Source organism: Acomys minous (genome assembly GCF_964271855.1).
Source record: "Acomys minous genome assembly, chromosome: 13".
NCBI classification, from domain to species: Eukaryota; Metazoa; Chordata; class Mammalia; order Rodentia; family Muridae; genus Acomys; species Acomys minous.
This window is the reverse complement of record NC_140495.1, coordinates 92,856,664-92,928,752: the sequence shown is the minus strand read 5'-3', so window position 1 is coordinate 92,928,752 and position 72,089 is coordinate 92,856,664. Positions and strand designations below refer to the sequence as shown.

The window sequence follows — 72,089 nt, the reverse complement described above, 5'->3', positions numbered from 1 at the left end:
AAAATACCATTAAAAACTAAGCAAAACAAAATACAACACGTGGCATCAGATTATTCACTCACGCTCTGTGCTTGTTTCAGTAAGTGAAATCTTCCTCTGTGCTGAGATTACCAGGGTTCTCCCAAACCATTCTTGCATCTTGTCCATGCACAGAATCAGGGATGCTCACAGAAGGAAAGAAGAAGCACATTTTGTTTTCTGATCACTCCATCAAGTGCGTTAACTTTTACATGCAATTATACACCCGTTGTAGGCTGGTCAGCCCATCACTGTCTAGAACTCTCCTGAGTATAAAACCGAAAACCTCGCTCATGATGAATTATCTCCTCTACCAATCCAGGAATATATAGTGGCTTATAGCTAGATGAAATTGCACAAAATTGAAAGTCTCCCATGTTGATGATAATATGTTTACCCCTTAGTATTTTAGAAAACAAAGCTCACCTTCGAGGTTTCCTTGCTTTTCTGGAAATGTATCAAACAACCCAGGGTCGCCTTTGTTTGTTTGTTTGTTTGTTTGTTTATAATTAAAAACTTATTTTATGTGTATGGGTGTCTTAGTTCCATGTATGTCCATACACAACATGTGTGTCTGGTGCCCATGATAAGCAGAAGAGGTTGCTGGATTCCCTATAACTGGAGTTACAGATGGTTTTAAGCTGCCATGTGGGTGCTGAGAATCAGATCTTGGTTGTTTGGAAGAACAGCCAGGGCTCGTATCATCTGAACCACCTCATCTAGCCATCCTCCATTTGTTTTTAACTAGTGATGTTTTACAAAGGTCTTTGCCTTCACCCAGGTCTATGGGTGGCTTTGTGTTCAATAAATTCAATCATTACCTACCTATAGGTTATTCCCGATACTTATCCTATATCTGATTTCTCCCATTTATCTGTATTGTGTTTGCGAGCTCCATTATACCTTCGCCTTTATATACCTCCAAAATTAAAAATGTCCCTCTGGTTTTGATGTGGTTAAATTATCAGTATGGCCTAATAATGTTTATTATAAGGCCTATAATTATTATTATGACAGGAAAACCCACCAGGTAATCAATCAAGGCAGAGACACCTGTTATATTTTAAAATAGCTGTAGTTATCCTGGAGCAGGGCAGATATTAATCCCCTAAACTACTTCCCATAGTGGGGCAGGGATTCCATGCCTGCCCCAATCCCATGCCATCTGTTTCTAGTAATTTCTATCAAGCTACCTTAGCTCTGCCCTAGTGTGATGGCCTTTTATTAATTTGCATCAAAATACATCAGACCTACATGGCTTCCTATTTTTTTATTTTTAAAAAGTAGGGAGCCAGTAGGATGTTGCTGCAAGGAAGGACTCTTCCCACCCAGCATGATAGCATTAGTTCAATACCAGGACCCATATGGTGGCAGAAACAAAACTGACTCCCACAAGTTGTCCTCTGAGCTCATTGTAGATTATAATAAATTGAACAAACAAACAAATAATCACAACAAAAAGCCAACCCCCAAAGTAAATTAGACTGAAGGTGAATCAAAAACACTGACTCATTTCTCTCCATTTTCTATAGGGCCCCACTCCTATTCCTCTACTCTAGACCATGTCAAATTTTAACTAATTTCATTAATACTTCTTCATATGACTCGTCAACCAAAGTGAGATATATTTGAAGGAGGCAAAGAGAGGGTACCAATGAAAGCAAATACTGCAACGAGGTTTACTGATATTCTTTATAAGCTTTCTTTACTCAGAGAAAATAAACCAAACGGATGTGTGTTCATGTTCTCAGGGAACATGTGTATTCCTCAGATGTGCATGCACACACACACACACACACACACACACACACACACACAGACACACACACACACACACACACGTGAGTTGCTAGCTGAGATCTGCAATAGCAGAACCCACTTCATAGATGCTTCAATTTGCAGAATGCTCAAGTTACTGATACAATATGGTATAGTATATGTGTATGTTCTCCTATATAGTCTATAGACTTCAGATTGCTTTTAAGTAGCCAGTAATACCTAATACAATTGCACATGATATCAATAGTTGTCTACTGTCCATGTTGCTTAGGTGAGAGTGGGAAGAGAAGACATAAATTCAGCAGAAATGCACTTTTCTCTTGCATTTCTCTTCTTTCCTCCATATCTTGCAAAGAGGGAGGGAAAGGGGAAGGAAGAGAGACAGAGACAGACAGACACACAGACACATACACACACACACACACATACACACACATACACACTCAGACACACACAGAGAGAGACAGAGAAAGAGATATTTAAGAGCTTGTTTAGATTTTAAGAATTGTAGGGGTCTGGCATATACAGAGCAGATGGACAGGTAGACAAGCCAGGAGGAACCAGTGCTGGAGTCTTAAGTCCGTTTGACTCTTTCACAGAGAATGACCCCTAAGGTTGAGGTCCTTAGGCCATTTTCTTAAGACCTTAATGTGATTGAAGAAGAGTTATCTTTATTTTGAGTACAATCCAGTTTTGCAATCTAGTGGTGTATATAAGTATCTACCAAAGTAAACACTTTCACAATAACCTCTACAGTGATATTTGATTAAATATATTAGAGGATGGCTTAACCAAGGAGACACATAGGATTGGTCTCTACAGTCCTTCTTAGACTGTTTTTAACTTCAATACATTTGCTTTTCCCTCCTGTATGGTGATAGTTCCAGAGTCATTTTTTTTTATAATACACTTATGTTCCCTGTACACAACAATTTATTATTTGGAGATTTCCTTAATCTATCTTAAAAATTGATTATACTACTTGTAAGCTCTTGTGGCCTAAGATGCAAGTCTTTAATATATAAATATAATTCTTTTTAATATGTCTCCATAAACTCTGCACTGCTGCAGTACAGAAATGTGCAACCTTATTTAGCCATACGATGTACAATCACTGTCCGTTAATATAAATAAACAAAGTCCCATGTGTGCTTGCTATTAAGAAACATTATGTTATTTACTGGTGAAATAAAAATTTTAAAAAAATCTCCAAAGAGCACACAGAATAGTCTTAGATGTGCTGAACATAAATTGATGTATTTGTACAGTCCATGAAAGAAAAGACTCAGTGTTCCTACTCATACAATGAAAGGGGGTATCCCATTTTTAGCATGCTTTCCTTTATTTTCTAGTAGCTTATTTATTACACACCCATGTGTTGGGAAAAAGGGACAAAATTTTTTTCAGATTCAGCATCCCTATCTATGAGTAGGTATAATGATCAATCTGTAATGAAACTGCAATGCAGTGGACAAGAAAAAAAGAGAGTAAATATTTGTCATTATATAAACAGTGAGAACTTTTATGACAATCTTATGTAGAATAGATGACATTCAGTGATGAACAAGGAGAAAAGACATGCAGAAATTAGAAATGCTTTTCTGAATTGCAAAAGACACTCAGGTGTTTCGAAGGCAACCTTTTGGTCTCCTGGTAAGAGAGAAGATGCTTTTTCATTTGGCTTTCAGAATACTTTCAGAAACAATGGATCCAGAGAAAAGGAATTTACTCTAGGATTTTATGCAGGGGATAGGAAAGGGTGAAATCTTACTGCTGGGCTGGGAAGAACTTGTCCCCCCAGACATTTGCCATATAAGACCACCTTGTTAGAACAAATGGATTAAAAACAAAGGTGGGTCAGCGGTGGGCAGAGTCACATGGTAGCCGGCGACTGTTTACCTGTATGAGTTTCCTGCTCTTGGTTTAAAGCCCTACGTCCTGTCAGCACCTGGAAGATGGACTCTGGATGGCCACTGAACACTCATTATTCCTTCCTAGCCTGATGTGATTACTTTGAATGAGACCACCACTTCTGTCTCTAATTGGCACACTGAGGAGGTGTAGGACAGCGTAGCTTGTTAGGGCTGCCTGAGCACATGCTTGACAAAGCCAGGCAACATCTGATGGAGTTGACGGTTCCCTTCCAGGGCCTGTGAGCACTCCACTTCTCAGGAGTGTTCTGCCACTCTTGCTCATGACTTTCATTCAACATGACCTACACTCTCAGCTAAGAACCTTCAGCTTACTTATATAGTCATGCTCCATTTTTTTTTTTTTAGATCAGGAAAAAAACAACCCCAGCTTGTTGAGTCATAAATTTTCAGTGGAAAAAAATAAGCTCGGTGAGTCTAAAAGCAAAGTCCATTGAATCTACTTGATCTCAAATTTTCTTTCATTCAAGATGAAATGGATGTTTGGTCTTTTAATTTCAGGAGTTCTCAAGATGGAAAGAAAATAAAAATAAAAGCAAATGCATTTTTTACCACCTCAGATTTCTGATTTCATGAAAAAACATATAGGAGAGGTCCATAAAATACTATTTACATGTCATATTATGGTAAATAATAAAGAGCTTGGAAGTATTTTAAAGGTGGAGTGAAGATTGATATAAGGTCTCCTATGTAGAATGGATTAGCAAATACTCATTTGTAGACCAGAGGGTGGCCCTTAGCCTGTGATCCTCTAACATCTACCTGCTGAGTACTGGGATTATAGGCATGTGCCCTGTTCAGAAGTAATATATTATATATACATTATTTATAATATATTATTAGTCTTAGCCTCTATCATTCACTAGAAAGAAAGCACCAGCTTTGTACTTTTCTTTGTTTTCAAGGCTTATTTATTCATGAAAACAATAACAAAAATAGCTTAACAGTTTCTTTACTGGAGAAAAATTTAAAAAATGGTACACTTACTGATTATTTTTAGAGCACTTACAGCAGCTTTACAGATGGCAATCCAGAGGAAAAATAGATGATGTTACAGTTTGAAATACAATAGATGCATTTGAATTCCAAAGAGATCACATTTTGTTTCATTAAAAGCATTGAAAATTGATGGTGCAAGTGCAATAAAAACTCAATTAACTGATACCTGGCTTGCCTAGAATTTTAATTAGTTATTATCCTCTCATATCTGATCTGTAGGAGATAATGATAAACAAGAAACTATCCCAATACTGCCATCAACTTAATGCTTTCGTCATGCCATTTTCCCACTTAAACACCTTCAGTTTGTCCTCTTGACTTTTAGTCTCTTAGTCCCAACAAGTTTATGCTGACAAATACAAATTATCCTGATAAATACTAATCTTCTCTATGCCCACTATAGTTTAAGCACTGAAGATAAGGTCATCTTCTGAGATGTGACACAGACTTTCTTTACCCAACCTAGGCTCTCTCTCCTAAGTACAGACCTTCCTGCCTTGATCAACACTATACCTACCACAATGCCCTCTGCCTTCCTCTCAAACTGCCATGGTCTCTGTCATCCTGGTGTTGCATTGTGTAAAAATAATTCTTTGTTCTCCAGAGGTAACGGTCATCTCAGAGGCTTATTGTCTGTGTCGACTAACCTGGGCCTAGTCCTGGAAGCTTCTAGCCATTGTACGGTCTATGCATAGAATATTTTCAGCTTCTGAGACTTAGAGCACAGTCAGATCCCTCTTTCTAATTCTTTCTGAACTCTGGCTGGCAGGTTCAACTCAGCTGTTCAGGCTCAAACTCCGCTCCAAGCTGACTGATTCAAATGGGCTCCTCTCAGGATCTGACTTAATTGTTCTGCCTTGCTTCAAACTAACTCCAGCAATCTGCTCTAATCTTCTGGCTCCCTTCTCATTCTATGGATCATTCTGTCTTTCCATGTGTCCATCTTGTTCACTCTTAAGCTTGTTTTTTGTAAAACTCTCCCAGTAAAACTGCCTCTGAATTCCACAAACTGAACTGCTACAATCTCAACTCCACTGCGATGCCCTCTCAACTCACTGACTCAACTGAACTGCCTGAACACAACTCAGAGATATACATGCCTGTCTCCTAAGTGCTGGAATTAAAGATGTGTACCACTACTACCTGGACCTAAGCTTTTCTTTACCTGAAACTTGTTTTATATGAGGCTGGCTTTGAACTCAGAGACCTCCTTTCTTCTGTCTTCTGGGAGTAAAGGCATGTCTGTATTCCAGCCAGAGTAGAAATGTTGCTGGATTAAAATTTTTTCCATTAAAATTTTTTCCACAGCATTGCTTTTTTAAAAATTGCTTCTATTTTGAATTACGTATTATATTTGTGAGTTTGAGTTTGGTATGCGCATGTGTAGGGAGAGGCCAGAAGGCAGCATCAACCCTTCTGGAGCTGTGGTTACAGGCAATTGTGAGCGGCCAGGCATGTGGTGCTAGGAACCAAATGTGATGCTCTGCAAGAGCAGTTAGCTCTCTTAGCCAACCCTGTCACTGGAGTTTCTTTCTTGTTTGAAATGTTCTCTTCCCTCTTAGCCTGTCACTGTGTAGACGTTGTCCTTTGGGAGGAAGGAGTAAGTTGGGTACATAAATACAGTTGACTGACTTGGTACATCTTTAGGGATTCCCTTCACTGACACTCTCTCAATCTAAACCAACACCATCTACTCCCTAATATTTATTTCTTGAAGTTATAATTTAGCAAACATTTTATACTTAACAAATTAATGCAGTTCTTGTCTTATAAAAAATTAAAGCGCATCCAAATATATTTTCGTGCAGCACAATCATAAGTCTTTAGGGTGGCAATTGGTACATAGGAATGACTGAATAAATAAATATATCAATTTCTCATGTAAAGGAAGAAAGAGCTTCAGAAATAAATTAATAATATTATTATGAGATACTTCAACTTGCAGAGATGCTAATGTTATTTGAGAAGCTATCAATAGAAGATAACTGGCTAGCTGCCTAGGTAATGAATGATAGGTAAATGGATTAGAGGTAAATATACACAAACATAAACATATACACACATTTGCATATTTACATGTTTATGTATGTACATATATGCATAGAAATGGATAGATACGTTTGTGTTTGCATACATATACTGAGAGGCAGAATAGGTCAAACTTGACAACACTAAATCGTGCTTAAGAAAGCTCCGTAATATAACCATATATGTAATAATGCAACTTATAATACAACTATTAAGACTGATTGATTCATTCTGCATTCTTTAGCACTTTGTTTTTTTACAGTACAAGCATAAGGGCTAAGGAAAAAAGTCATATTTTGTTTTCAATGTTCTCATCTTTTGATAGTGTAAACTATGTTCTCAATCTAAATAATAATAAATGTGAAATTATATGTTTATCAAAACTTAAATTTACTTTGAGGCTAATATAGATGTTTGGAGAATAGTCAATTCTAGTCTGATAATGAAACTGTACTTCAGGAAATTTCAGAAATATGAAACACCTTTTAAACCATTCATTACTCAAGGTATATTTATGAATTTTCAATATTAGGTCTGATACAAATTATAAAGGGGTTCTATTTGGTCTATATGTATATGTTGATACAAAATGTTTTAAATTGCTAGCTAGAACACAGTAAGTGCTTTTTAATGTTAGCTTTCAGAGTCCAAAGCAACGATCATCTATCCACCATAGAAGACTACAAACAAACTGGCTGAGTCACTGATTCTCCAGACCATGAAAAGTGTACGTAATTACAAATAAATATCAGTGGATATTTCAAGTGGCAGTAAGAACTCATTTTCAAGTACCATTGTTCAGGGTAAGGAAACAAAAGGAAAACCATTAGGGATGAAACACATAGCTTAAATCACACAGTGCAAGCCATGTGTCCCTATATTTTATATGCCAACATAATGTCCACTACTGTTTGAAAACCTGTGGTGCCAATTGTGGAACATAGTATAAACCTAAATATTGTAGTAAAAGTCCCAGTATTAGCATAATCTATATTTCCACATACTTGTGCTACTAAATGTACTTACAATCATTGGAGAGTTAGGTAATTAGTGTATTTCTCCATAAATACAGTTCCATTCCCATCAGTTAGCACAACAAGGCCCACCAGCTTTGCTCCATGGACGATTTTAAGCTATTGTTTGAACATTTTATCAATGCTTGCCCCCCTTTATTTCTTTTTACAAGATGAAATCGAATAAAGATTGAGGCGAGCTGAAACTAATGATAGTACAATCACGAGCTGTCTTGGGATAATTAAGAATAATGAAAGAAGTGGTTTGATAGCCGTAATTAAATAAAGATGTAAAATTGTGTTATATGTTCAATTAAAGAAGCTGAAATGCCAGAAATTGATATAAAGAGGAATATCTCAAAGTAAGGTGAGATGATAGAAATGGAAAAAAAATCTTTTGAATTTATGAACATGAGCGTCAGAAACGAATCCAACTCTTCAAGAATAAAAAAGAGACACCCAGGAATAGGGAGTGATTGCCCATATTACATTTATATGAGTTTTCCCTGCATAATAAAAATATTTTTTCTCTTCATTTGACAATTTTCTCAAATAAAAATAATATTCTGTCAAATAATACCTGAAAAATTTCCTAAAATTCAATTTTTAGTTTTATCTAAAGCAATAAGATCATTTGTCTATAAACAGTAAAGTCTATTATATTCTTCAGTGAAATATCACGTTAGGAAAGGTGAAAGGAAAACAATATATCTATTGTGATAAGTAGTCAGGAGCATTACTGCTTCTGAGAAAAGACAGGCAGAAAGACAGGGACACAACTGTCCACTGTTATGCCCGAATCATGCTTACTGCTATGTAGGAACTCCTTACTCACTTTTATAATTAAAAATGTTAAACACCTGCCTAGGAATTCTTCAGTGCTAATGCATAAAACAGCTTCTTCTTCATCTGAAATGTTCATCACTAATAGGTAACCATGGGGTTTTCATCTGGCACAGAACCATGACAAGTGATATGAAGGAGATGAAGAAAGAAAATATTCTAAGCATCCTAGTGGAGTTACTGAATTGGGCTCAGAGATGATGATTCCATAAAGACAAATAAATCATTTTTCAATCTAAGAAAAGGATTTATTTTGGAAAGTTACCTGTCCATTTCATCAGTCAGATGTACAGCTACCCACGACAGACTACTGAGGACTGTGGATTGGCACTGCATAGTGCCAGTATCCATGAGACTGACCAACCCTTACAGAGCATAGCTGTAGTATTCAGGGTTTTTCTTGTCAGATGTAAGAATCAGAAACACTTGCTGGAGAGGAACAGTTGTAGAAGGTATTTCTTCATTATTATTCCTTTGCCCTTGGTGGCATCTATATGGAAAATGGAACATAAACAAAACCAGAAAGCTCTGGCCTTGGACTTGAAAACTTCTGGTGCCTAAGCCTCTGGTGGTCTCTCTCTCTCTCTCTCTCTCTCTCTCTCTCTCTCTCTCTCTCTCTCTCTATATATATATATATATATATATATATATATATATATATATGTGTGTGTGTGTGTGTGTGTGTGTGTGTGTGTGTGTGTATACATATATGTACATATATAATATACATATAGGTACAAAATTAAGAATTATTTCAAGCTTACTTCATGGAATGAACATTAGAATCATGTGAATTATTACTTGGAACTCTTTTTTCTCAGTCCAAAGTGCCATATAGGTACTAACTTCTGAAAGTAAAGAATTATAGGCCCAGTCAATATATAATCGGCAACTCTTAGACCATTTCTTTCCTGTCAAGTAGTTCGTAGGGACCCACTCTCTCACTATCCTGATGTCCCCATATGTTATCACAAGTCCCACTCACTCCTAATTGCCTTGTCCTAGCCTCCAATTGGGGCAGAGACTCCACACTCCATCAGAGATTCAACAGACTGGGAGAAGTCTAGGTAGGCTCCATGCCCAGCAAACTCCTCCTCACTTGCTATCTTGGTGTCCCTTCCCTCTACCCCAATCCTCCACTTTCCTAGTTACTATATCCCCCAGCACCCAACTAGGCCAAGACTCCCTTCTCTATCAGACCACAGACTGCTAGAAGCCCAGGCTATATAGACTAGAGGACCAGAGAGAAAACAGAAAACTAGGAACACCCTACCTGAGACTCCTATTACTAGGGCATACAGAGCATGAACGGGCCATCTCCTCTCACCAGGCAAGACTTTCAGCAGAGAGATTAGGACACCAGTCTCGCCACAAAACCTTCAACCTACCATTTGCCCTTCTTGCAAGATGTGCTGGGGTAATTGAGGAACAAAAATTGTGTCAGTAGCCAACAAATGAGTGGTCCAGCTCATTTGGGAAGCTTACCCCTAACACTGCTTGGAAGACAAGGAAACAGAGACACAGAGTTTGCATAGCCCAGAGACAAGGGATACAATCAACCGTAACTGGCAAAAACAAACCAAAAACAAAAAAACAAACAAAAATGAAATGACTGCTAATGATATTCTGCTATATTCCTAGCTAGGAGCCCAGAACAATCATCATCAGAGAGGTTCTATCGAGCAACTGATAGAAACAGATGTAGAGACCCTGTAAATCTTGTGGAAGAGAGGTAAAAAGGATTGTAGGAGCCAGAGTGGTCAAGGATACCAGAGAAAACCCGCAGAATCAACTAGCTCCAGCTCATAGGGGCTGACGGACACTGAGCTGACAAATCAAGGAACCTGCATTAAAAAATTACCTAGGTCCTCTGTATATATGTTATAGTTGTGTATAATGGTGTTCTTGTGGGACTCCTAACAGTGGGAGCAGGGATGATGTCTCTGACTCTTTTTACTGCTTTGAGACCCTTTTCCTCATACTAGGCTGCCTTTTCCAGACATGATATGAGAGGAGGAGCATTGCCATTTGATATGTCATGCTTGGTTGATATTCCTGTAAGGCCTGCCCTTTTCAGAAGGGAAATGGAGGGGGAGTTGGGGGGAGGAAGTGACTGGGAGCAGAGGAAGGAGGGAAAAACTGAAGTTTGGATGTAATACATGAGAGATTTTTTTTTAAGTAGAAGAAAAAAACTAAAAAACATTTGTAGGCATCCAGAGAATCTGGTGATCTAAAATCAAAACAAAAGATCTGATACGGTTACAATATGAGAAAAGATGGCTGTCGATAGAGCAGTTTATGGCAGTTCACTGTAGACAGAGAGATAAAATTAAATATGCAGAGACAGAATTAAATGTGCAATAGTTAAAAGAATAAAGACATTTCAAAGGTTATCAAAATTTTCGATGTATTATTTTCATTGGTGATGGATGAGTTGACTGCCATACTTTGTAAGGGGAGCAGAAACTGTCTCTGACATGGACTCTGTTGCCTGATTCTTGATCACTTCCCCCTGGTGGGTCTACATTCCAGTCCACAGGGGAAGAGGATGAGCTCAGTCCAGATGTGACTTGGTGTGCTGGGGTGGTTGGGTAAGGGTGTTCCTGTTTTCCAAGGAATACGAGAGGGAAGGTGAGACTGGGAGGAGAGGAGGGAGGTGGCTATGCCTGGGATATAAAGTAAATAAATAAAAAATTTTAAAACATTAGACAACATTAAAAGAAATTCATAAAAAGCACTGTGGAGTCTGCAGTTGAAGAGGTCAGGGAGATGAGATCAGAAACGCACGCTACCTTGAAAGATGAGTGTATTTTCTGAAGCAGTAAAAAAACAAGACGGGGCTGGAAAGAAGTGACCTTCCTATGTGCCTATTTTGGGCCAGCTATTGTACTAGGTGTCAGTTTATTAATGACCTGCTTGATAGAGGATTCTTTATGAATCATAATTAACCATTTTATAGAAGGAATAAACAGAATAAGAATAATTTATTGAAAATCAAACACCAAGAGTGTAGGGGTAGCTTGTGTCATGACTTAGTATTAGAGACATGCAAAATGCAAAATGTCACCAGCAGGTTGTCCTAGTCACATGTATAAAATATACCAGATTTATTGTGTGATTCATGGTTGTTTCTGTTAATTTTTTTTCTTTCTCTTTATGGAAAATCCAGTGAAGTGACATGGTCCAAATATTAACCTCTTGCATAAACAAAGCATATCCAGAGTCAACAATGCAACACACATGAGGGTAAGCAATCAGGAGGTGACTACTAACATCACCTAGGACCTTCAATCATAACCAAGCCATCCTCCCACCTCTACATGTATATATGTGTGCTATGTGCAAGCTGGCATGTACATGGAGCCATATACACATGAGTGTAAAGGCAGGAGGCAGATGCTGAGAGTCTTTCTCAGTCACTTTCCAGGGTGTTCATTGAGACATGGTCTCTCAATCAAACCCAGAGCTCGCTGATATGACTAGTCTAGCTAGCCATCTTATTCCAAGGATACTCTACCTTCTTAAGGCTGGCACTATAGCCAGATTCTTCAATAAATGTTTGTCTTGCTTCTCCGACCATCTTACAGCCATTTCTTCTCTGCCTATTCCCTGTTGTATGCTAAGCGCCTTGAGTCTAGCCATATTGATGGGTCTCTGAATGGACAAATAAGCTGGTAAAACTTGGACTTAACTAGCCCTATACTTTCCTTTTCACATTTTAAAATCTCATTCGATAGATAGGACAAAGAAAATGATGTAGTTGGAGAATTCTCATCTCAAGAGCTGCACACATGTTTATAGTGCCTAGGCTATGCCACATGTTACATTGTTTCATATCATGGAGAACAGCACCTTTCTGGTTGGACTCCAATCTATAAAATATCATTTGGTTTGATTTTGAGTTCAAACTGTGTCAGGCTTACTCTGCACTTTTTAAGTGTACATTAACCATGCTCAGATTTTCAAATTTTGTGGCATATATGCCTTCAAAGTAGGATCTTATGATTCTTTGTATTTCTTCAGTGTCTGTTGTTATGTCTCCCTTTTCTTTTTTTTTTTTTTTATTTTTTATTTTTTATTTTTTATTTTTTTTTATTATTAATTTATTCTTGTTACATCTCAATGGTTATCCCGTCCCTTGTATCCTCCCATTCTTCCCTCCCTCCCATTTTCCCCTTATTCCCCTCCCCTATGACAGTTCCTGAGGGGGATTACCTCCCCCTCTATATGATCATAGGGTATCAAGTCTCTTCTTGGTAACCTGCTGTCCTTCCTCTGAGTGCCATCAGGTCTACCCATCCAGGGGACATGGTCAGAGGTGTGGCACCAGAGTGTGTGAGAACGTAATATCCCACTCTCCACTTTACTGTGGAGAGTGTTCTGTCCATTGTCTAGATCTGGGTAGGGGTTTAAGGTTTACCGCCTGTATTGTCCTTGTCTGGTGCCTAGTTTGAGTGGGACCCCTGTGCCCAAATCTGCCTATCATAATGTTCTACTACTAATACCCAGAAGATGCTCCAGCACACAGCAAGAAAATTTGCTCAACCATGTTCATAGCAGCCCTATTCATAATAGCCAGAACATGGAAACAGCCTAAGTGTCCCTCAGTAGAAGAATGGATAAAGAAACTGTGGTACATATACACTATGGAATACTATTCAGCTATTAAAAACAAGGAATTCCCAAAATTTGTGGATAAATGGATTGAGCTAGAAATGATCATAATGAGTGAGTTAACTCAGAAGCAGAAAGACTCAAATGGTATATACTCACTTATATCTGCATATTAGCCCAACGGGCATGTCCCACGAAAGCCTTCACTTACCAGGAAACAGAGACAGAGGAGAGGACATTCTAGTGGGACTCTAGATGTGAGATTCATGAGAGAAAGGCAAAGTAGAAGGACCCAGAGGGTCCTAGGAGCCTACATGTCTCCCTTTTCATTTCTGATTTTGTTGATTTCAATACTGTCTCTCTGCCTTTTAGTTAGTTTGGCTAACAGTCTGTCTATCTTGTTGATTTTCTCAAAGAACCAGCTCTTGGTTTTGTTGATACTTTGGACTGTTTTCTTAGTTTCTAATTTGTTAATTTCAGCCCTGAGTTTGATTATTTTCAGACGTCTACTCCTTTTGGGTGTTTCTACACTCAGAGGAAGGATAGCAGGTTACCAAGAAGAGACTTGATACCCTATGAGCATATACAGGGGGAGGTAATCCCCCTCAGGAACAGTCTTATGGGAGGGGAATAAGGGGAAAATGGGAGGGAGGGAAGAATGGGAGGATACAAGGGATGGGATAACCATTGAGATGTAACAAGAATAAATTAATAAAAAATTTTTAAAAAAGAAAAAAATAATGCTCTCCTGCCCATTCCAAACCATGAGATGAAGATACTATCTGGCCCCCCAAAAATCACTTATTAACAAAACATCACCACCACCTGTGAACTTATCAAATTAAATTAAGACATATGGTCATACAGGCATATCAATTTCATGTCAGTATAACTAGGTCAGTAAGCTTATCAACCACACCGATATTTTCTCAGGAGACTTAACGGAAATAGGAACCCCCCAAAAGATACTGTATGGGGCACTACTCCTCAGGATACTTATCCAGGAAAATTGCCTCGGCAAAGGACATAGGCCTCTTCCCCTGGGCTCTAGCTCAAGTGCAGTACCCCCTTCTCCCCACCCTGCCATCCCATCCATGACACACAGCCCACTTCAAATTGACACTGGAAACCTCCTGCCAGCAAGATCTGCTTTTGATGGCTCCGTGTCTGGGGTTCATAAAGCTTCTTATCTGGTCCCCCACAGAGACTTTTTAGATTCCCTTCAGATCTCTGCCCTGTCTTCAGAGTAACATCTATAAGCACTGCAGCTACTTTAACCCTTTCTTAGCTATTCTATAACCTATAGCATTATATAAATTGATAATTTCGTATTGCTTATGACCGAGACAAGAGAAATTGTGTTTGTGGGTGGCTATTGATATCAAGTGAATTAACAGTAGTACATTGTATTAAGGCCAACAAAACTATAGATGGCTTGTGAGTTCACCATTAGGAATCCTAATTTTGGGGAAAGACATAAGTGTGCTTGTATTTCTGACAGCATGCTCATAGAGATGACCTGAAAGTGTCTGTGCTGCCATGACAGAGACTCTTCTCTTCCTGTAAGGCATGGCTGAGATCACACACACACACACACACACACACACGCACGCACGCACACACACACACAAACGCACGCACGCACGCACGCACACACACGGATAGCCAGATCTGTCCTACCACTGGATGATTGCTTTGCAATGCAGATTTATTCTGGGTATGACAGGCTGTCTCCTGGTAAAGTGAGGGCACTGAGTGGGGAAGAAAGAGGTTTTGAAAACTGGAATGATGTGCAGAGAGATCCCCATAAGCTGCAGATAGGAACTGAAGTTCCCAAATCCTGATGAATCCCCTCCTGGTAGAGGCCAGCTTTCTGCCTCAGCTAATGGGGTTAAGTAAATAGATTATGGAAATGATAGTGGCTTTCCTGAGGTCAGTGTGATGCAATAAAGAAGCCTCAGGAGCCACCCCCACAATTTCATGTTTTATGCTAGATTTACAACTATACACTAATCCTAGCGCAGTTACCTAAAGATAAATACAGGTGCCTGAAGATGGGCTAGCGAGATGGTAAAGTGATTGCCATGCAAGTGTGAGGACCTAAGTTCAAATCCCCCCAAACCCACATGAAAGTGAGGATGGAAGCACTTTGGGGTTATGAATGATGCTACTGTCAAATGCCTGCTGGATAATCAGCCTAAGCAGAGAAGGGAGATATTCAGCTTCTTTAGCAGTGTGGTTTCACTGCTACCAGTTTTTTTTTTTTTTTTTTTTTTTTTTTTTTAGTTTTTTGAGACAGGGTCTCTCTGTGTAGCCTTGGCTGTCCTGGACTCGCTTTGTAGACCAGGCTGGCCTCGAACTCACAGCGATTCGCCTGCCTCTGCCTCCCGAGTGCTGGGATTAAAGGCGTGCGTCACCATGCCCGGCTTGCCACCAGTTTTTATCAAATGCTCACGACTCAAAATTTCAATGGCACCACTGGAGATTTTAGTTCTCCTGCCTAAAGCCTGGGAGAAAGTCATGTTCTCAGGCCCCAGACAACTGTTCTGTGTTGGCTTTGGCCCAGTGACTTCACACGGGATAATGGCAGCACCATGGGCAGTGGCAGCAGCCTGCACCTTATTGGCCAGCAGCATGCCCCTAACCTCCTTGAAATCCTCCTGGGTGAACACAAAGCCCACATTCACCCCAATATGAGGCATCAATTTCTCCAAAGCTGGGTTGTTTACTAGGTGCCCCCAATAGCCTTGCACATCACGGAGTTCTTGCCACACCCTTCCCTAGGGACGTACAAATCTGCTGCATCTGCTGGGAGCCCACTTTGTCTGCTCCTACAATGTAGAATTTTGGGTAATCTTTCCAACAGTTGGGTGATCTTAAGGACGTAGCTGGACCTCCAGTTTGTCCTGTCTTCCCTGGGTATCACAGCAGCATGTCAGGGATTGCCACACGGGGGTTTAAAGACAATGTCACTCTAATGAGGATGCCTGGCTAGAGTCAACAGTTTTCCTACTGGAAATAACGGAATCAATTTACAGACTCAGAACAACTTGAGTGAAAATAAGAAAAGTTCCATAGAAGGACAACTCCAGAATACCACAAAATATACCATTGTTTCTCTCAGCCTTCTGCAAAGGAGTGTGTGAAGTTTTAACAGAGATAATGTGCCCTGAGAGAAAGGAAATAAAGATATTTTTGATAGCTTCTCACCCGTGACTCTGAGCTGATGGAAACTGTAAGAAACCCAGAGCCTCACTAATGTTTTCCAGTCTAAGTAAAGGCTGAGAGAAGTCAGATGATAATTGGATATTGAGCCCATTGCATCTGGGGGCACAGAAGGCTCCTCAAACACACTCAGTGGTTACTCCTATGGGTCTTGATGGTAATTAATTACAAGTGGCTGAACTCAGAGCTAGCAGAATTCCATATAGTTCCATAATATGTGGGAGGAGTGGCTTTGTGGGGGAGAAAGGGCAAAGGGAAAGCAATAAGTAGTGCTTAAGTAAATGAAAGTAATAAACATGATACCACATACCTGGAGGATATGCAGAGATTATTCATGCCATTATGAACGCTACAAAAGATGTTGGTGTGCTGATTTCCAATGTATCTTTATTCAGCATGCTCTATGCAGGGGGCAGGTTTTTCAATTGATGGTGAAATATACTGTATAAATATATAGATATTATGTAAATATATAAAATAAATATACTGTATAAAGTGAAATATAAGCAGACACTGACTGTAGTAGCAACTGCAGATCCACATTGGGTGGTATTATCTGAGCTCATAAGCACAGTCCCTGCTACCTGGTACATGTAGATAGTGTGCAGTAAACATACCATTTGTGTAGGTTGTTCTATAAGTTTAATCAGAAGTGATTTGTTTTCAACAGGCACGGGCATTGATAGACCCTCACTCCCCTACCTCAGGGATGTGATTTTTCTAGACTGATGTCACAAGTTCTTTTGCAGTGAACTGGGTCACTTTACAGACACAATGTGTGTCTTTATTGGCAGGAAAGTAGAGCCTTGCCCAGTCCCTCTGATGAAAAGCAGTGCAGGCCCTTAGACTTGCAGAGTTTCTTAGTTACTTAGTTATTTTGTTGCTATGACCAACATCTGACAAGAAGAAATTTAGGAGAAGAAGGGCTTGCTTCTTGGCTGGAAGGTACAGTCTATCTGGGTGGAGCTGGTTACAGTGTATCTGTAGGCAGGAGCAGAGGGAAATGAACACTGATGCTTACCACTTACCTGATCCACACCCTGTCCTTTATTCAGCCTGTGCAGTCAGCCCATGTTTAGAGTCACTATCCCTTCTTCTGCTGAATCTCTCTGAAAACAGCCTCATACATATGCCCAAGAACGGCAAGGAACCGGTCTCCTTAACTCCTCAAGGTGATTTTTTACAAACTGTAAATAAATAAGAAAGCTTAAAAGATAACACACCTCACTGGAACTTTCTTCTGATAGATTGTTCCAGAATGTACAAGGTGAGAGACTTTGCTTGCCCATTTCTAAAGAGAAGGTGTCTATGTATTAAGGTGCTTCTTGCCAAATGTTAGCCTAAGTAGTCCCCAAAAGGCCCATTTCTCGGCAGGTCTAGAATCCCTGTGTGTGGAAAGGTAGAGATACAACACCATGAGACTTTGTTATTGTGTTGGCAAGACTCCTTTATAGGCCTAGTGGGGAGACACCTGGCTAAGTGAGGTCCAAAGACACATGGCTGGGGCTGGAATGTTAAAGAGCCATAAATGCAGTTTCTGGAGGAGGGACCTGTGTACTTGCCAGGAGGCTGAGTAGTTGAAAAGAACGCCAAGGCCAGTATCGCTCTCTGTGCTTAGAGTTCTTTTTGTGCATTGCCATCCTGCCCTGAAGGTGGTGGAGAGAGACAGATTATTCAAAGCAGTGTCAGCAGTAAGTGGGTGTTTGTCATTCAAACTGACTTTCTAGTACTCATCTCCATGTATCTCCCCAAATCCAATAAAAAAAAAAAAAACCCAAAAAACAGTGAGAAACAGAAACCAGAGAACACATGGGGCGTGATTCTACCCTGCAAAATACCCTGGCCAGGGACTCTCTCTCCTCTCTACTGCTGTTCTCAAATTAAACTTGGACTAGTTTCAGACCAGGACTTTAAAATAGCTTTTTCTGTCTCTCAGTAAAACACAGCAGTGCTCTGAGCATCCTCTACCTCGGAGACCATCACGGACCTGGATTCTAGAGTATTTGTTTGCTTGCAAAGCTATATCATAAGGATTATCTGGGCCAGTTTCTTTTCACTGTTTTTAAGCAAATTTAATATTCATTGCAAAGTAATACATACATATGTATAAACTATATTTTACTATGTGGTTATTATTTTTTCCATAGATGAAACCTTCCTTATATTATATATGATGAGTACTTCTTTTTCAGTAACATACAGAAATTTTCAAGATTCCTCACTACAAACCCAGGGAAGAAAACTTCTCAAACCATCTTTTCTTTTTGTGAGATTTTTTTTTCACCCTATAATTTTTATTGTGTTCCTTCATATTTTTTGAAGGAAAAGGATTTTGTTAAGTGATTATACTTTGTAGATTACATGTGCTTTTTCCATTGTATGCAGTCTTTCAAAGAGATAAATAAATGGTACTTGAATTTTTCCATAGCAACTAACATTTATCTACATTTAATGCATTCATTTCAACCCTAGTATGTTTCCTACTCCATCATATCCAGGGAGCATTGATTTACTTACTTCTCAATTCCATATAGCTTTTAAACTAATATCAGAAAATGAGGCTATTGTTATTCCATTCATAATATAAAAATTATTTTTTCTACAGCAAAGATTCTAAAGAGGTAGCAAGATGCAGTGTGCTTATAAAAATGCCCTTTATGACTGGTGAGATGGCTCAGCTGATAAAGGTACTCAGAGCCACTGATGAGCAGAATTCAGTCCTCATAACTCATGCGTTAGAAGGAAAGAACCAGCTCCTGAAAGTTGCCCTCTGACTTCACACATGTAGTGTGACATGGGCTTGCTAAAATACATACACACATACACACATACAAATCAATAAATGCCAATTTATAACTTTAACTCATACATATATGCATATATATTGTATGCAATAGATGCTGAGTTTTATTTGCTATCAACAGACATGCCTTTGAAAGAAAATCACAAAACAAAGGTGTTCAGTTTTCCTAACAAATATTGCTCTTCCCAAAAACCCTTCCCCATCTCTTTGGTTCCTTCAGAACTGATCTCGTGGCATTTTATTTCATCCTTTCCGTATGGTCTCATGGTTCTTCATCACTGTTTTCTTTCTGTTCACTGTCAGTGAAAAATCATCAGATGTGCTGACAAATAACGAATCGTGACCAACAGATGAGCGTTTGTTCCGGAACTATGGTAGCATGGTGCCTAGAGACAGTGTTAGTTGCAGGCTGTACTTCCAGACGCTGAGGTGGATCTAAGGCTACCAGCCCTACAGCATGGACAGGAGATTCAACTGTGTGCAGACTCTTATAACTGGAGTGTGAGTTATTGCTTCAGGATCACACAATCAGGCTATCCAGGTGGAAGCCCGATCCTTTTATATTGTGAATTTGTTTCTTGTACGCTCTCTTATGATTTTTTTCTGAACCCCCTAAGACTTGCTTTGTTTTTTTTTTGTTTGTTTGTTTGTTTTTGTTTTTTGTTTTTTTGTCTGTTAAATCAATCTTTGGAATTTTCCTTCTTCCCTTCACATGCTTGCTGAGTACTTAGGTGTCAGCTTTATCCCTTCATTCATTCTTAAAAGGAAGCACCACCCACTTCATCCTACAGTTGTGTTATGCCTTTATTAACAAAACTTAAAGTTAAACATGGAAAGTTTGAAAAAATCTTTGCGACTGAGAATAGGCTATGCAAATGTTTAAACATCTCCCATTGCCTCTTGAAAGTTTCATCATCCATGGCAAAGCTTCCCAATGCTGTGAGCATTTAATCCAGTGACTGCTGTTGTGGCGACCGCCAACCGTTAAGATATTTCCATTGCCACATCACAATTGTAATGTTGCTACTACTATGAATTGTAATGTATCAATTTTTGGAGATAGAAGTTTGCCAGATGGGTCATGATCCATAGGTTGAGAACCACAGCAAGGTATCTATGCTGTGTCTTTAATCTCCCCTGTCTGAGTCATGTAATTCACACGTCTCCTTCTGACGTCCATAGGCTTTATAGCAAGAAAGAACTGGTGCTTAACGTTTGTTCTGTAATCTTGGGTGTTGTTCTTCATTCTTGGACCTTCCTGCTTGCCATTATATCTGACAACCCTTCTGTTCTTTCTGCTGCTGTTTTCATCCCTTCCTACTATCGAGAGACTGTGACCATATACGAAGATCCATCACCTCTTCTTGAGATGTCATCGCTATCTCTAAACATGCTCTGTCACATCTACCTTTCATCTGGTGGAGGTTCTGTAGTTCCAGAACCACACAGCTGAAAATGGAGAAGACTTGCAGCATAAGGCGCATTCTGTGTAGGATTGCCTGCATCTATTTCCTCTGCCTCCACCAAGGGGAAGTGATCAAACAATGGGTACCCAGAGTCCATGTCAGAGGTAGCCCTTCCTTCTCTTACTCCACATGGAGGATGAGATGCCCATGCACTACATCTGAACAAGGGTCTAGGTTCCCTGCATGCATTGTCCTTGGTTGGTGCATCAGTCTCTCAGTCCCTTTGGGCCCAGATTTGTTGGCTTTGATGGTCTCCTTGTAGAGGTCCTGTCACCTTTGGGTTCTTCTGTCCTGCCACTCTCCCATAAGATCCCAGTCTCTGCCCAGAGTTTGGTTGTAAGTCTTAGCATCTGTTTTGATCCTATGTTGCGTGGAGTCTTTCATAGGACATCTATGTTCAGACCCAGTCCTGTTCCCTCTTCAACCACTTCCTGTGTCTATCCTATTTGCCTTTCTGGATGGAAATCAAGCATCCTCCCTAGGGTCCTCCATGGCATTTAGCTTCTTTAGGTCTGTGGATTGTAGTACAGTTATCCTGTCTTATATGACTTATAAGTGAGTTTACACCATGTATGGCTTTCTGGGTCTGGGTTACCTGAATTAGAATGATCTTTAATGTCACACTGAGCTTCTGAATTACCCTTAATACAATTAACTACAGAAATAAAACTTCTCGGATCAGTAAGTTGATACATCCTGCTTATCTAGTGGACCATGTTTTCTAGTGGACAAAATGTGTGTGTGTGTGTGTGTGTGTGTGAGAGAGAGAGAGAGAGAGAGAGAGAGAGAGAGAGAGAGAGAGAGAGAGAGAGAGAGTGTTCGCCATTGACTGGAAATCCATTTAAAATCCATCAATTTCTGTATATGTACTCTAATTCATAGTGGTCCTCCAGAGACATGGCAGGACATATTAGCAAGTTGAAAATGCTTATAGTATGTATTGTGTCATGACCTGCACAGCCTGGGAGGGAGGGAGAGAACAGACACATGAGCACAAGAAAGCTGAGGGCAAGTGGGTTGTGTGCAATCTGAGAGAGTAGCCCTGGAGTATTGGTGCAGTTGTCAGGTACAGCCAGAAGAAGGAGTTAGCTAGTTTTGGCAGGAAGTGTTTGTACTTGCCCTGGAGCAATCTCAGGCTGTAACCCAGGAGAAGGAAGCAAAAGCTGCTAGTCTTTGTACCTGTTGGTCAATTGCTCATAAATTCATACTTGTACCAGAGAAAGGCTTTGCCTTTTGGAGCCTGACCCAGGGGAAAAGCGTTGCCAGTTTCCCATGAGCTTGATGCCTGACATGTCTAGTTCATGACAAACAGTGCACATGCACTTGGGGCTTCCTTGGCTCGCAACAGCATACTAGCAAAACCCAAATCACAACCTCATATTGTAGTTTATTTCTTTTGAAATTTCTAAGACAGCATTTCTAAATCAAGTTTCACAAAGAATCATTGGGGTCTGTTTGTGTGCTTGCTATTTAGAAGAAATAACTGTGATTTCAAGGTGCCTTTTTTTGACAGAGTAAATATTGGCTGTAGAACATATTATAAAATGCTAATTCTTGCAGTCTGAACAACCATAGGTACAGGAGAATGATCTCTATACACTGTGGCCTACAGTCACCCAGTTCCAACTAATGTACCAATGTGCAAAGGGTGTTACATGTGTTACATGAAGGTTGCTTTCCGTGACTTGAGACAGACACATTATATAATGCAATCTGTTGTCCTATAAAACACCCATTTGTTTACCAGACTATAGGAGCAAAGGCACAGAACTCAGAACATTAAACTGTTTCCCTAACATACACAGTTGAAACTAAAATACATGTCTCCAGTGTATTTCTTGGGTTAGCTCAATGAAGTGTTGGGATGCGAACAAGGCCCAGGCAGTGTGGAATCTAGAAGTGAACAGCTCCCAACTCAGCCACACCTGTATCAGACTGGCACATTAGTTCTCCCCAACTCAGGTTGCTCTTGAATAAAGTGGAATCAGTGTCCATTTTTTCTTTGTAATCTCTGATATAATTAAGAGTCAGTAAAATGTAGCCCACAGACACTGTTTGCCTTATGCTAGGCGTGATTTTTATTATCACTGTTATCATTCTGCACTCTTAATTTTTTAAAGTTTATCATTGACTCAGTAAAACTAACTGACCTTCAGATGTCAGGTATGTTGCTAAGAGGTCCTGGTTTCAGATACAATAGGAACACATCAGCCTGTCTTTACTCTAAGGGAAAAAATTTCTCTATAAAAAAAAATATATAAATAAATATTTAATATAATGTTATATGGAACATTATATAAGATATGTTATATGTTATAAACAATACATAATTGTACAATAAGTATATAATATAATATATTTATATGGATATACATACTCATATGTATAAGATATTATATATAAAATATACATAATATGTATGAAACTACCTGGGTACTGTGAAAAATAAGCAAACAGAACTGAAGTTTGAAGAAAAGGTTAGACATGAGAGGCACTTGCTGTTGGTTTAATGTTGACTCTTCCTTAATGTTCAAGGTTTGGAGACTTGGTCCTCACTCTGTGATGCTACTCAGCTGTGGTGGAACCTTGAGAGGTGGAACCTGGTTGGAGGAAGTCAGGCTACTAGATCAGCGCCTTTTAGAGGAATCGTGACACATGTGCTTCCCCACAGACTTTAAGGTGAGTGTCTTTCTCTTGTACATCCCTGCCATGTCTCATCATAGGCCCACAGGCAATTGAGACCAAATAAATCTATTCTCTTTATGACTTGATATATCTCAGCCACTTACCACAATAACAGAAAAGTAACTGCCACAGGGCATACATGGAAATTGAATACTATTTCTTTCTTTCAACTTTTTCTAGAAATGTGTACCTAGGTATATATGCAGTAATGGTGGTATCAGAGCCAAGGCCTTTGAGAAACATTTTCTTCCTAGACAGAACACCAGGAAATAGGGTCTTTTCTGGAAAGAGTAAATATGTAATTTTATTGTGGGAAGAACCCTCCCACTCTGTGCCTTTTCCTTCCTTTTTCAAAATACTTCCGAGGAAAAGATACAAGTCACAGAGTGCACAGCACAGCTGCCCACATCTTCCAAGCAAACCCCTTCTTTTAAGCTGAGAAAACTAGGAGAGTGGCCGTTGGAATAAAATGATTAAGGGCAATGCGAATGGGGGGGGGGATGGGTACAGAAAAGAAACAGCTGCACCTGACACAGGCAATCACAAATCTGGACTCAAACCTATGTAAGCTAGACTCGAAGCATCACCACAAGGAGAGCTTTCAGAACAAAAGTCCGATTGTCAGACATCTGAGACTCGCTGAGTGTCCCTGTGTCTGTGTGTGACAGACCAAAGCAAGCCTGCACAGTCTCTAAATAGCTAAGCAAGAAAGGGATTCCTATTCCTAAAATAGTGAGGGAAAAGCTCTTGTTAAACTGTTCTGATTGATCTTAAAGCAGAGCAGTATGGGTTTAGAAGGTGAGCATTCCTTAGAGGATCCTAAACAGTGCAATTATCAAAGATTGAGGGAAAATTGAAAACTACTCATTATAAAAAGGGAAAACTCCCATGACCATTTCTTTAGAAGAAAGCTGATCAATGGATAAAAAGAAGTGTAGATGACAGGAATTTAAGGAGTTTAGACAAAGGCTTCACAGAAGTTATACCAGCTCTGTTTGATGGGGGGAAGCCCAAAGCCAGAAAGGCATTGTTTTTTTTTTTAAGTTTTTAACTAATTTATTCAGATTGCATCCCAATTGTTATCCCTTCACTTGTATCCTCCCATTCCTCCCTCCCTCCCTCTTTCACCCTATTACCCTCCCGTAGATCTGTGACAGAAGGGCACATCCGCCCCCACCATATGGTCACAGCCTATCAGGTCTCATCTTGGTAGTCTGCTTATCCTTGCTTTGAGTGCCACCAGGCCTGCCCGCCAAGGAGAAGTGGTCAAATAGGGGGCACCAGAGTTCATGTCAGAGTCAGTCCCCACTTTCCACACAACTGTGGAGAATGTTCTGCCCATCAGATAGATCCAAGTAGGTGTTCAATGCTTACTTCATATGTTGTCCTTGGTTGGTGCAGTAGTTTAAGTAGATACCTGTGGTTCCAGATCCACCCATCATGATGTTCTTCTTATAGATTTCTAGAACTCTCTGAGTCCCTCTATTTCCCCATTCTCCCATATTTCTCTCACCAAGAGTCCCAATAAGAGGTCCTCACATCTATCCCAATCTCCTGGTAACTGGAGACTTTCATGAGACGCCCCTTATGGGGTAGTGCAGGATTTCAGATTAAAGAGAGATTATACTGGAGGGAAACCCAAACCTTCAAAAATAAAGGAATATCAATGAGAAGGCTAAATTCAAGTTGTGCATAAAATGATTTACTTATATCTTCTTAATTAAAGTAAGCCAAATAACCGTATCAGTTGGCTTTTTCTGAAAATTATGTGATGATAAACATTTTGGTGATTGTGGATCAAAAGACCTCAGAAGCACTTGTTTAGTTTTGCCATCACAAAGTTTATTCAGCCCTGAAGAATGTGTAGGCTAGGATGTATGACCTGGGTTGTCCCAAGGAGGGTAACTTTGAGACACTGATTATAGTGTGGCAATCCTGAGTCTAATTATAACACCTGAAAAACAAAAATTATATTCAATATCAAACTGAGTCTAACTTATATTCTATATAAAAAAAGCATAATCAATAAAAATCAATTGATTGAGAGACGGTTAGTTGCTAATAGTAATTGAGAGAAAAACTATGGCCGTATCAACATCCGGGGAAGTAGGCTTGTAACAAGGTACGTTTTTAAAGATGTGTGTATCAGCATAACAAACATGACATTTACTAAATAAATATAAGATACTTTATAGGCCTTCAAAGAAAATTTCAAATTTTCAAAATTTCAAAGCCTCAAACACAGCAAATATAAGAATTGAAAAAGGAAATAGACACATTTATAGTTATTATTGAAGGCTAGTATTTTCTTCTCAGGATAAGATAAGTACAAAGAAATTCATTTTTACTGAACAAAGCCAAACACATCCACAAAAACTTGACCTGTAAAATTGATGTACTATCCTATGAACAACATAAGGGTGTACACAACTTATTTTAGCAGAATGAGACAGAAAGAAAATAATTCTTATATTAGACACAGAGAAGAAAATGAAAGAAAAAAACTATTTTTTAAGGAGTTCAATAAAATCATTCAACTTTCAACCTGACTGGCCATTAAAAACCTAGAAAATATAATTATGAATAGAGTAATATAATGGGAGAATATAAGTCTAAAGGGGAGCACAATATACACTTTCTGCTTATATATTGGGCCCTTTATATGGGCTGCATTAATTTCTTCACTGGATTCAAGCTTAAGGGTTCACTATTGAAGGGAAAAATACAACATTTCTGAGTCTGTTTTAGATATTATGATAGTTTCAACCATTGAAATAAAATAAGTAATAGCAATGCAAGGTGTATGAAATTAGAAACAGTAGATATACATGCTACACATTTCTTTTCCAGTAATTCAAAGATAATGAAACTTTTGTAAACTCAATTCATAAGATTTCTCATTGGGACTCCATCCATATAAATATATTTGACAAAAATGAAAACCCTAACTTAATTTATTTCTCAAGTATGCATTAAAAACACCTTAAGATATTTACAAAATTAATATCAGAAACCAGTAAGAAGAATATCTTGGCACCCTCCAGATAGTTCGTTGGTACAAAAGGTTTATAAACAAACCTAGTGACCTGGACTCAATGCCCAGAGTCTGCAGTGGAAGCAGAGAGCTTAATCCTGAAGGTTGTGCTCTTATTACGTACACACAGTGGCATAAGCAAATGTGCAATGGACCCAAAATGTCACAGACAGACATGACATAACAATAATAAAACAAAAAGAATTTGGCAATAGAATGAATTTTTCTTAAAAATACAAGTCTGGTGTATTTGAATACAAGGGTATGTCAGGAGACTAAAGAAAAAAATATAATGATATGATCATCTTAGTAGACATAGGGAAGCTTCCAGCAACATCCAATCTCCATTCATGATTCAGAAATCTCAGAATATTATCAGGAGAATAAACACAGTGTTTGTGGAAAATATTTTGGTTGATAAGTAATATCCTCAATAGTAATATATTGTTTTCTAAATTTGGGAACAAGGCAAGCTGATCAGACTCTTGAAAGTTCAACCACCTCAATATAAGATTTAAAAAAGTAAACAAAAAACAAAAAACAACAGGTTACAGAAAGGAGATGAAAATATGTCTATATGTAAAAAGGCATTTGGCTTCCTCCCAGAAGTTCATGATGCTAAGCACTATCCTCAGCATCTATAGTTCACACGCTCTCCACTCTACTCTGGGATCCTGCTTATACATTTGTTTTAAAACCTTTAACTGCTTTAAGGCTCTACAGACTGAAAACTCTGCAGCCTAAATTCCTCTTGCTTAGCATAGGCTGCATGAACTCCAAACTCAAGTACAATGGTTTGGTATTGTGATACCAGGACCATAATAACGTACTTTGATCTCAGTCATCACAGTGTAACAATGGAAAATAATTATATGACACTGACACCTGACTATTATGTATTCGGTCTACCCAGTGTCACACAAATAGCAAATACACAATATGTCCACTGAAGAGTGACTGGCAGTTAGTTCTCATGACTGCTCATATTGTAAATAATGTATGTGCAGTCAGGAACACAATAGTGGGACCTCCCCACTTCCAGATCAATCCTCCTGATAGTGTGTGAAAACAGGAAATTGAAAGATGGGGTTACTCAACAAGATTAAATGTACAGCACAGAAATAAATAGTAATAATGCTGAAAAGTGATCTTAGAATGGAACACAAATTGAGTCACCATATATATGCTTGATGAGGAGCCAAGGAGAGGGCCAAGTCACTCGCTGACAAGTCTGAAAACTTGACCTGAGTTTGGGGGGCACCCACAGGGTAAAGAGAGAACATTGACCCCTGCAAGTTTTCCTCTGACTTCCACACATGTACCTTTGCATGTGTGGGTACACACACACACACATCCTTACACACACACACACACACACACACACACACACTTGCGTGATTAATAATCAAAGCAAGTACTTGTTGAGGAAATATGGACAAATCTGCTACTTAAGACCCTCCAGATGTACACAAAGTTCATATGCAGAACTTATTTATTATTGGAAAAAGTATTTTGTCATGAAAATCATGATGCCTTCTAGGAAGAAAACATTCTTATTATTCGGGCATTTTCTAAGACAGGAACATGTGGAGAGTTTGTCAAAGTGTGCAAAATGGTGACTCTACTGCTGAATAAAGGTGAGAGTGTGGGTGGCTAAGCTCACTGACAAGATCCTTTTTGTTTTTCATGCAGTTTTAAACTTCCATTAAGGAGTTACAAAAAATATATCATAATCATTTCTTTTGTGTTTAGTTATGGAGACAAACATGGCCAACAAGGTCTGTTTAATACAGTAATCTTGCAAAACTGGGACTTCCAACAGTCAAAGACAGTTAAATTCAATCAAATTTACAATTTATCTTTCTCGTAATTCATACTATTAGAATCATTAAACAAATCTCGGATCAGAACAAAAGGTGTGGTAAAGATTTTTGTCAAACAAAAGAGACAGTGATCAAGTAAAGTTTGTTTTGTCTCTTCTTTACGACCACATTTACAATTATGTACCATTTCATCTTGTTTTAGGCGAAGCCGACTCTGAAACCCCATCCTGGAGTAGTTCTTTGTATTAGTTTCTCAGACAATGTCCTCTTCTGTTACCTGTTTATAACCTGTGCTAGGTTATAAACTGGATATCCTAAACCTCGGAGACAGTCCTAGATATAATGTTTAGGTGACTACTATTAAAAAATACTATGCTGACAGTTTTATTATTCATTTATAAAAGATATTATCTTAATAAATTTATTAAGTTAGATGTCGTCCGATGAAAATGCAGATGAGCGCTAACAGTACCTGTTGATTTATAGTGAAACAACCAACTGGGGTGGGCGTGGAAATGCTGAGGAGTATGAAAATGATCTCATGTGGTCGCACAGATACACAATCATCCCCATTGTCATCATCATTATCATTAAAGTTGATTGTTTCTGATTACTATGTGGAAGGCCTTACTCTAATTTCTTTATAAAGTTGAACACAATGCTAAAGCGATGACTCAGTGGTTGAGAGTACAAACAGTAATTTGAGAGGAACCAGTTCAGTGCTCAACACCCATGCCAGGCCACTCCAGTCCCAAGGGATCCAGTGCCCTCTTCTGGCCTTCGTGGGTACTGGAATGTATATGTATACATAATCACACATTAACATAAATAAAATATAAAATAAATCTAGAGCTGGAAAGAAGATTTGGTGATTAAGAGCACTGGTAGCTCTTGCAAAGGACCCAGTTCATTTCCTACCACCTACAGGGTGGCTAATAATCACCTCCAATTCCAGTTCCAGGGGATCCAGGCTCTCTCTCCACCTCTGCACAATATTGGCATACATGTGACACACATGCTCACACACAGGAAAATCATGCATATGCATAAAATAATTAATTACTAAAAGTATCTTTGAAAACCAAAAATGAAATTTAGGTTTGTAGACGATGGAAGTTATAGAAGCCATTAGTTCCTCCAGTTCCTAGAGGATGATGCCGAAGACCCAGAGAAGTTAAATGGTCCAGTAAAACAGTCAAACCCAAAAGCCAAGGTCATGCTCCTATCCACTATACCAGATTGATTTGGAACAGGTCCCAAGAAGAAGTCAAATGTATAGTTAAAATTATTTTCTTCTGTCACTGACAGCAGTGTATGATCTCAAATAAGTTCAGTGTCCACTCCTGGCCAAGTTTAATTTTCTATAAAACTTAAGGTCCAACTGTACCACTTGTACAGTGATTTTTTAAAAGAAATTCTTTTATGACTTTATTTACTTTGACCAGATTGAAAGGTTTTCATGAGCAGGTCATGGTCTACAAGCTTGCTACTACAAGTTGAGTTGCTAAGAGATAAATACTTTTCTCAAAACCAAGAGGATGAAGTTTGTGAAACAGCTCAATTAAATTATATATCAAGTTATGAATGCAAAAAAAAATCAGACCCAACCTATCCACTAGCATTTTCTCTAATTTTATGATTTGAGAAATCATTGGTATCATTTTTAGAATACATATGTATAGACACAGAAAAAAAATCCATGCACCAATAAGACAGGAAGTAAACACATGCAAGATTCAGTAAGGTTGGAAGATACCTGCAGCTCATGAATGAGTTCAAGGCAAGGTGGATCAATGGGTAAAGTTGCTTGTGATAACCTAAGTTCAATTTCTGGGACCAACATATAATAGAAGGAAAGAACTAAGTCCTGTAAGTTGTCCTCTGATTACTACAATGCAAACCATGTCACATGTACACACACACACACACACACACACACACACACACACACACACACACTTTTAGTTTTTAAACTACAATATAGTCATAACTTCTTTGAGAATTTTATACATTGTATTTTGATTGTATTTCTCCCTCCTCCTTTCTTCAACTCCTGCCAGACCCACTCCACATCTCCCTTCCCCCTTCCCCCTACCAGCTTTGTATCTTCTTTTAATTTTTGATTTTTAAAACCAACTAAGCCTAATCTGTCCACAGAAATGTGACTTACTTATCAAGAACTACACACTTAATGGAAACTTAATAGCCCTTACTATTCCAAATACCAACAACTGTCCATAGCTCCTCAGTTAAGGGGCTGAGCCCAGAGAATGTTGAATGACTTAATACTGCACAGATCTTGGTCAGGCAACCATAGAAGCTGTGTTCCTGTCATGTCCAGAAGACAGTTTTGCTTTGGTTCTTCTCAGTATCTGGCTCTTATGGTCTTTTCACCCATCTTTCATGATGGCCCCTGAGTCTTATGAAAAGTAATATATGTGTTCCATTTATGACTGGGCCCGCCACTGGTATTTACCCTCTTCAGTTTGATCAGTTCTAAGTTTCTATGTTATTTACCATCACTGCATGAAGGAATTTCACTGATAAGTAGTTTTTCTGAATGTTAAAACTGCATTGTCAAAAACATTATGCTTTTGTTGGTACCATATTAGGATTTGTCTTAGTTAGTTTTATATTGCTGTGATAAAACGCCATGACCAGGAAAAGCTATTTACTATAGTGTTTCATTTTGCTTATAGTTTCAGGGGGTGAATCTATGACAGCTGAGCTAAGGAGTACCTGTGAGCTCGCATCTTGATCCACACTGCAAGGCAGAAAGGAGCACTGAGAATCATAGGAGTTTTACAAAATCTCAAAACTCATCCCCCCCAGTGACACACCATCTCCAACAAGGCCATGGCCCCCTAATCCTTCCTGAGCAGTCTCACCAACTGGGAACCAGATACTCAAATATATGAGCCCCTGTGGGACATTCTCATTCAAGCCTTGGCCCCGTAGGCTTGTGGCCTTATTATAATTCAAAATGCATTTAGTTTGATTTCCATAGTTTCTGTGGTTTTCAGTCTTAACACTTTAAAATTCTGAAGTTCAAAATCTCTTCTAAGACTCGGTGCAATGTCTTAACTATCTTTCTCTTCTTGGGTTGGAGCCATTTGTTGCATTCATCTCTTCTTGGCAGCTATCCCACAAGTCTGGCACTCCTCACATTTTGGGGTCTCCAGTGTAATTCGGATCTCACTTTCACAGCTTCCTTCTATGTAGACTGATGCTTGATTTTGTATCTCCTAGATTTTGTATAGTCCTTTCTACCTCAAAAGATTCAAACAAGAAAAAAAAATCCTGCAGAAGTATGCTTTGCTGATTGAATTTGAGTTAATTCCAGGTTTGTAGTGGAAGTTTTGGTATCTTTGTAAACTCAGTTATGTAAGTAGGTTTCTGTTTTAATCTCAAGAATGGGATTTTAGTTTGAGATTTAGCTTATCCACAGCTGATATTTGTCTCATACGGAGCATGATCTTTGCCAGCTGGTACAGCCTGCCTCCTGCAGCACAGAGAGGGGCATGGTCTAGGCCTTTGAGGAAGATAAATAAGAGAACACCCAGAGAGAAAATGTGACACGTGGTGGTGGCATGAAGTATGTAGCAGTTTGGAGAGACCAGAGACAAGAACAGCATGGCATTTAGAGACAAAAGTTTCAATGCAGTGGCTCAGATGTGTCTACTTTCTGCATTGCTGTTGACAGACATTGGAATTGCCCCCAAAAGAACCCAATTGACCCTAAACAGACAGAAGAAACAAAGGGTTCTGTTCCCCCTCTCTCCACTAACCTTCTTTCCCTCTTACCCAGGGTTAAGGGGTTGATAGAAAGAAGGATAGAGGCATTATTACCCCCAAATAAAATAGAGTTTAAAAAACAAGCATTAACACAGATCAAGTTGACAAACAATGTCGGCCATCATACGGTTCTTCGGAGAAAAATTACCAAATGTGAATTCCATAAATGGAGGTGGAGTTGGGATTTATCAATCATTGGTTCTTCTTAATTGAGTGACTAAGTGTGAACAAATGAAACCAATGTAACTTTTGCACATTTGAGAAAAGGTACCCCTACCCCTGTTGGATAAATGAGTTTGACCATGGTGCATGATTGGCAAGCAGAGGTTGTTGACATTTTCTTTCTCCAACATGTTCTCTTGGTCAAGCACTTTGATGCAGGGCAAACACTATATAAGTCTATGTGACAGCACTAATCAAGATAAAATAGAGTGTTACCTTGTCCCCAGTATTAACTGTTTTGATTCCTTCAGTAATTTCAAAGGTGCAAAGAGCAAGAGCAAAGCAGCATGTATCTGTGACATTAATCAATAACGACCATTTCCTACTCACAGAGGGTGTATGGCAAAGGCCATACCCATCTGTCAATCAGTTCCCTAAAGGATGCCAAAGGCAAGTAGGACTGGGCCATAAATCATTTTTAATCATTAGAAAAGTAGTGTGCAAGTTTAGTTCAGCAGAGTGTCTTGGAAATAACTGAATCCATTTTCCTGCTACCCAGAAGAAACTTATTAAATTTAAATACGTTTAAAGGCTTTCCTAAAAATCAACAGCACAAAGGCATTGAAATGACTGACAGAAAGTTAAGTATATTCTAAAGAAGGTATAGAAGTCTGTTACATATACAGAGTTTAAGTTTATTGGGGTCTTAATACCTCTTTTGTGGCAGCCTCAGTGTGCTTTATTTGGGTGTGCAACTAAGAGACGATAAAAGTCTCATCTTATTTTCTGATTTATTTTTTCAATACACTTTTAGTGAAGTGCCTATAAGTTCATGCACCTTGCTTTAATAGTGCACACTTCACCCTAAGGTACAAATGAAATAGCCAACAAGTAGGATGCATTAAGCACACAGGCTGTGGCTGTTTATGACAGTTGGATTTACTCGTTCTTAGCTTGAAAATTGTGTGAATAAGATGCATATCAGAGAGAAAGAATACTCGTGATTTTAAAATTTCATCTTTCCCAAGGTTGGCTATTTATTATACGATATGTCCCACGATGTCCAACAGTACCAGTACAGGCCACCCCTAGCCCTCAGTGAGCTACATGGCTGTGGGGATAAACCACCACTATCCTGCCATGTGTTGTACTTCTTAGGTAATTTTTATCAGCTGTATACAATAAATGCATTAGTAACACGATACTTTCAAACAACAATGAGTTTGTTTTGAAAGTATCTACATTGGAAGTAAAAATAAATGCATACAATGTAAATCTTTTTCTTTAAATAGGCATTGTAGTTTTAATGTGTGCTTGTGTGTGTGCCTGTCTGTCTGTCTGCAGGAGCAGGGAGAGGGTGAGCATGTGAACTAAATGCCTGAAGATTCCAGAAGAATCTAGAAGTCAGATTCCCTGAAGCTGCCCCAACATGGGTCCCAGGAGCGGAACTCTCATCCTCCAGAAGGCCATCCAACACTCAACACTGAGCTATTGCTCCAGCCCTTACAAGGTAAATCTTATACCAACACAGTAAGTTTTCAGTGAGCGTTCACAAGTTCACTGTGGAGCACAGTGCAGCAGGTTAACACGTGCCCTGTTTATCCATGTTCTTCTCTTTGTCTCTGTGGGCTCAAACTGTAGCAATCTGGTGCACCTGACAGTATCTTATGTCCCACATGTCATACTCCTCTTATTTGACATCTTCTCTCAGAATCGCAATTAGCCCCGATTTTGTGTGCCAGTCTCCAAGAAATCTAGCTCTGACTTCTCCTGCCAGAGCGCAATGATGTCTTCTGAGAGTTTGTTCACTGCAACTAAAAAAACTTGCAGTTTTTAATAGTCAGCATGAGCAAAACGCACGCTGTGAGATGGATGGAAAATGGAAGAAAAGACCCTGTAGCTGAGTTCCTGACTTTCAGACTTTGCAAAAATTTCCCTTTCTCTTCAAGGTTTCCCTTTCCTTTTCAATTCTCACCTTCTAAATAGAAAGTATTCATTTATTTTTTATTACAATTTATTCAGATTACATACCGATTGCTAAGTATTCATTGTTGAGTTGTGGGCAGCACAACTGCTCCTCAGCATAGGGTTGTGATGGCTCCGTGAATTCAGCACCTGCAACATGAGCCTGGGTTGTGCAAGGATATTCTACATGAGGTTGGTCATCTCTATGGAGCTGAAATAAAGGACATTTTGATATCCAGACTGATGGTAAATGAAGATAACAGAGTGGTGGTGGGGGAGGGTGGCCTTGGGTTTTGAACACTCCCATCTTCAGTTCAGTGTCAGACTCTGAGCAATCTGCATATAGCTTTCTCTTCCTTTAAAACAAGAAAGAGACTGACACTTCTATAAGCAAAAGTGTTTCCTATTCCTCTTTTTCTACCACCATCTTCCACTGTCAGTCTATTCTACATGGAGATTTCCCTCCCCCACAAAACTGACAAGTGTTCATTGTTATTATTTTAGTGGACCAGCCACTTGAAATAAAATTTATATAGCAATTAGATCCACTAGTCAGCCTCAGAATTAACAAGTATTAAGCATAGCCATTAACTTTTAATTTTATTTTATTATTTTATGTATATAAGTGTTCTTTCCCATGTGTGTACTCTACCATGTGAGTGGCTGATGTCTAGAGGCAAAAAAAGTGGTATTGGAGCCCTTGAAATTTTGGAGTTACAGATGCCTGTGAACCACATGTGGGTACTAGGAGCCGTACACAGGTACATCATGCACTCTTACTACAGAGGCATCTTTCGAACCCAGAGAAGCTATAAATTTAAGGAAAGATTAAACCCAGACATCCTCATGTGATCCAATATGATTTATTTTCTAAATTATATACAGAAAACTCAGATTGGAGACTCATAGGCAGATAAATCAATAGCACTGTCCAAGAAACATCAAACACTTTGAACTTTAATGTTATCTCTACGAATACTAACATGTTGAGATACATAAAAGAATATGTGTACATTTATAGTATGCATATAATATATATAAAATACTAATCATATATATGTATTTATTTTACAGTAATAAAGCATTATATAACATTTTAAATTTAAGTCATCCTAAGTTTAGAGATACTTGTTCATCTGGGAGTGACAGAGACTATCCATCTGCACGTGAGCATGTGTGTGCATAGGCAAATATGCACAAAATTAAGAGAGACAAACAGAAGCATACCCAGACCCACATCTGTCATCCTTAGGAATTACAGCTGTTGAAGTCTGATTTATTCCTTAACTGAACGCTATAAGCTATATTCGGGCCAGTCTCCAGATGGAACCAATCACTTTATTAACTTCATTGTTTTGAACACGCAAACACTTTGATAGGAGATCCTGTCTCTGTGGTGGATGATGTGGTGGTGGTTATAAGACGGAGGAATGCAGTTATTTTGGCGCAATGCTGAACACTCTGTGGGCATTTTGGAAATTGGTGTTTGCAGGTATTATTTGGCATTACAAACTACAGCTAGGCGTTTTGTCCACTGCTCCTCATGCTAAACAGTATGCCATCTCCTCTGCATCTGTGACTCCCCCATTTCCAAGCTGCCTTGCATTTCTGTTCGTCCTCTGGAATAAAAAGGACTTGACCATCATGCCACATGTTAGAACCCACACTTGCATTCTCTAGAGGCAGCGTTCCCCATTTCTCACAGGGGATGTGATCTTTCTCATCCTTTGAAATGGTGGAGAATTTTGTGAATCTCATTGTGACCTGAATTACTCTCTATCTGGATGTTTACTGTGCATGTATAAGTCCCATTTTCACATGTATGGGGGTGGTGTATATGTCTTTACATGTGTGTGTGTGTGTGTGTGTGTGTGTGTGTGTGTCTGTGAGCATGTGTGTTGAAACATGAGGCTGATATCAGGAATCATATATATATATATATATATATATATATATATATATATATATATATATATTCTAACACGTTATTCATTGAGGCGCTGTCTCTGAGTCAAAGTGAGAGCTTGTAGATATGGCTAGTCTTGCGAGCTAGCTTACTTTGGAGCCCCGTAGTCCACCTGTAAGGCTGAAACTACAGTGCCAAGCATATGCACACAGTCTGGGGATCCGAATCATAACACATATTTGTGTTTACCTTTTCATTTCTTAATCAATCAGCACATTAGATGTAAGCTCTCTAAGTTTGACTATCTCATCAATCCGAGACGACTTTTACACAAATGTTTCTTTCCTTTTTCTCTTTCGCCTCATGAGAGATGGGGGAGGGGGTCCCCACTCTGCAGGATTCATTATATACCTTCATTCAAAGCTGATATCACTCCAACCTTTTTGCTCTTGTCCCTTGAATAAAAACAGGGATATTGACTTCAAGTTGCACTTTGCATTTTTAGAAAACAATGGGATAAACACTATCTGTATAAAAACGGAATTAGGCCACATAGAAAAAAAGAGATAGTTGTTATCAAAAGGTCTATGTGAAAGGGATGAATATTATTTATATTCTGTCAATAAACTTGAAAAAAGGATACAAAGAGCCTTGTTAAATTCAGTACTCATTAATAATTATTATATTAGAAGTAGTAAGATTTATTTTAAAGAAATGTGTAGAATAATGACAAGTAACAATTACCTAAGCCTCTTTCTGGTTTTCTGGGTGATCCTTAGCAATCAGTTTAGATGTGTACATTCACAATCCTACCTATTCAAGAGAAGTTGATGGTATTAGATTAGTTTGTCTAACACATCAGATCATGATGAGGCTCAATTGATCCACTGTTGTCCTAGACATCCAATTAAAATGTAAATTTCTAGATCCTCTTGTAGATACTGATTGAGAATGTGTGAAGTCAAGACTAAGCTTCTTTTACCCAGACTATCCCAAGGTAATTGCAACAGCTCCATTTGAAAGCCACAACTTACATGATATTTTAATTATTTCCTATGTTAATACTCATTTTAAAATGATTTTTATCTGAAATGTGATAACCATTAATAAATATTTTTCTAGATTTGAATATCTTAATATTTCTATAATCAACATATATGGAGTTATAATTACTATAAATTTATTTTTGAGTACATTTCTTGAAAATAAATCTTCAATTTGAGAGATGGAGTGGGAAAGGGAAAAGGAAAGGCAGAGAGAAAAGGGAAGGAAAAAACACTGATGTTGGGTGGGGAGTGAGGAAATGGAGACGATTTCAGGGGAATTGGGGAGGTAAACAAATACAATTAAATATATTTTATGGATAAAATTAACTAGAAAATAAAAATTAATACTTAATGTACATTTCAAGTGATATAATTTAATCAAGTCTGCAACATTCTGCAGAGATTTAAACCACTTCTTATTTTATCACTGCTACCTTTGTTCACGGCAGTGAGAACCATTTATCTACTAATTAAACATATACATGACTGGTGCCTAGTTTGAGTGGGACCCCTGGGCCCAAATCTGCCTATCATAATGTTCTACTTGTAGGCTCCTAGGACCCTCTGGGTCCTTCTACTTTGCCTTTCTCTCATGAATCTCACATCTAGAGTCCCACTAGAATGTCCTCTCCTCTGTCTCTGTTTCCTGGTAAGTGAAGGCTTTCGTGGGACATGCCCGTTGGGCTAATATGCAGATATAAGTGAGTATATACCATTTGAGTCTTTCTGCTTCTGAGTTAACTCACTCATTATGATCATTTCTAGCTCAATCCATTTATCCACAAATTTTGGGAATTCCTTGTTTTTAATAGCTGAGTAGTATTCTATAGTGTAAATGTACCACAGTTTCTTTATCCATTCTTCTACTGAGGGGCACTTAGGCTGTTTCCATGTTCTGGCTATTATGAATAGGGCTGCTATGAACATGGTTGAGCAAATTTTCTTGCTGTGTGCTGGAGCATCTTCTGGGTATATTCCAAGGAGTGGAATAGCTGGGTCTTGAGGAAGTCCTATTCCCATTTTTCTGAGATAGCACCAGATAGATTTCCAAAGTGGTTGTACTAGTTTGCATTCCCACCAGCAATGAAGGAGTGTTCCTCTCTCCCCACATCCTCGCCAGCATGTGGTGTCGCTTGAATTTTTGATCTTAGCCATTCTGATGGGTGTAAGATGGAATCTCAGCGTTGTTCACCTCTGACCATGTCCCCTGGATGGGGAGACCTGATGGCACTCAGAGGAAGGACAGCAGGTTACCAAGAAGAGACTTGATACCCTATGATCATATAGAGGGGGAGGTAATCCCCCTCAGGAACTGTCATAGGGGAGGGGAATAAGGGGAAAATGGGAGGGAGGGAAGAATGGGAGGATACAAGGGATGGGATAACCATTGAGATGTAACAAGAATAAATTAATAATAATAAAAAAATGGAAAAAGAAAAAAAAATATTGATGTAACAACAAATCATTTAGAGTCAGTGTAAAACTGTGCCATTTAACAGAATAATGCTAATAAATTCTCACCCCCACCCTCAAAAAAAAAAAACATATACATGACATGACATAGCTTTGTATTTTTAGTGAAGAATTAGTATTTGGACAGCCAGCAAGAAAGGTCAAAAGAAATGATCATAATTTGACTGAAATCTACAACACTTAGCTTCTCAAGTCATTAAGTAACACTGTTTTTAAACACAGGATGATTTAAATAACATCTCTATCCTGCATTATGATAACAAGATGTTTTGTATTTTAATGTTCCACTCAATTATCACATTTTCATATGCATTATATGTGTGTGTGTGTATGTATTTTAATATAGATATCAACTTTTTGTCTTGAAACAAAAGAGGCTTCTTTGCTCTCGCATTGGCCCTGCTTTCTCTTACAGACACATTGACAAGTCATTGAAACTATTAGAATTCTGCACAAATGACATGTGAGTGACACATGGAATCCAAAGCAGAAGCAATAGAATAGCATTCAGCACAAGAATATCCTCTGCACTGCATGGTGAACTAACTCAAAAGTTTATGGGAGTGGTCAAAAGTATATAAAACTATTTTTTATTTTTGTTTTTGTTTCCCGAGACAAGGTTCTACTGTGTAGTCTTGGTTGTCCTGGATTCACTCTGTAGACCAGGCTGGCCTGAAACTCCCAAAGATCCTCCTGCCTCTGCCCACCTGAGTTTTGGGATTAAAGGTGTGCACCACCACGCCTGGTTCATAAAACCATTATTTTTAAATGACAATTACTAAAAGAAAGAAACCAATTCTATCAGTCAAAAAATGCTTTGTACATGCAACTAATTATTATAACAATTATAAAGATAATAATCACGAGACTGAAAAGCTTGGGTCATCAATGAACTGGTTTCTCGGTGACAAAAGAAAGCAGGTACAATGTACTGGTGATTGCATTATATAGACAATAGGTAAATGATCATTCAAAATCTTGTAACTATAAGATGACATAGACAGTTGTTGGTCTGATGTATTTTGATGCTGATTAATAAAAAGCCATCACACCTAGGCAGGGAAAATAAGATAGGCATGGTTAAGGTTCCCAGGCCTGGAGAGACAGAGAGAATCCTGGGAGAGGAGAGGAGAAGAAGGTTGTGCCATCAAGGGTTAGGTGGAGGAGAAGCACATGGCCGGCATGGATGGAGGATTTGGTCCAGATGAAGAACATTAGCAAGTACATAGGATTATGGATGGGAGGTATCTTTTTTTTCCCCTTTTTTTTTATTAATTTATTCTTGTTACATCTCAATGGTTATCCCATCCCTTGTATCCTCCCATTCTTCCCTCCCTCCCATTTTCCCCTTATTCCCCTCCCCTATGACTGTTCCTGAGGGGGATTTCCTCCCCCTCTATATGCTCATAGGGTATCAAGTCTCTTCTTGGTAACCTGTTGTCCTTCCTCTGAGTGCCACCAGGTCTCCCTCCCCAGGGGACATGGTCAATGGTGAGGCACCAGAGTATGTGAGAAAGTCATATCCCACTCTCCACTCTACTGTATCTTGATAGAAATTATTAGAATCAAATGACATGGAATTGGGGTAGGGATCCCATACCTGCCCCACTATGGGAAGTAGTTTAGAGGATTAATGTCTGTCCTGCCCCAGGTTAACTAAGACTATTTTAAAATATAACAAGTGTCTGTGTCTTAATTGATTGCTAGTGGGTTAGAATACACTGACGTAATAATAATTATAGGCCTGATAATACAAATTATTAGACACTACTGATAAATTAAAATCAAGTGGTGCCCAATGTAGGACCTAATAATACTGATAATTCAACAAGAGACAATGCAAATTGTTAAACCAGATAGTAGCATTGTTTTTTAATCTGTAACCCAGAACACAGTCACTTAGCAGAGTCTGTAATTATGAATAACTTATTATGTTGAGTAAATGAGAGCCTATAAATCATTTTAGTATCTCTCTTATGTAACAGTATCAACTTCTACGTTTCTTGTGGTGCTATGTGGTCCGTGCTTGTATGCACATGTGTCTTAGGGGTTCTATTTCTGAGAAACGGCACAACCACCACAACAACTCTCACAAAAGAACATTTAATTGGGGCTGGCTTATAGTTTCAGAGGTTTAGCCCACTTTTGTCATGGCAAGAAGCATGACAGCATAAAGGCAGACATGGTGCTGAGAGTTCTACACCTTAATCCACAGGCAGCAGACAGAGACTGTGTGCCACAATGGCCGTAGCCTGATCATAGGAGACTTCAAAGATCAACCCCACAGTAACACACTTTCTCCAACAAGGCCACACCTTCTAATAATGTCACTCCTCATGGGCAAACCATGCAAACACCTGACCTCTGGGGGCCATTCCTATTGAAACCACCATAGCTGTGTGTGCTAGGACACTTACTTACTCAGTAGCATATAGGATGAACGCCAAAGGCTGACATTAGGGTGTATACCTCTACCAATCTCCATCTTATTTTTTTTTGGAATGGGATCTTTTATTGAACATGTAGGTGGTCTGACCAATAAATCTAACCTCCACTGCTGAGATTGTGGGCACATGCTGCCACACCTTGCTTTAAATATAGGTGCTGGGATCTGAATCCAGGTCACCAGGCTTGTATAGCTGGTGCCTTATCTACTTAGGCTTAATATTTATTAAAAAGTCAGCTTCCAAGGCTCCCTTCTTACCTAAGTTCTATAATGACTAATGAAACTGTCCAAGAGTTGGGTTTTCTGATTCTCAGCCTAGTACATGACACAGTGGACCTCATTCTCACATATCGGTTCCGCCTCCTCATCCTCCACTTGACCTGGTCAGCCCTTCACTACACTCATCACCAAACAGCAGCTGAGCTGTCTGTCTCGTCTTGCAGCAATCTGGACCCGTGGCCTTTCCAGTATCCTGTTTGTTATCTGTCAAAGAATTCTGACACTAACTAATCATTGCTGGCTGGTGAGGCTTTTGACAGTTTTGTCTTTCAACAAGAGAAATGATATATGTATGTATGTATGTATGTATGTATTGTATTGTATTGTATTGTGGCTAGAAACGAGAAAAGGCTTCTCTTGTATTTTTAAGGTTTCAGGTAGATTTAAACCTAAATTAGAGTTCAGAGACTAACATTTTTATATATGCAAGAACTCTTACCTATTATAAACTAAGAAGATAAATTGAACCATACGCAAGGCAAAGATTTAATGATTAGATCATACAAAGAACATCTTAAATATTCCTAGCACATGTCTCTGTAATGAGTTAATAAAATAGTAAATGTCATTATAGTAATTTCTTATTCATCAAGGACAAAATTGAGCAGGGTAATTTGTATACACCTGTCTCCAATTTGCAAACTAAACTCACAAAAATAATTCGAAATTATGAAAACTCTTTCATTAATTATATTCCATGAAATTAATTTTTTTATTTAATATGTTTTTCATTAAAGTTCCTCATGGTATCCTTTGAGAAACCTTATAACTATTAAGAAGAAACCATATTTCCTTTTCATATAGTTCCAGTCCATGTAGGGCCACCAATGCATAATTTATTGGCAGATGGCTTCCTAAAGACACACAAGAGTCTAACATTAAGCCTAGTAATGAGATGCCTTTAGCACTAGAGGGGACTGAGTACGTTGATGGTTTATACCAATCCTGACTCTCAGGTGTTAATATACAGCCTGATGGGAGGTATAAGCAAGAAGATCCCTGGTGAACGAGTGATCATCTCCTTATGAGTTGCAATAGACGGAAACATTCTTAGTAACAGAAGTCCAATTTAAAGGTATATATTTAAAATGTACATTGACTATGCATTTCACCACATAATTTATATACATCGCATTAAGAGAATCAAGATAATATAGTCATGTGTAACCCTTCAGGATGTAGAAATGTCAGACATCTTTGTCTTCAAACTTTATTGCTTTCACAATTTCACATAAACTGTTTACAGATGTCTCAGGAGATGAGGCTGCTGAAATGGAGTAACTCAGTATGCTAAATATACTGGTCTCTCAGAGTCAAGGAAGGATTTGTAAGCATCTAAACTATACTTGAAAATAAATCACATACAGCTTACCTGTGTATTCAAAAGACAGACTTCAAGTATGACTTGTTATGACAGGAAGTATGTGCTCTAGGAGAAGGAATGAAAAGGAGGACCACATGCTGTGCCATCTAAGATTTCAATCAAAAAAAAAAAAAACTATTGTGATTGGAGTTTTTATATCCTTATCAGCTGCCTCTGAATCCCACCTCTCAGAAAATGTGTTTTTTTTTTCCAGTTGTTTACGGGTGTGAGGAATCTTTTTTTCCTCAAAGCATTCTCTAAGTAAGGAAGCAAACAAACACCTCTCAGTTTATGGACATGGAAACATGATGACATGTACTGAATGTCCAAAGAATGACACATAACTGATGTCTTAAGAAGAAAGATAGAACATGAAAAATAATTACATGTGATAATAAATGATATTATTTATAAGGTAAAATGTTTCTAAAATGTAATGAAATCTACTGAGAAAGTCTCTAGATATCTATTGTAAGTAATTGATGATTTTGAGGATGAAAGAAATTTTTTTTGCTCCAGTTGCTGTGTTTGTGATTATTTATTTACTTACTAATGTGTGGTTTAAGTGAAGATGGCTCCCAAAGCTCACAGAGAGTGGCACTATTAGGATGTGTGGCCTTGTTGGAGTAGGTGTGGTCTGTCTTGTTGGAGTAGGTGTGGTCTGTCTTGTTGGAGTAGGTGTGGTCTTATTAGAGGTGTGGCCTTGTTGGAATAGGTGTGGTCTTGGAGTAGGTGTGACCTTGTTGGAGTAGGTGTGGTCTTGTTGTAGTGGGTGTGGCCTTGTTGGAGTAGGTGTGGTCTTGTTGTAGTGGGTGTGGCCTTGTTGGAGTAGGTGAGGTCTTGTTGAAGGGAGTGTTTTTGGTTTCAGATACTCAAAGCAGGCCCAGTGTGCTAATCTCTCTTCTTGCTGCTTTTGGATACAGATGTGGAACTCTCAGCTATTTCTTTAGCATCCTGTATGCCTGCTTGCCGCCATGCTTCCCACAATGATGACAATGGACTAAACCTCTGAATACAAACCAGCCCCTCGTTAAATGCTTTCTTTTATAAGAGTTGCAGTGGTCCTACTATCTCTTCTCGGTAGTAGAAACGTTAACTAAGACGTCGGACAAGCACACTGGAGTACGTTTGTAGCTGTGCAGCTTCTCACCACTGAACGCAATGAGTTTGGAGGTTTATTTAAGTCCACAGAGAGCAAACTCCCAGGCCCCACCATCCTAATTCACTTGGATGATCAAACCACCTTGGAAATCACATACTTTCACACTTTCTTCGTGGGCGCTCACATAGACCATTAAAATTTCCCTTCACACCCCTTGTAGCTTAAACCTATACTGTAAAAGAAAATACGTAGGTTTGATATAACCACAATATCCTCCCAGGAAGGCTACAGTGAAAACCCACATACCTTCCCCTTGGTAAGTTCAAGGGCAACACATCCCTTCATGGATTTTATAACAGTCATGACATCCACTGAAAAGAAAGTCAGGAAAGGCTCCTCAGGAACTTGGGGACACAGGTAGAGATGGCTGGCTCTAGTACCATGTTATAGTAAAGCTGAACATGCTGTGGATCCATCTGATAGGCACTGGGCTCTTGGAAAATGAGAACTTTCCTGTGTAGCGACAAGCTGAAAACTTGGGGGGAAAAACCTGTTCAGTTGTTTATGAAATTTCAGTAGCTAGCACCACACACTCTGTCATATTGCTACCTGCAGATCTCCCTCCCTAAACACTAAAACGCTAACAGCTCTACATGGAATTCTTTTTCTTGTTTCTTTTTTTTTTTTTTAACTTTAAATTTTTAAAAAAATAATGTATTCACATTACATTCCAATTGTTATCCCCTTGTTCATATTGTTCCCGCCCTCCCTCCTTCTTACCCCTGATTCCTCCCCCTAGACCACTGACTGGGGGCAGGTGTTCTCTTCTCTCACCACCTGGCCACAGCCTATCATGTCTCATCAGGATAGCCTGCATCCCCTTCCTCTGTGTGCCCACAAGGCCATCCAAGGGGAAGTGATCAAATCATAGGCACCAGCACTCATGTCAAGGCCAGTGCTGCTCGTCTCCCTCCTCCAATGGGAGAATGTGTTGTCCATTGGCTACATCTGAACTGGGAGTCTAGGTTCTCTGCATGCACTGTCCTTGGTTGGTGCATCAGTTTGTGCAGGCCCCCATGGGTCCAGATCTGCCAGCCTCAATGATAGTCTCCCTGTGGGGCTCCTGACCTCTCCTGTTTTTTTCCCTGTCCCGACTCTTCCATCAGACTTTCAGTGCTGTGCCAGGAGTCTGGTTGAGAGTGAGTCCCAGCATCTCTCCAGGTCCCCTGCTGGGTAGAGTCTCTCAGAGGACGCCTATGTTGGGATAATTCTGTTTCTAGGTAGCAAGTCAACAGATTTATTTATTGTAAAGATTTACTTCAGGGTAGCGTTTATTTATCTGCAACAAAATCTTCTTCATGAGTTTGGGGGGAAGAAACTGTATCCCCAAACTGATGAAAAACAGCGTATGTCCCCAAGGAAAACAGTCTTCGTCTTGTGGGGCCTTCTGTTAGGTATTTCCAAAATGATCCACATGATTGGTTTTACTTTACCCATGCATTTTAAAGATTTTTAGAAGGTAAAGCCAGATTTAAAAAAAAAAACCATGACTCATCATTTTGTTTCCTTTTCCAACTTTTAATAAAACATGTGCTGCTGGGACTAGCAAACAATTGCATAGATTTTAACATCTCTTTGCTTGTCTCCCACATTGCAATCAGTTTGCTATCATCTGAATTTAACATCCTCTGGTCCTCCTGGTAATCATGAGTGGAGGGACTTGCTTTCGCATATCGATTCATGTTTAGCACTGCACGGATCTAGCAAACTGTTAAACTACCCTCCATTCCCCCGCCCTCCTCCCCTCAAAAAGAGTTATCTTTAAAATTCAGGTTAGGGACTACAGAGATGGTTCTGCAGTAAAGAGCACTTGCTTCTCTTCCCAAAGGCCCCAGTTTGGATCCCAGCTTCTTCCCCAAGGTAGGTACCTGTACTCAAATGTGCAAACTTACACAGACACACACACACAGAGGGAGTCAGGAAAGGACAGGGAGACACAGAGATGGAGAGGGTGAGGGAGAGAATTATAAAATAAAACAAGTCTTCATGAAATCCATCTCATTGGCCTGAAGGCAGGGCTTCCCTACTGAGGTAAGATTTCTTCTCATGGAGGGCACTTTATCTATTCTTTTTCTTAGCTAATATTGCTGGTAGCGGCAGTTTGTTGGTCTCTAATTTTTAACTCTGCCGTTGCAGTTTTCTCCTTTTCTTGTGCAGGTGGCTAGGAGAACATGCACATAGCATTTCCTATGGCATAGAAAAAAAAAAGAGCGGGAGGGAGAGACAGAAAGAGGAAATAACAAAAGTCACCTCTAGCAAACGCTTACACATGGCTAAGCACTACACATTCGGATAGATGATTGAACATGAAAATTGGTGGTTGCCTACCCTAGGCACGGCGTGAGAACATAATTACCGATTTGGCTCTCGGGACTATATATTTTTTTTTCACAACCCTGACATTAGTATTTGTGGATTTTCCACTTTGTAAACTTATTTAAGGGTCCTGTTCTAGCACCTGCATTGGAAATAATTCCTATTTCTGTAAACTTCAACTCCCAATAATTTTTCTCTTAAAGATTAAAATTGGAGAGGATTATCTGAATCGTCTGTTTTGGTTTTCATAAAACTTACTAAGATTGGTTTTAATATAGAAGCCATGTGCATTAAACTTATTGGTAAAGTGTATGTTGCTAAATAATAATGCCTTTGTCTTTTCTACGTTAGAACTGATCTTTCTCAGAAGCTAGAGGAGATTCTATCCATATTATTATATCATCCAGAATCTAAGAAGAAAATGCATGTGTACGTCCCGTCTATGTGCATAGGAAAATTATGTGTACAGTTTTGTTGTGATTATTACTGCATTGATATCTGACACAACGTATGTGAGTATAGTAAGATAGTGAGGATATATGTTAAGTATTACAGGCTTGAGCTGATAAATTACTCTTAGTCTTAGTGGGATCGCCAGTACCCAGAATGTTTCTATATTTGGACATAAAGCCTCTAAGCAAACAGTTAAGAGAAAAACAAATCTTATGAGTGCTTCCTAATCTCATATGCATCATCTAATTATAATGTAAAGAAAATGGAAATAAAGAGAACCACAGGAAGTTCCAAGAGAACGGTAATCTAGAAGTCAGACAAAACAGGAAATTCCTGGAGACACCAACTGCAGTGAAATTTTCCTGGCATACTTCTCGCCAGCGCTGTGGTTGGTGGCTCCCAGGCCTGACTATACCCAGCTAGCTTTCTTACATAGTTCAGAACTACCTGGCTATGGATGGCATCTTCACAGTGAGATGGGCATGCCCACATGAAGCCACAGACACGCCCACACATCAGTCTCTTAAAAGCAATTCCTCAATTGAGTATTCTCCTTTCAGATGACGCTAGTCTGTGTCAGTTTTTACAGTTAAATGTAACAAGGGCAACTAGCTTTCCAAGTTAGTTATAAAATGTATATGGTAACCACAGTTCTTGGGGTAAGTAAGTCTTGCATGTAGAATTAGAAGTCAGAATAGGTGATGAATCATTCTGAAACTTGTTCCTTTGAAACCAAATGGAAAGTTCTTTTTAAATATTCTACACAACACCGTTTTTTGAAAATAATTTCTTATCAATAGGATTTGATGTCTTTTTGATACTAATCATTTTTAGTTTTATTTCCTTCCACAATAATTATTTCCCTCGAACCACACAAAATGGTTACTTATCAATCTTAAGTTGCCAACATCTATCATATTTAACATCTGTTGGTTATTTTGTCAAATGTTTTGGGTAGTTACCAGAGTTTCATAATTGAAATTAATACAAAACATAAAAAAAAAGAAAGAGAAAGAAAAAGAAAGGAAAAGCAGGTGCTAAATACAGATTCCTTTATAGAGACAATATTCAGATAGAGTATTAATCAATTAATTTTGCACTCCATTATTTGATAGAAATGTCCTGAATAATGTATATAACTTGTAAATCACCAAAATATTTTTAAAATGCAAAAAAAGCTTTTCTGGTATTCATTTCATGATATGTCACTAGACAATATTTAAGAAGTTTGTATTATAGTGATACCAGAAAAATGTTTCTTTAAAAAGTTTTATTTATTTGTTTCTGTGGTGTGTCTGAGAAAGAGAGAGAGAGAGAGAGAAAGAGGGGGGGGGGATATACCATTTTGTGTGCAGTGCATATGTGCACAGGCTGAGGATGCCAGTAGGGGCATTCATCCTGGAGTTACAGGAAGTTGTGAGTTGTCAGTTTGTGCTAGAAACTGAAATCGGTTCCTCTGTGAGATCAGCAACTGCTATAAACTGCTGAGCCATCCTTCTGGCTCCAAATAGCTTCTTAAAATTAATATTCTGTATTTTTGTTTCTAAGTTCAGTAACATGACAAAAAAAAAGCCCTCAGCACATAATGGTTAGCTCCCATTTGTCTACTTTCTTTTCTTGTTTGGAAAAAAAATGTCTGAGAGTGTGATGAAAGAGAAGGGGTCAAGAAGAGAAAGATGGGGCAGTAGTTTGGATGTTTATATAGATTTAACATCTGTTTTACATAAAAGATGAAGCATTACACAGCTGTATCTACACTTTGAGTGGATTCTTCCTTCCCTTTTTGGTGTACTTTACTCCTTTGCATTTAAGCAATGTAATTAAGTCATCTCTTCCTGGCTATGTTGTGTATTCTTATTCAAGGGAAGTTTGCCAATTACTTAAAAATTAGTTACTAGGAAAGACAGAGATAACTTCCTTTTTAATTGTCAAATATATATAACAAATGTCTGGAAAGGCATGTACAGATACAATCACAAATGCTGTACATATTATTTACATAGTGGCCTTTTACCTGTATGCCTACTATGTGTCTTAAGTGCCGCACTACATTGGGGGACATTTCATGGTTATGGTTGTATGTTCCACAACTGAGGTAGAACTCTCCTTAGTGGTAAGGTGATGGTCATTGTTCTGCTAAAGGATGTAGTAGGGGTAGAAAACATGTAGCACACTAATGGCATAAGAGCTAAGTCTGCTTTCTAAGCGAACATGCACACACAAAGGCTCAGCAAGGAGTCACTCCCAGGAAGTTGTTTATACATCCTGCTAAAACAGCAAAGAGGGTAGCCAAGGACAGAGAGAGTCTAGCTAGGAACTCCAGTGCTTTTCCGGTAAAGGACAGATTTCACTGATGTTAACCTATTGTAGTCAACACAGCAGGTGTTCGGGTCCTAAATTTGCAAGCAGCTGTGCAGCAGCAATGAGCAGGGACTGGGTTGTCATTCAGACACCATGGCTTCCCTCCCCTTACCAAGCTCTCCGTCTAGCCAGGCTCTCTAATCAGGCAGTTTCAGGATTGTAAGTTCAAAAATTGATTGAGAGCAATGACAGCTATCCATCAAATCCAAAATACCAAGTAAAAATAGACTATCTAGCTTTTACATTATGGCATAAAATATGCCACTGAGAGGATAACTGGTGGTTTCTGGCTTTTAGGGGTAAACTCGCTGAGGGTTTCCACTTTTTAAAGAACGTAAACTGTAGTTATGAATGTGTAGGTATTATTTGCCATTCTAACCAAAAGGAAAACAATGTAAATATTCAAAATGTTCAAAACATCCCTTTAGGTTGTTTTACCTACATTCTCCCTGAATGTAGTGCTTTCCTACTTTCAGCATAATGGTTATTGTGGTACATAATGTACTTCAATATAATTGAATGTAATATAAACATTCTCTAAAGATCTCCTAAAGATAGAAAAAAATACTAAGTTTGTTATATATGTATACAGGCATACATAAATTACAACCATATAAGTGTTTGATAATAAAATGTTATTTGAGAACAATATTTGCCACTAGTTTCTCTATAATTTTTCTTGTGCTCAAACATAGAATTGTTTTCTTTGCTTGAAGCCAAGCATTAATTCACATGTAAAAGAACACATATAATTACCACAAACCAGACAAAAATCTACTTTTGGAAAACACTTTTTAGCTGAGATGTATATTATCAAATCAGTTGAAAATACATTATTTTGGATATGAGCTCATATGGTAAAAAAAAAATCAGCCTACAGTTACTCTTATGAATACTTCCAAGTGGCACTGGATATGATTTGAATGACAAATTCAGTGGGGGTGTGGTATCCAGAGTGTGGTCTGTGTGTTACAGTAATGGCTACCCTTTTGGAACTTTGATGATCTACCTTGATTTCACCAAGTTCAAGAATACAAATTGGTCCATTGGTAGGATACAATACTGGACTGGCTGAATGTTAGAACGTGCGATTAAATGGTAACGTCTTTGAATTATAGAGCAATATGGAAAGATAAATGTTAATTGCAGGTCAGACCTCAATGTTATAAACCTAAAGATGAGGCCTCTAATGCATTGGTGGGTTATTCCAGACCCAAACTAAAGAAGCTTATTAACTCGTGCTACTACATATCTGACCACAGAATACATGCGCCAGCTCAGTGTCACTGCCTGAAAGTGAAAAGAAAGCTGGACTTTGACACGTATGCATAAAACCTAGGGATAGTCTTAATTTATTTAGTATGAAAATTTATCAAGAAAGCAATCCATTAAGCTGAACAGGTGGACTTCTGCAATGAATAGCATGAGTTTATATTGAACAGCAAAATGACTTGAGAACAAAACTTGCTAAAGAGTTTTTATTTTAGCGACCTTGGGTAACGATGAGAAAAGTTCATATACCTGGAAGACAGGGAGCTCATAAAGTGAAGGCCGAAGAAGATGCTCCAACGCTATAGAGAGTTTTGGGTGACTGCTCAGGTAGTAAACTGTCTCTGTCATCTTCTCATCTGCGAAGTTACTAACCTGCACTCCTGGCATATTCAGGTAATCAAGCTTATTCCTTTTCAAGTCTCTGATGGAGTTGAAGTCGAGATAGTTTAGCTTTACAATGAAGCTTCCTTGTTTAGGGGTTAAGATGTTTTTGGATCTAGATAGGTGTTATAAATTGATAATGACAAGATATGATAGATATTGAGTTACATTCAGAATTTTAGACATATCAAGATAGGAAAGATGTTTTCTTTAAAGGCTGTCAAATACAAATAGCCAAGACACTAAGAATGTAACATTTACATAATTCCTGATTGTGTCATTGTTCTTCTAGCTATAGGTAGTTTATTGTATATATAAGTAATATTGGTTTAAGCTTCAGTAATAGATCTTTTACAAATGTGGGTGCCCTTGTTTTGGGAGCATAGATGTTTAGAATTGTGTTGTCATCTTGGTTGATTTTATCTTTAATGAGTATGAAGTATAAATGTATATGTAAAAATAAAAAAAAATTTTTTAAAAAATCAAATAAGTGAGAGATAGAGGAGTGAAAGAGTTCCTCATAGTAAGGAGTGAGTCTTCATTATAACAGTGACCCATAGCACCCTATGATAAACACATTTGGCTCAATCAACTTTACGTTTACACGGCACTGTCATTTTGAACTTAAGTGATGTCTAACAGATGGAATTGTGCAAAGCACTTTTCCTTACACAATTTAACTACACTACACTATCTCGGATGATTCAGTTGTATGAATAAATATTCAGATAGATGACAGGGATTCTTAGACAAAAAAGAAGTAGAATTTGTTAGCATTTCTCCAACCCCACCAAGACTGAGAAAGATAGATAAAGACTATAAATAGAAATGTATACAATTTTAGCATATGTACCCCCACAAAGCTTGGTAAAAATTCCCAATACTTACACACTCCCCCCATATTTCCTGAAGGAGACCACTTTTAAAATATGGTAAATCTTTAATTTGTTAGATTTTTAAATTTGTTTACGTGTATGAGTGTTTTGCCTGCATGTGTCTATGTGTACCACATGGGTGTCTATTGCCCGTGGATGAGAGAAGAGGGCATGGAACCAATCCCACAGACCTGGACTTACAGGAAATTATGAACCACTGTGTGGGTGCTGGGAAGCAAACTATTGTCCTTTACAAGAAAAACAAGTGCTCTTAATGGCTGATCCATCTCTCCTACTCCAAGACCATTTACTCACTGATTAGGTGGCCAGGATGACTGGAGACTTTGGCCACTTGTTCTTACTAACCAGACAGGCCAGAACCTCCATCACATCAGTCTTGCTCTCATCTGTGTACCTCCTGAGGAGAAGCTAAAAATCATCCTCAGATCTCTTCATTTGACTAGGGTCCCACACAGTCCTCCTGTTCCAGCACATTCGTTAGTTCACATTCATGTAGCAAAGGATTAAATCCCAGTTCAGTTAATTTCATTTCCATGTCAAGTTGCCTCAGGATGGTAAGTAGTCAAGTAATGTGGTTCACACAGACCTCATTAATAGCCTATCTGTGTATTGTCTTAATATCATCCAACTAGCAGGGGGATTTTTTTCTCCAATAGCCATTTAAGACTTTATTACATTAGGAAATTTACTCTGTAATTAAAACCATAAAAAGCATGCATTTATGGCCTTAGCAGGTCGTTAAAGTATACATAAGTTTCACTCATAGAAAATGCTGAGTCTTCGAGAGATTTCTCTGGGAGTCATGCATTTTTCTAAACCATATTTAACATTTTGTACTTGACCTGCCAATCTTTACTGCATACTCCAATGCACAGACAGAGGCATTCTCTCCGCTGTCAAGTGTCTCCAATAAAAAAAAGACCCTTGATTTATTCTTCGAGTGGCAGTAGCTCCTTTAAGAATTTTTTTTTTCAATTTTTCAATTTATTTCTCCCCCACAAGCATACAGACACTGTGGGGCAGAAAGATTTCTTGTTTTCAAGCCATGTGACTATTGTAAGTGAAGGAATGCATTGTTCTCAAGCCATGTGACTATTGTAAGTGAAGGAATGCATTAATGGACATACGAGTGAAGAGAAGGAGATGGGGCCATTTAATTTCCAAATAGATGTACTGGAAACCTCTATAAGATTGTGGGTTGTCCTCTTAGGCTGGCTACAGTAATGACCAGGTAACTTCAAGAAACAAGCCACAGTCCTGCCAATAGTAAATTGTTTACTTTGTATTCATGTTTGCTCTGTGCTGTTTTCCTTCTTATCCCCTGACCGTCATCACCATAGATAACTTTAGACAGGAATTCTGGTCATCTTTCTTCTGGCTGCTATCAGTTGCCCAACAAACATAGTTCAATTACCAAACCACATCAGTAAAAACAATTGAATAGGAAATATGTAAAGTTTCTTTTGTCCTTTTAGCTTTCCAGGTTCTCACATTATAAAGGCTTTGACAACTGCAGAGGAGTTACTCTGAGGTTGTGGCTTTCAGGATTGGAAAAAGAGACAGATCTCAAAGGGGATGTACAACTTAGACCTTTAGAAGATGTTTTCTTTTAAAAAAAAAAGTAGTTTATGCTTGGAATCTAAATCAAAGTGATAATCTTTTAAAAACAAATTTAAAAAGCAATCAAATCCTTTGTGAAATATTTGCATTTTTCTTCTTCCATTGTTGATACCTAATATCTCTATATTATGCATTTGGGAATCTCAAAGATACTTTATCCCTGTAGTGTAGGCTGTTTAGTCACCAACCATTTCTCACTACCTTTTTTGTAACCATATTCTCCCTCCTGGAACAAGGACTACTCATAGGCTCAGGAAGCTAACAAAAAGGAAAACATGGCAAGGTTCACAAGTCCTTCCCCAAACAAAAATCAGATAAAAAGGGAACTTGATAAGGGAGGCTTTCTGGTGCACATGCCTGAAATATGTACATTGTAGCCACCCAGGGCACCATGCTATTGAGGGCTGTTCAGTGATGAAACTGCCTCTGGATTATCCATACTCCTGCAAGAAACCCCAGTTTCTCATTGATTCATTGATTCATTGATTCATCAACCTCATTGATTCATCCAGCTCAGTGGAGCTATTTCTTTGGTACTTTGTAGACTACTGTGGAGAACACACTTTTGGTTATACCTCAGACAAAAACATACATTGCAATATCCCATGGCCTATATCCTTACTGCCCTTAAGTCTACTACAGAGCATGTTTGTATATGCTTTTGTTAAGTCTTCACTTAAAGTATCACCTTCAGTCGCCTATTATTGACCTACATCCTGTCCTTGTGTCTGAAGATTCAACATTGTGAATTTGTCCATGACTTGTGCTGAAGGATGTCAGAAAGTACTCAGGAAAATGCCGGCTGTGCTGTTAATGTGCCACAGTGGGGGTAATACCTGCAAATACAATTAACATCTTTAAACCCTGTACAAAATGTTTGTGCCAGCTCTTGTCTCATACCTTCATGGCTTTTCCCTCATTCTCAAATTCACCACCTCTTTCTCCTTTTTTTTTTTAAACCACCATCTAGGGAGGGATACATTTTCCTTGCATTTCCTCCCCTCCTTCCCTCCTTCCTTCTTTTCTTTTTTTCTTTTTTCATTCACCAATCCAGTCAGTTTCCCTGTATCATTAAAGCATCATAGCTTCTTAAGGCTCACACCTGTTCCTCATTCCTAAGGCTGATCATATATGCGGTCTTGGTTTCCCGGAGGCTGTCCAAATTTATTTCTTATAGCCTAGACCTTATTAATTTAACATGTATTCAGAATAAACATCATACCAGTTAAGATGCTAGAATGCAATTCCATTCCTTTACATTTCTTTCCACTCCAGTACCTTAATGATAACATCTCTCTAGCACAGTTTGGCATCTTGTTTCCAATATTCTACTTTGAACCAGTTGCATTCTTGACTGACTTGAGCTTATGGAAGGAGAATTTCAGAGCTCTTGCCTCAAAGCTCTGTGTCTTCCTTTACTTCAGAACTGTGCACTGTTCCTTTACTTCCATGGTAGACACGAGTTCTCACACTAAACCTTGGAGCCACACACCTCTGAGAAATCACTTGTGAAACTTTAGCCAGTGTCTTCGTATTTCTGACCATTGTGGCATAGCAGTTCTCATGCATTTCTCTTATAGTTATTCATCACACATGATCAACAATTTCTGGTCTTTGGTCATCCCTCCAGCACAGAGAGCATTTTGATTTCAGCTTTAAGCTGTCTTTAGGTGATTGTCTCTCATTGTAAATCAAAGTAATTTCACGTCACTATGATTCGAGAGCCTCATCTAAAACTCTACCTCAGCAGACAGAAATAGGAGAGTCTTCTGGTCTCTTTGAAATGATGTATAGAAAATCAGGTAGCAGAATCTGTGAGTGATTTCTGTGTGCTCTTTCTGTTACCTGTGTATGTCATTAATAAGCCAAGTTGCCATTATTACAGCCACAAGGAAAGGGATTCAACCCAAAACTAGAATAGACTTGAAGGCAGTTAGGTCCCCAATAAATCTTCTAAGAACTGAGAACAAGGGTCAACAAACATAATAGGGAATCCCAGAAAGACCTTGTAAAGTAGATATAACACAGTTGCTGGATTTCTAACCTGGCTATGCTCGAAAACATAGCAAAGTTTCCACTAAATAGCTAACCTGCTAATTTCTTCCAACTGTTTTAACAGTAGCTGCAAATGAGTATAGTCACAGAGATACTTTATGTTACAAGTGACAAAAACAACACTGAAAACTCTCAGGTACTTTACCTAGGTTGATATTATTGTTCAGTTCTCATGTTAGTTCTTTATCAAAGTTTCACATTCTTTTTCTACTCCCCTTCCCACACTTTGAAAGAAAAAAAAAACAGAGATAACATGTATTCAATGATGGAATATGCCAGACAAGTTTTACTCTGCATAGACATCACCTTATTTAACTTCATCCTTACGAAAACCCTGTAGGTGTAATTTTTTTAAATCTAATTTATTGGGTTCTTATATTTCTCACACCTGTACACTTATTCTACTGTAACCCTTCCAACTCCCCAACCCCAAGAAGGAGAGGGATAGGTTAAATGGGAAAGGGGACCCAGGTCTCTTTGGACTTCTTTGTGCTGGTTAGGGCCATTGGGTTTCTTGAGGCATGTCCAGTCTTTGTGGTCAGGATACCTCCAACTCTTTCCTCTTTTCTCTTTGCTCACAACCACTTGAGGAACCATAACAACAGCAAACAGGAGCAGCATGGGGTGGGGGTGTGAAGCCTCCTCCTCCTCTTCTTCTTCCTTCTATGGTGCCCAGCCCCCTCCCACTTTGGGCTCTGGCATTTAAACCCTATCCAGAGTTCCCAGAATTCAACTATCTGTAGCTGGCAAACATCACACACCTGCTAGTGCAGGAGGCAAATCATAATCACCTGCTGTGTACCAGTCTCTTATCCCACACCTGGGATTAAATAAAAAACATTCATATAACATAACTGGCCTTTTAAAGAAACCAAAATTCTCACTACAAAACCCTTTAAGGGAATTCTTTTTGACTCCTTATTATAAATGGAAAATTTCAATATAGTGTCCCATTTATGGATAAACAGCTAATTATCCCAAACCTAGATAACTCTACCTATAGCTTTAGTTCTGAAAAATCATGTTTGTAAGCATTTGGGTGATGTTGGCTTAAGGTGTCCAAGTTTTCTGTCCACTGCACAGGGTGAGGGTGATGGAGCAGAACTGTTCAGTTCAGGATAACAAGGAACTGTTGGAGTGCTACAATAGGAAGAGACATGGCAAAGTGTGACAGGAAAAAGCACCCATAACTTGTTATCTACATTTTCCCAGGCTCCGTATTCCATAGTCCCACAATCTCTATTCAAATATTAAACCCTTCAATGCAGTAAACCTTTCACTAGGCTATTCCTTCTAGAAACACTCCGATGTGTTTGTAGCAATTTATAGTAATTGTTATTAACTTAAGTTAGTATCTGGCTTATTTGAAATAAGGAAAATATAAAGCAAAGTGTGATCTCACATATGTTGAGTCTTCTAAATACAAACCATTAAGATAAATAAAGCATAGACAAAACACATGATTGCTTTTGATTATTTTTTAAGTGTGTAGGAAAGATTCATGTGAGTGCAGATGCCTTCAGAAGACATAGGCTTCGGGTAGTCCTGGAGACAGAGGTATAGACGACAGTAAGCTGCCTGGTGTGGGTACTAGGAACTGAACTATGGATGTGCTGTTAACCACAGAACCATCTCTCCAGCCTCCAAATAAAATGTTTGTTTTTGGAGAAGTTTTATCTATATGAGGTACATCATGCCACAGTTGGAAATGCAAGGCAGAGTTGTGAGCTGTCCTTGTTAGAGAAAAGGAACAGTAGACCACTTGAAGGCAGTGCTCAGGAGGCAGGGGAATCCCCATAGGTATGGGGTGGAAGGAATTAAGGAGAGCCAAGCATAAGTGATTTTGCTTTCCATTTGAAGTCAGCTGCTGCAGCTTCACAGAGACCAATTTTGCAACCACATCCACCTCAGGTGTCTACATGGGCAGTGCCAGGAGCAGTGAAATATCTGTGTTTGTCCTCATAAACTAAATGCAGATTACATCTTGACCTAAGGAACTAACCACAGCAACACATCACCGAGGAGACTGAGCTTGGAGCACCGTGCATGAAAATGTCCCTTTCTCTCTTTGCCTTGCTTCTTACTTCTCTGTTTATCACGAGAGGAATGCAGTTGACTTACTGAATGGAAAGATGAGGATGTCAGTTCCTTCAAGGTTAAGTAACTCAAGCACAGGAAGGTTCAAACTGGAATGCGGGATGTCCACACGCTGTAGGCTGGGCAGACAAAACCAACAAAACACACCATGAATATTATGAGAGAGCCTGTCAATGGAGAGATAATGGTGCTTTCAAAAGAGGATAGTATGGTAGTAGTGAATTTTTCACAGCAAGAAGTCAGTGAGATAATTACTTCCTTCAGAAAAAATTAGGGCTAACTTCATATCCTCAAACTATAAAAAGCACACTAATTTACCAAGTGCAAGATGACCTATCACTTAAGAACACGAATAAAACATATTTTAACAACTCTTTAAAACCTCTTACATGATTGTACCTCGAGAATTAATGGATGAATATGTGTACGTGTAAAAGACCAAGAATTCAGAGTACTTATAATTTTGTGAAACAATCTACAAATCTGAACACATTTTAGGCTGTAAGACCTCAAATATGATCACGTAAAAAGAATATTATTGCGAACATGGATTTCTTTTTAAGAACAGAGAATAGATGAATCCATTTCTATTATTATTCTACAGGCCTGTCTAATTAACTTGTAGAAGTTCATACGCTAGAGGGCTCATATTAGAATGTAAAAGTTTAGGAAAAATGCACAAGGTAATATCAGAATATGTTTGGTTTTGCACCTGAGACAGGATCTCACTACATAGCCTCCGTGAGTGTTATACTCTCTATGCAGCACAGAGTTCTGGTCCTGCCTCTAAATATTGGGATATCTGGCACCAACTGATGCAACAGCTAAAATGTAGGTGAGATTTGAGCTGGTACTTCATTTACTGGGAATTTCTGTCAACAAAGCAATTACATATTCACTTAGGCCAGAGAGATGATTCTATGGAGGAAAGTGCTTGCTGCCAAGACAGATAACCTGAATTCAAGCGCAGAAGCCACAAAGTGGAAGAAGGGAAGTGACTTTTCAAGTTGTCTTCTGACATCTATGTACATGCCATGGCTAACACATGAAATAATTTCTCAGATATTTGACACAAATCACAAAACAGTCTGCATGTTTCTACATCAAAAGGTCATAAATACACATTGTAATATAGATCACATAAACAAATGATGGACCTAATTAGCACACTTAAATGTAAACACATTAGAAATGTTTATATTTAACATTTTTATCTGTTTACTTAAGTTTAATAACTTTGGGGTTATTAATTTAATTTAACCTATGTATTCAGCCGTGTCTCATTAAACTAATTGAATATGTATGCTCACATAATTGTAAGGTCAAGCATCTTTAATAGCTTGCCATTTGAGCAGAAAGGAGTTTTTAAATATGCTCAACTATTGACTCGGTCAGTGGTCCTCAACCTTCCTAATGCAGCGATACTTTAATACAATTCCTCATGTTTTGGTAAACCCCCCCACACCATAAAATTATTTCATTGCTACTTTACAACTGTGTTTTTGCTACTGTTATGAATCATAATTAAATATCTTATATACAGTATACCTAATAACACTCAATGGGTATGCAAGCCACATGTTGAGAACCACTGGACTAACTGACTACCACCTCCCTGATACTGGTTTATTATTTGTATATAAAAGTGTGTAAGGGTGAATTTAGTCCCTTCAACTTTTAAGTCTGTATTTAAGAAAATTAATTTTTTTAGTATTTAGAAACTAATCCTTATCCATTAATTTTGCTTGTATTTTATTACTCTGTTGATGATTTTACATCTAACACATGTATATAAGAGTTTCATTTTTAAGTCTGAAATGGTCCACACATCAATGTTTAGACAATAATTTTTGACAATAAGCATTCTCTGAATAAGCTATATGTGATGAAAGACTTGAGTTAAAATGCAGATCAAATCTCTGTCACCTAATTGAGCTTTTGAAATCTGTGAAAATAGACACTTACTAGTATATAATTTATAAACCTAAAGAAACCTCAATTTTATTTTAGTATTTCTTAATCATGATTTTTGTTCTCTTTGTCAAGCATTGGCTTGAAAAAGAGCATATATAAACAGCACTTAATAACTAATATGATTAACTTTGAAGATGTGTTTCCCAAATCTGTGGTTGAAAAATAATCTTAAACAAATATATAAGTATATACAGGAAGAAATATATAAGTATATACAGCACGTGTATGTGCATGCTCATGCGCACACACACACACACACACACACACACACACACACACACACACGGGCAGAGGGGGGGTGAAAGGCTACAAAAATTATATTTTGTGAAGTGTTAAATACATTTCTAGAATTTAGTTAAAAAAGATTCATAAACATAGTCATTTACTTTCCTGCTGCATCAGCATTTAAAAGCATTATTCTCTTAAGAACATATTAACATTATCTGCTATAAAGTAAACTTTTTGTCCATTTACAAGTATGTATAGAGATATAGAAGGAGCGGCACCATTTATACACTCTGCACAGTTAAAAGGTGATGATTACTAAAATGACGGCTGTGGCAACGGACACAAGATAATAGACTTTAATGATCACATTAATTTAAAAATACACCCCAGGCCAAGATAAAATAGCAAAATTGACATTTAAATGAAGTTTCTCATGGTATTGCTTTTATTGCTACTTCCATAAATATGACAGCTTGCTGTAACGTTAGGTCCAGATGACAGGACATTTTCACTGTGTCTGATTTAAAGAGTCTGTGAATGCTCTTTTTCGGTGTTTTAAAGTCTAAAAACATTTTTAAAATGAAAAATTCTTCTTGAATTTCATGAAGTTGAGCTTTTTAAAACAGAAAGAATGTTCCCCAAATAGATACTTTTAAAGACAAGTGCGCTTGTTCTTTTTAACTTTGACTTTGGTGTCAACACTGAATAACTAAGGGCGCGTGTGTGTGTGTGTGTGTGTGTGTGTGTGTGTGTGTGTGTGTGCGCGCGTGCGCGTGTGCATATATACAGGCAGACATCTATATTTGCATATGTTAGGGTGTATATATTTAGTCCACCATGACATGAATGTATGCATGGCTAAGAACTTTTTCAGATTATTTGATTTTTAAAATACTTTCTCTATTAATAGGTATTAGTAATGCTATAAATAATGCTAAGTGTTCCAAGATCAGTTTTAAAGGATCACTCATTTAAATAAACCTGAAGAAAGAGAAAAGGAGTAGGAAGAAAAGTAGGGAAGGAGGGAGGGAGGGAGAGAGGGAAAGAAGAAGGGAGGAATGGAAGGAGGAAAGGAGAAAGGAAACTCATGAATCAGACCCTATGGTCCACTGAAAAATTGGGTTTGCTGTTGTAGATTATATGATTCAGAAAGTCTTTTGATTTTTTTTTCAACTAAATGGGAGAGAATTATGTCAAAAGACACATTTTCCATGTGAAACCCTGAATGATAGGATGCATTTTCCATACGGTATGGACATCAACAGGACCATGATACGATCTATCAGTTCCCTAGCTAAAATGGTTCCATGACTGTGATGAGCTTCTTTTGTAACCTGGGTTTGAAAGTTGAAGTAGGTAGCTCAACTTAGTACCCCACAACACACAAGAAAAAGACCCGTAGGAATGAGCAAAGGACCATGAAGACAGGTTGGCATGTGTACCTCGAGGATAGTAGGTACAGGAATAGGTAAACACTGAAAACTGGAAGGTTCTCAGAAGCAAGATGAGAAAGAACAAACCTGCACTCAAGAGCCATGGCTACTGGCTACTTGTTTGTAAAACGGGAAGGGCAGTTTTCACTGCTACACCAGATATACGAAGCAAAAACAAAAACATACTTGATGTATGTCTCAATCAGAGAAGCAATTAATTAGGACATGAGGTTGGATTCCCATGACCCTTGTAAAATCCAGTCACAGGGGCATACCTGTAACTTCCAGATTGCGTGTAGCAGAAAGAGGTGGTGCCTAATGCTCACTGTTTAGACAGCCTCGTCAATCCATAAGCTAGTTTCAGTGACACTCTTCCTTTAAGAAATATGCTAGAAAATGATCAAGGAAGATATCCAACCTTGACCTCTGACATCCTCATACATAGCATACACCTTTGTTGTATCCTATTGGCGAGAAGTAAATCCCCCTCTTGCACCAAAGAATATGAGATTATACTGAAGTTTGACTCATTGGATACCTTTAAGAGTATCTGCCTCACAGGATTTGGGGAGATTTAAAGTGATCAAAAGATATTCATGTATGTAATTAAGACTTTCTAGACTTCAAAGCACTATGCACATCTAAGAAGATATTAGCATTTGATTCGCTATTCTAAGCAAGGTTCACTTTAGTCCTGCTAAACCAAAGACTACAAAGATGTCTCTAGCATCAAAGGACTCTCTGAAAAATGGACAGCCATGTAAGTAAGAAGAGAGAAAATATGGAAGAGGCAACTGAGATAGCCGGAGGACCTGAGGGTCCAACCAATTCTCATCACCTATGGAAGAAGCTGGGTTTGGTAGTAAAGGCCTGTAACCCTAGGACCACTGTCAGACACAGATGTATTTCTGGAGCTTGCTGGACAGCACATTTAGCTAATTGATGACCTCAAGCTTTAGGGAGAAAGTCTGTCTCAGAAAAAAAAATGCAGAAGCAATTGAGGAAGGCTTCTGATATCAGCCTCTAGCCTCGACTTGCACATGCACACCATGGCTGCTCAAGCCCACCACATGCACCCACATGAAGATATGCATATAGTTAAAAGGGAGAAGAGAGAACTGACTAGTCCTGATGGGTACAAAGAAAAGAAAAATGCTCAAAACAAATTAAGCTAGTCGGAAAAGGCGTTTCTGTGGCAAGAGGCTTCACACTGTGTGGTGTGTGTGATCAGGTGTACAACCCGCTCCTCTGAATTTCTCAAATTTTACTATACTGATAGCTTCTGGAGTGTCTTCTCTGATGAAATGGAAAATCGGGATTCCTTTCTTAGATTCTTTAATTTCATATTCTCTCTCTCTCTCTCTCTCTCTCTCTCTCTCTCTCTCTCTCTCTGTGTGTGTGTGTGTGTGTGTGTGTGTGTGTGTGTGTATGTGTATTGTCAAGTTTGGCAACAGTCACCTTCACCCCCTGAGTATCCTGTCATTCCAAATTTCAGATTATTAAAGTGATAATCATTGTGTGACTATCGATATGAAGTTCTGGTTGGCCTACATATCTGGCACTGATATCATCTGAATAGAATTTGCTATTTTATTCAGCATATTAACTTAAAATAATCAGTATACTGTCTTCACATGTGTGCCTTCTTCAGGATGCAGAGGCTTTTCTTTTTGATCCCTGTGTATTGACATACAGACAGTACGCCTTGGGAGGAAAAGGTCTGTGACTATTAATATGGATCATAGGTTAGTTTGAACCGAGTGATAGTGCCTATAAAATTTTAGACTAAATCCTTCGGTTAAATTATTGTACCAAAATGTATAACTTATATAATATGCCCTCCATAGTAGTTTTTACGAACAAGTTTTAATATCTAAATAAGCAATACATACTTCCTGGTAGCAGTAATTTTAATACCATTTTCCTTACCATTCATTATGCAGCTAATTTAAGAAGAAAATAAATGGCCAGTAACTTCTATTAAACTTCAAGAAAATGACTTTGAGAAGGTTCTTATAACTTCTTCGATCCCAAAGAACAACTTAAAGTGATTCCCATGACCTTCCTATCCCAAAATAAATACAAAAGATAATGACTATGTAATTATATCTGTAACTACCATTTATATGTCAAAAATCTATCCCCTATACCTATATGTAATTATATCTATAACTATCATTTGTGTCAAAAATCTATCCACCCACACCCATCTACCTATCACCTATGTATAAATCAGAATATTAGCTATCTGTTTATTATGTACCTATTCTATATGTCTGTCTGTCTTTCTGTATGTATATCTATTTTTATCTATCTATCTATCTACCTACCTACCAACCTACCTACCCACTTACTTACCTACATATCTGTAATGCATCTACTTTGATCTATCCAAATTTGGTTGGTTATGTAACACAGAAGAAATGCTTGAAACATCAGCACAGATTGTTTCTATCTGGCATACTCACTTTCTATGTCAAATGACATTTATATTCATGAGCACAAGATTATACTCTGCCACTTACTTCTTCATAGGCTGATGAATTCAGCAAAATTAATTTCTATCTACCTAACCTAAAACCATTCAGCATGCTAATTTGTTGCTCTTTGGTTGAACAGAGCCTGCTTTTTCTTTATACTGATTACAATATAAAACCTATAAATGTTAAGGACATAAAAATACTCACTTGGCGTTTAAAAAAAATGGAATGTGTCAAATTGTCCCCAATGACAATAGCAGGTCAGTAAAACTGGTACAATTCTACCAGCATGACAAGATATATGTTTGGTTGTTTGTGAGAAAACAGAGAGAGAGAGAAAAAAAAAGAGTCCCAAATTTGAGATATAATACAAAATGATATTTTGACGGAGCAGTAGCTAAAATTTATTACCAATGATAGACTTGTAGCAAACTAATTTGTGGGATACATAAAGTGCAGTGATAAAAATATATCTGAAGTTTTAAATTTACCTCAAAATACTTTGTTCTTATGACAGTGTCTGCTGCTTATAGACAGTGGTTTGTAATGCTTTTGATAAAAAACAAAACAAAAACAAAACTGGGACTCTGGGACTTCATCAAGGTGTATATGTGTGTGTGGGGAAGGGGGGGACTCTTGTCCTTTCATCAGCATTTTCATTCATTCTGAAGTAATAACTTTGTGAGCAGAGAGGTGTCTTCTTGATATTATTATTACTATTATTTTAAGTTAAGTTCTGTTCAGAGGAAGGAAGATTCTAGATTTGAAAAGGTACTTCCGATAGGCTCATACAGACGGGATTATAGCTTAAAGTACTTGAAATAGCACAATAGAAATGTCAATAAATGTGGGAACTTGATTCTGCTACAGAGAAAATAACACTTCATGGTCATGGTAAGAAGAGCTGTGGAAGACGAGAAGGTAGGCTCTGTTGGGAGGGGAGGTTCTACTGAGGAAACGCGGCGAAAGCAGAAACTTGCATCCAAGTCCTCATCCTGAAAGGTGTACTGTTGAAGTGATGAAGTCATTCCAAATTTCACAGGGCCAAATTGCCTTTGGCTTTATTTTTGCAGCTCCTAGTATGCTGAGACTGATTTCCTAATTTATGGAGGTATGGGCTATTTGAAGAAAATAGATTACAGACTTTGTGACCAGCCTGAGTTCCTTGAATCACTCTAGTCTTTCCTGTCTGATACATAAACTTCTGTACCACATAAACACTGAGAAGTTACTCTGAGTGCAAATGCTCACTGTGTGAAATGAATAATTAATTTTAAATGGTTAACTGAACAAAGTAATGGACAGAACATCATTAGTAATAATTGCACTAGCTAATTGGTAAAATAATTTTACTTTGCGTTATTAAAGTATATAATTAAATTAATTTAATTACATTTAAATGGTGCCACAAAAATGTTGAAAATATATGTAAGTGGCTGAAGAGATCACTAAGTCAATAGGGCTTTTGCCAGGCAGCCTTGAGGACCTGAGTTTGAATCCTCAGATATATGTAATTGCTGTGCATAGTAGCATGTGCCAGTAAATCCTAATGCTAAGAGGTTGTCTGGAGCTTGATGCCAGCAAGCCTACCTTAGTTCATGATTTGCAGGTCCAATGGGAGATCCTGTATCCATAAACAGGGCAGAAGAAATAAGATGTTGAACCTCTATGCTCCACATGCATGACTGCCCATGTACAAGTAAATCTTCATGAATTCATACATTTGTGTGAACATATACACTATAAAACAACGTGCGTGAATACATGTGTAAAAAGTATTATGCTTGTATAGGCAGAGGCTATACTGAAAATATCTATCAGAAGGCTCTCTGTCTTTTCAAACTAAAATATGCCTGAGAGTTGAAATATTATAGCCTAAAGCATTAAAGTGATAGGGAGAAAAAAAACATAGCAGAAAACATAGGATCCCAATGTCTGGCTGATGTAAGTTCTATACTGTGGATGATTCTTTTTACAGAAAGCATTGTTAACAGCCCATCCTACCAGAAGTGTCACTGGTAATTCATGAATCCCTTCCCAACTTTTGTTTCAGGAGGTCTACCTGGATCAAAAGTAAGAAAAGTGGACCATAATGAGAATAGAGGAAAGAGGTCATGGCTGTGAGATCCAGAGAATCAACGAAGAACATGAAGACAGTAGAGGCCGAGGATGACCTTGGTTACTCTCTAAATCTGAGCATCAATGACTACCTTCGATGGAAATCAGTAAAAAATAGCTACACTGTGGAAATGCAGATGCTGTGTCTCAAAGGCTAATTCTTTTTCTTTTTTCACAAGTGTGACTTGAAGCGATGTTCCCAGGAGGGTTTTCATCTTACAGTATCTGCCCCAGTGAATGTATATAATAACATGATGTTAAATCCAAAACCATTTGAGCTGCATAATATTGCCATCAATATTTTGTCAGGAAGAAGAGTGATTTTTTTTTCAACTTTCCATTACATGAGAAAGTAAGCTATCTATTCAATGCATCATAGCTGTGCTTATGTAAAGCAGATATTTTGCAAATGTCAACAATTTTCCTCTGCATCTCTAGGCAATCAAGGGCTTAGAGAAAATAAATCAGAGCACATACAGAATTCACTCTTATGGTGTGTGCATGAATTATATAGTCAAAAGTATTGTCATGAAGCTGTGTTTAGCCAGAACTCCCCCCAACTACTCTTTGAAGGTCTAATGCAGAACCTCCCTATTCATGACTCTTCCCAAACTGGCCAGGACTACCTCACATCTAACATCTAGTGCCCAGCCTAGTCCAGAAAAGCCGCCTTGTCCTATAACCAACCTCTTGGCTTCTGCCAGGACTCCTATAACTGCCACCATCTCCAGGTCCCTTCTGTGCTTCATTCAACTTCTACATACAGCCAGACCACCACCTCTTTCTTCTTTAGGACCACAGGGAGTCTACCTGACCTCCCCAGCTTCCCTTCTACCCAGTTGTCTGATCTAGCCCTGGATCCACATCCAGAACTCAGCCTAGGCTAGTGTCCCCTGCCTATAGGATAATGGATCTCTAGGCTTCTACCCGGACCTTGCCTACCTATCTCCCAACCTACAGTATAGGCCCTTTCCACACCACATCCAAACTTTCTATCCAGTCCCTAAACTTTTCATCCCCACTCCAGGCTTGGACCAGAAGGCACATCTTTACACCAATCCAATGTCTCTGTCTACTTGACTTATTTCCACCCAAGCCATTTCCAAACTTTAGACCAAACTTACTCAGACATCTTCTTTTTCCTCTATCTGTGTCCATTTCCCAATGTTAAAGTAACAAAAGAACTCCACATGCACAAACCTCACTGTAAAAAATATTAGCAATATGAAAGATCAAACTATAGTCTTCTGTCCAAAACCTTCCAATTTTGTAGAAATGTTTGCCAATGAGAATTACCTAAATGAATACAAGGAAATAGAAGTTAAGAGAATAGATAATAATTCAAATGATGAAAGACACAAGGACTTTAAAGACACAAAGAAGAAATTAAGGAGGAATGGCTTTAGGAGAATAAATAACCAAGTGATGACCAAGAAAACACATACACTTGATGAAAATTACGAAGACAATGCAGGATTTAAGAAGAGAATTCAATAACAAGATAGAAACATTGATGAGGAGTCAGGCTGAAATAAAGATGGCATTGGAATACCCAATAACTCAACTAGGAAAGGTTTATGAGCAGAAAGAAATAAGAAAGGGATATAAACATAAAATTAACACATACACACATGGGAAAGAAACATAGAAAAAATGTGGAATGACACTAAAAGTATATCTTTGAATTATGGGCATAGATTAGGGAGTAGAATCCCAAGTTCATGACAATAACATAGAACATATACCCAACATGATCATAGAAGTACATTTTCCAATGTTAAGAAAAGTGTTATTTATACATGTATAAGAAGGACACAGAACATCAAATGAAAAGGACCAGGAAAGAAAATCCCCACGGCATATCATAGTTAAAACACATAGTGAAAACAACAGAGAGTATATATTGAAAGCTAAAAAGAAAAAAATTAAGTTACATATAAAGGAAAATGCATCAAAATAACATCAGATTTCCTTATGGAAACTTTGAAATCCAGAAGCACCTAGAGTAAGGCTTCCAAGTCCTAGGAGACAATGAAGCACAGCCTAAACAAATATACCCAACAAAACCATCTGCTACAAGTGAAGGAGAAAGAAAAACTTTCTGTTATATAGACAGTCTAAAAAAAATTACACCCAGCAAATCTTAAGGAGAATAGAGAAAGCAGTATTTTGAGCTGAAGAGAGAAATGAGCATAGACAGCAAAGAGACTATGAGAAGAGATATAAAGCCATGATTATTAAAACACAAAATACCAATGAGAATACACCACAGCAAATCAACAAATGATGACCAGAACTAACAGACACATTTCAATAATAACCAAATATCAATGACCTCAATTCTCAAGTCAATAACACCAACTAACTAAATGGAGCTAAAAAACAAACTGTCTCTGTTGTCTATAAGAAACCCATTTTAGTTTTAAAGACGGGCAACAGCTTCGAGTAAAAGAATGGACAAAAATGTTCCAATAAAATGGGATCAGGAAGCAAACAGGTGTCACTGTCCTAGTATCTGACCAAATAGATTTCAACTAAACCTAATAAGAAGAGATAAAGAGGGAATCTTCATTTTAATCAACTGACCAATTGACCAAGAAGACTATCCTAAACATACATGCACCAAATTGGAGTGCTCAGTTTCATAAAAATATACTATTGGATTTAAAGACATTGATTAATATAAATCTACGATAATAGGTGTTTTAAACATCCCACTTTCTCCAATACAAGTAATCTGGACAAAAATAAACAGAAAAAATGACATCATTCATCAAATAGTCTTAACAAATATCTTCAGAATAAAATATTCAAACACCAGAAAATACACATTCTAAGCAGCACATGGAAACTTTTGAAAAATAGACCACACTCTAGGACACAAAACAACAATTTGAAAAGCAGAAAGATTGAAATCATTTCTTGTATCCTTTATGACCACGATGTGATTAAATGTAACACTGACAGCAAACAGATCTTTAGTAAAAACACAAACTCATGGAGATTAAACAAAGGATTACTATGTGACAAATAGGTCAGAGAAGAAACAAGGAGAGAAATAACAAATTACCTGGAAGCTAATGAAAATAAAACCACAATACAACAAACCTCTGGGATACAATGAAAGCAGTTCTATATTAAAAAAAAAAAACAATCACAAAGAGCTCAAATCAATGATTTGATGTTGCAAGTCAAAATTTGGAAAAACAAGAATGACGTAATGATGTGTTAAAACATTATAAGGAGTCATGATATTCACTATTTATCTAAAAATTATAATGCAGGTATAAGTAACATATAGATTAAATGAAAGGTTTTCATCTGGGCTACACTACTCCCTCAAAGAGCCAAAGGCTACCTATCAAAAGCCCCAGATAAAGGCTTTTGAGGTATTGGTCAGGGTTTTCCAGGAGCTGCCCAAAACACACAGGCTATTTCTATTGTCCTAAGTTCCTTCTCTGGAAGAATAAGGTACATTCCTATAACTGATGTCTGACGTCACCATTCACTTCAGACACAGCATTTGAGGGCCCTGGTGGTAGAACTGACCTGATTATCTCCTTCTTGAGGATTAACTTTCATAGTATCATAGAAAGGGCACTGAAAGCTTCCAGAGTCATAGAAACCAACAGTCCCCCCAGCTATGAACCACAGGACTGACCAGTCAGTCAGATAACCCAAAGTGTGCAGTTGTGGCACACATGTCATAGCTGTAGACAGAATTTTTATAATTGAATTTAAGATTCCCCTGCCCCCCCCTTTTTTTTTTAAAGAAAATTGTTCCCGACACTGAAATCCTAGACAACTACCTGGGGCCAATCAAGTCACAGATTTTGGAAGAGAACCTTACAGCCAAGGACACTTCTCTTTTCAGCAGATGGGACCACTAAAGAAAACTACAACCAAACTACAGTTACGGACCCCAGTCCCTGTGGATACATCTACAAAACTACTCCAGCACCTAAACTCTCAGGGAACTTTACACAGGAGAGGACGGAAAGATTTTAAGAGCCAGAATGTCATAGTCTTGGTGAGTGGGTTGTAAGGCTGTGTCTTGAGGTACTGTCAGAAACCACACCCGTCAAATCTCAGCAACATACTGTCTAAACAGGAGCCAAACAACAACAACCAAAATAAACCCGTGGTCAGTGGGACTTGCCTACACAGGGGCAAGTCCTGAATGGGAAGGCCTTCAGGATATATTAGGTTAAAAACACGGTGTTCACATGTATGTAAAAAGTAAACCAATATTACAGATGTCATGAAATCTATATTCGTTACTACTTTTCAGATTTTTCAGGAACTCCATCTGTTTTCCATATGGCATACTATTTCTGAATCCTACTACTGGCATGCAAGGTTCTTCTCCTCTTCCTTGCCAACCCTTTTTATCTTCTGTATTTTTTGACAACAGTCACTCTAAGAGAGGAGATGCCGCATCTCAGGAGGGGCTCAGTTTGTGCTTCCCTGATAACTACTGAGGTTAAGCATGTCTTCAAGTACACGTTGTTTACTTGTACACTTTTTCACTTCTCTTAAAAATGTGGGAACAGTATGATTAAAATATAAGATATAGTTTCTTAATGTTTTATTTGAAAGTCAAAAGCAATGTGTGGAGTAAAGGGAAATGAGGTAAATTGACCTTTCATGTGTGAGCGGAAGGAAATTACATTTCTTTGATACATTTATTGATTCTCTGCTCTATTGGTGTTTCACTAGATCCTGTGTAATTGAAATATGAGTATACTAACTTCCATACTCATATCCCATTATAATACCTGGTTACATTATCCTGTTAAAATATCTCATTATACAATTGAATTATAACACCTGAAAATGTTATGGCTGAAAGTGGGACAAAATTATACTAATCTAAGATTTAATCACAGAAACTTTGTGTGTGTGGAATATGACTTAACCTGTAATCCCATGTACCTGACTTCCTTGACATATACGTTATGGGTGACAGGAAGACAGGGGACCCTTGAGTTGGGGATTTTTCTTCACCCATGTTGGCCAAGCATTTCTGTAGAGTGGGGATTCTATTAACAGAATTGCCTGCATGTATTTCAAAGTGGTGAGATATATTATATGTATATATGTTGACATAATATATAGACATAAAAATATTTGTGTATATATATATATATATATATATATATATATATATATACATATACATACACATACATACATACATAAACATGTGTGGTACCAGAAAAGTACTAAAATATTTAAAGTGAATAGTCTTAAAATATTGAATGTATGCATGTCTTCTTCCACATAGCTTTTGTGTAGTATATTATATTTTATTAAACAAAATCTTTTGGTAACTTCAGTAGATATCATCATTTTCTGACCTAATATTTTATAATTAAGTAAGCTTACATGTTAAGGAAGCATTATTAATATAGAATGATATTACATATAATTAATATAAATAGAATTTGAGTTTGAAATGACTCCAGTTGCCAGGTTACTTGAATAAACTATGTTCACAGTTTATTTTGTAAAGAATTATTAGACAGCAGTACCCAAAATGGTACTCTTAAAGCCATCTAAAACTATAGTAAAGGGAAATGATTTATTCACATTATGTATACTATGAGTATTATAAAGCCTTATACTAACCATTGTAATTTTATAAAGATCCTATATTAATAATTGTATAACTACAGTTAATGGAAAGAGATATATTGACAAAATCCATATTTCAAAAATTTATATTTTAGATAAAATTTTGTTCAGTATTGGAGACTGAACCCAAGGCCTCAAGCATGTAAAACATATGTACTTCTCCTGTGTAATATAATTCCTCAAATGTATTTATCTATCTCTACACTTCTATTTTCAGATCAATAAATAATACTGCATAGTAATAGTAACAAATTGCATAATTTTAAAATGTAGGAAACAAATAATAATGATAAAATAATATCATACACATTTTATAACACTGATTATTAAAATATATCTTAAAGTTTTAATCCTGCCTTTGGTCCCAGCACTTGGAGGCAGAGGCAGGCGGATCTCCATGTACTCTAGGCTAGCCCAGTCTACAGAGTTAGTTCCATGTCTCAAAAAAAGTTATAATCATATGAATTGCTAGTTAATAATATTTTAGATCCACTGAAGTACTAACAAATGAAAAAATTCAAATCAAAATTACATACAAAGCAAAATGACATAAAATATATTTCTTACTGTGATGAGTCTGCTTACACCAATTAGCTACTGTAATTACACTATCTACTAATAGAATATGATGTGGAAAGTTAATTTGAAGTTTATGAAAGTCTTCACTAACCAGGAAACTGGGACAGAGGGGACGACATCCTATTGGGACTCTAGATGAGAGAAGCATGGGAGAATGGCAAAGTTGAAGGATCCAGAGGATCCTAGAAACCTACAAGAAGAACGTTATGATAGGCAGAATTGGGCCCAGGGGTCCTGCTCAAACTATGGCACCAACCAAGAACAATACAGGCCGTAAATTTCAAACCCCTACCCAGATCTAGCCAATGGACAGGACATTCTCCACAGTTGA

General features: G+C 38.1%; 1 long non-coding RNA gene across 1 annotated transcript; it reads left to right on the top strand.

The window, feature by feature from the left end:
* The first annotated feature begins 23,266 nt into the window (after positions 1 to 23,266).
* On the top strand, positions 23,267 to 65,577 carry LOC311580975. The gene is made up of 3 exons (XR_014773619.1): positions 23,267 to 23,398; positions 33,563 to 33,728; positions 65,478 to 65,577. It is a non-coding gene; the product is annotated as an uncharacterized lncRNA (long non-coding RNA).
* Positions 65,578 to 72,089: the final 6,512 nt, after the last annotated feature.